The following is a 69,295-nucleotide window of genomic DNA, read 5'->3' as shown; positions in this document are numbered from 1 at the left end:
TGGGTGGAATGTAAGTATTTTTCTCCAAAGCTTCAGGGTGGGGCTGTTTTGTTAAGGGTTCTTGCTGTTTAGGGAGGGAGTTGCTGCTTCTTTGTTTTGACTGGTGTTTTTAATGGTTGTCAGGGCACCTTCTGGGATAGTCATCCTTTAAAATGTTAAATTTCAATAAATGATATGGATCTAGTTTCACTCTTTGTAGCTCGCTGCTGTCTAGACCTACCACCATTCCACAAGGCTGACTTTGATTAGAGTTTTCCAAACTGCCACTCAAGAAAAGTTCACCTCCTTGTTCTTGCTGCTCCTCATTCCTAGCTATTATTCACAGTCTTGTATTGAAAGCTAGAACAAGAGGGGTCAGACAACAAAGGGAGAATTACCTACCAGTAACTGTGTGTGTTGCCATCCTCCCTTATTTAATCCTTGTTTGTCTATCTATCGAATCTTGCTATCTAAAATCTTTGTCTGTTACATCTTTCCTTGAGAGAAAGAGGGTGGAGAGTGGATAATTACATACGGCACCTGGGATCGGTAGTGTCATTTTAGCTCCCACTTTTTAGTGGTGCTGCTGGCTTTAATGCTTGGTGTGTGGAGTATTGGTTTGTTTTCCATTAATACTGATGATAACCAGTGCCCCATGTTTTCTGTGGCACATCAGCCCTAAATTCTGCAGCAAGGGCTCCTAATTTCTGACATGGTGCTGAATCTTGTGGTAGCATAAAAGGCACATTAAAAATTGAGGTTATATTGAATATTAAAATAGCATTAAACTGACACTGCAATCCTGAGTTTAATATAAACCTCGAAGTTTGAATGGCTTTCCATACATTTCAATCTGCAGTGCAATTTACAGCTCACTGTGGAATGCAAGACAGGTGTATGTATAGAGGCAGTATACATATACTCCGAAATTAGGAGCCCTTACTCCAGATACTACCCAGATCAACAGTGCTAAACTTGGGATGGGAAATGGGGCCTTAGCCCCTCCTCTCTGATTGCATCAAGGCAGTGGGATTCCATGTTCCTTAATTTCCTATCGACTGGGAAAATGAGAAGATTCTAACCCATCCATTCATCCCAGCTCCAGAGTGAAGGGCTCTGAAAAATCCCCTACAGCTTTTCTGCAAAGGCTCTAACTCTTCCTTGACACAGGAATACTCATGTTGTGTCAGACCAGCGGTCCATCTAGTCTAGTATTCTGTTTCACAGTGAGGAGAACCAGATGATTCAGAAGGTGCGAGAACCCCATCATGAACAATTACAAAATAACTTGCCCACTGAGGAAGTTTCTTCCTAATCCTTGTCAGTTAGAGGCTGTTTTATGTCCTGGAGCATGAGGGTTTATAATTCTGTAAATTTTATCTTGTCTAATATAACTATTATTTGTATTACAGGAGAACATAGAATCCTGGAGATTGCTTGCTAGGCATTGTCCCTGCCCTGAAGAACTCATCATTAATACAGGTAAAAGGTGGGAGAAAGTAAATATTATCCCCATTTTTATATCTGTGAACTTGAGGCAAGGAGATATTAAGTGACTTGTCCAAGGTTATATAAGTAGGCTGTGGCAGTTCTAAGAACTGAATCGAGACCTCCTGGGCTCCTGTTCTCATTAGCCATACCAATGTCTAATCCTTTTTTGTACTCTGTTAAGCTCTTGGTTTTAATATATTGTGGCAATGGTTTCAGCTATTAATTGTAAAAAATACTTTCTATTCTTTATTTTAAATCTGCTGTATTTCAATTTCACTGCACTATTGTAATATTAAAAAGGATTAATAGAACACAATTTACTTTCTGCACATTCTTTATTTTGTATATATCTGTGACATGTCCCTGTTGTTTGTCTCCTTTCTAAACAATTCTACTCTTGGTTTCCGGGTGTTTCCTCTTCTAGCCTCCCACAGACATAAGTTACACATATTTTTTGTAAAATGGTTTGTCCAAAGACAGTGTAAATCTCCAATTTAGAATGTTGTGTTAAAAACAGAAAAATATGGTTGTCTCCATTTGTGTGTGTAACCAGAATGAAGTATTTTAAAATAAAATTTGTTCTAGCTACCTTCCCTCAAGACCAAAGCAGCTGATCTGACTTGCATTTAAAACCCTGGGTGTGTCAACTGACTGAATCTAGTACTGGCTCCCATCTCAGTTATACCTCCATACAGTAGTCTGGGGAGAGCACACCCCATTTTCCATGTTTATTCTTCTTGCATGTGAGGCTACCGGCTGGATGGTGGCCGAGAAGGAATGGAGTCAAGTAGAAGGGTAGGCAAATCACCCATTCCTCAAAGCTGTGTGGAGCTTTTAACAAACTGAGGCAAGAGGCCAGTTTTCATTCTTTGCTGCTGTCTGGGAGTATAGATCAGTCAACTTTTAATGAGTACACCCAAATTATTTATTATTTGTATTACCACAGCAGCACCTAGGAGCCCAAGTCAAGGACCAGGACCCCATTGTGCTAGATGCTGTTCAAACAGCGATATCTTTCCTTTATATTGCTATTCAAATAACAAGCAATATGTTTCAAGTGGGGCCCCGTTGTGAGGAGAAGGGACAGAATGTTGGCATTGATGTTCTGGAAGGTTCTGTGCCATTTGGGATGGAAAGAGATGCCTCAAGGAAGCAGAATGAAGGCAGCAGTCTCCACTCTCCTCCCCCAAACCCATGGAGGAGACAGATCAGAAACAGGCAGTGAAAGAAGGTTCATAGGAAGCAAGGTAAAGTGTGTGGAGCAGCTGCAAAAGGGAAATTAAAGTGCGCTGTAGCAGGGGAAAAGAAGAGGGACAGCAAAAGAAACAACCAATGGAGCTAGGGAGGAAAGAGAACAGAGAAAGAAAAACAAAACTGCCCTACCTCCTCCCTCATCCCCAGATAAGTGATCTGCTCTTTGTTACTGCTGGTTCATTGAGTATATGAAGAGATTGAACTGCTGCATAACCACTCCTATTTAAATATGAAGAGTCAGCCTTAACTGCAGCGTTAAGCAATTGCAGATACTATTATAAAAACTCAGTGTTTTTTCACAGTTGAATCGTCTTGAAGTCAATCATTCATTTTGTGAGGGATAAACAGGTTTAGTGGTTATTACTACAAATTCTGAGGTATTTATGGATTCTGCTGTGGTTATTTGGGGCTGCAGCCATGACTCCTAGAATCAGGGACTCCAAATAATCTATTCTTTAATTATCATCCATCCTTAATTAAATGCATGTGGAATTCTTAAATGCAGGCAGGCAGCTTGTCCAGTGGGCAGTAAATAATATTTGTCATCTGGACTAGGTTTTTGGGCCATCGGGCAATAGTATATGGGTATGCCTAACCTACCCAGACATAATCAAACAGGGAGGAGGGTGAGTGTAGACTTCTTATCTCCCCATCATGCTGTCCACCTGGTATTTAAAGGAAAGAGAGGATGCCTGAAGCAGAAGACTGAAACATTTTTGTAATTTGCACTCCACTCCTTGACTTGAGCCTATGCCCAGGCAAAATGATAGGAGCAATGTCTCTGCTCAGCGTGGGCATGAGAAAGCCAATCAGAGCAGGGCATCGACTTCTGCAGCAAGCCCTCTATCAGCAGCAATTTCTGGAAGGCACAGGGCTCTGGTGACAGAAGAATGGTGTTGTGACCTGTAAACTAGTCTTCCCATGATAAGAACTCATTCGTTTGGAGGAAGAGGAACTGCTGGAAATAGTCCCAAGGAGTCACACAAATACAGTTCTCCTGGAAGTTATTGGGATGAAGTCTCCCACTAGAAAGTTTTCTGTTTTGGTTTTTTACTGAGCCACTTCCCCCACTTTAGAGACAAGCTTCTAAAGTCTTCCGCACACATACTGAACAATAAACCATTGCACACTGTATAACCCACAACCTGAAAATGCTACAATACATGGTAACTCTTACTGAAAGGGCGGGGTCTTTAGGACTACTGGATTCTTGTTAGAAAACAAATTTAGAAGTAACTGCCAGACAATTGTTGTGCCCAGGATTTTTAAATGCATACCAGACCAGCAGCTAGTTCTTGAGGTAACTTCCCCCTATCCCATTCTCATACACAAAGTGAGATAGGCTGGAGGAAGAGGAACTGTTAGCAATTAGAAAGCAGAAAGAAATGGAGGTCAGATAAGAGGAAGAAATAGGAATGTGAAGAAAGCATAGCACACTGCAAAATTCAACAAGTGAAAGATATCCACCTTATAGACAGCCATGTTGCTGCTGTCCACATCATGTAATAAAACACTTTCTCATTGCCCGTGTGGTAGCCACTGTACTAGCTGAATATGTCCTAATCCCTGATGAAGGAGTTTTACATGATCTTTTGTAAGACTAGCTGATAAAAAAAAAGTTACCTTTCCGTAACTGGTGTTCTTTGAGATGTGTTGCTCATGTCCATTCCACATTAGGTGTGCGTGTTCGCCACATGCACCGGTGCCAGAAGTTTTCCCCTCAGCAGTATCCATGGGGACCAGCTCTGGTGCCCTCTGGAGTAGCGCCCACATGGCGTGATATAAGGGGCACCACCAGCTCCCCCCACCCTCAGTTCCTTCTTGCCGGAAACTCCGACAGTGGAGAAGAAGGGAGGGTCATGGAATGGACATGAGCAACACATCTTGAAGAACACCAGTTACAGAAAGGTGAAACAGAAAGTGCCATTGGTTTTGCTCCCGACAGGGCCTGAGCAAGGGCTCCCTCTCAGATGCCTTCCTCCTGTCGTGCGCCGTGGATTAAAATCGTAGCGGCCAAGGAGGGCCTGGTGGTTGGCCACTCTCAAGTGTAAGCTAGACGAGTCTCCTCGAGTCTTTATTTTTGGTGGTAGCTTCGGGTTGCCTCTGGCATTCCCTGTGATTAACTGCATCAACCACCGGGGAATTTGGGGCAGGATTGGAGTAAAGGTATTCGTTCCCCTTAGTTGGGACAAAGTACTTACGCTCTGCCGGTTTAGAAATGGGGGGCAGAGAGGAGGGGGTTTGCCACAAGGCGCTGGATATCTTCAATACCCCTTCGTGAAGGGAAAGGGCCACCCTAGCAGGGGCTGTGGAGGAGATGACGTCAAACAGGGAGTCCACTTGCTCCTCCAACTCTTCTGCCTGCAGGCCAAGGTTGGACTTGACCCTCTTCAACAGCTCCTGATGTGCTTTAGCATCATCCTGAGGAACCGGGTGAGGAGGCTGCGTGATGGCCTCGTTCGGTGACGAGGAGAAGGAGGCCGGTACCACGAGTTCCATGGTGGTCCAGCAGGCTTTTCCCCTTGGTCCACATGGACTTGCAGGAGCTTATCCCCCGGGGACTCAGGCACCGGAGGGGGTTGGGTGGTCAATGCCACAGGCCTGTCCGAGGCTCCCGATGCCGAGCAGGCAGGCGGGGCAGGCTGGGTGAACCCCCACGGGGAGCGCATGCCTCTGTGGGTCTGCGCCAGGTAACCGGCAAAGTCTGCCTCAAATCCCACTGCCATTGCCCAAGGTCTGGTGACCGTAGCAAGCTCCAATGCGTCTGCATCCCTAACTTCAAGGCATGATGGCTTCGAGCGAGTGAATGGTGGCAGGATGTCCCCCACAATGGGGAGCAGTATGGTTGGGGCGAGGGTGGATGGAAAGGTACCAAGGCGGGCTTACCCCAAGGTCTGGGCACCGCCGGGGCTGGTGTTGGCGGCACTGGGAGCATCAGGATTTCCTGCACAGCCTGGAGCACTTCAGGCATAGACGGCACCTGAAGTTGATGAAAGCTTGCCTCTGTATCCAGGCTTCAAGGCAAAGAATGGGGTGGGCTGAATCGCTCGACGTGAGCTGAGGCCCGACTTCCCGACAGGGGAGATGAGCCACCTGATGCAGGTCTTAGCTCACCCCCAGCCCTGTTCTTCCCCTTGTGGGGAGTAGGAGACCGTCCCCTACCCCGGCCTTCTTTGACTTCTTGGCCAGGGCTGTGGATGGGGATTGGTGCCAGCTCGTTGACGGCAGCGGCGGGGCACTACGCACTGATGCCACAGGTGCTGGGTGCTGAGTTGGACCTTTGCTCCGGGGCCAGAGTGAGCGCCGACTCCATCAAGAGCACTTTGAGTCTGATCTCACGCTCTTTCTTGGTCCTAGGTTTAAAGGATTTGCAGATTCGGCACTTATCACTTGTGTCCTTCACCGAGGCACCAGAGACAGCTACTATGTGGATCGCTCACGGGCATGGACCGTTTATAGCGACTGCAGGGCTTAAAGCGATGAAACAAACTAACTACTGCTAAGGGCTAACTAACTCAATTACTATGTATACCAGGGGTAGGCAACCTATGGCACGTGCGCCGAAGGCGGCACGCGAGCTGATTTTCAGTGACACTCACACTGCCCGGGTCCTGGCCACTGGTCCGGGGGGCTCTGCATTTTAATTTAATTTTAAATGAAGCTTCTTAAACATTTTAAAAACCTTATTTACTTTACATACAACAATAGTTTAGTTATATATTATAGACTTATAGAAAGAGACCTTCTAAAAACATTAAAATGTATGACTGGCACGCGAAACCTTAAATTAGAGTGAATAAATGAAGACTCGGCACACCACTTCTGAAAGGTTGCCGCCCCCGATGTATACTAACTTTACAAGAACTCTAGTTCGTACGAACGAAGCCTAAGCAACGCTAGTAAGAGCAGCAAATGTTCCCTGCACCATCACTGGCGGCAAGAAGAAACTGAGGGTGGGGGGAGCTGGCGGCGCCCCTTATACCATGCCATGCTGGTGCCACTCCAGCAGGCGCCAGGGCCGCTCCCCAACAGATACTGCTGAGGGAAAAACTTCTGGCACCAGTGCATGTGGCGAGCACATACACCTAATGTGGAATGGACATGAGTAAGCACTCAAAAAACTACAATTCTCTCATAGGCAGATAGTGTTTTTCATACTTATAGATCCAAAGGCCAGAAGAGACCACTGAAATCACCTAGTCTGATCACCTGCATATACAAGCCATAGAAAAAACGGTTACTCACCTTTTTGTAACAGTTGTTCTTCGAGATGTGTTGTTCATGTCCATTCCAAGCAATTGTGTGCGCACCGTGTGCACGCCAGCCGGAAGATTTTCCCCTAGCAGCGTCCGTAGGATCGGGGTTGGCGCCCCCTGGAGTGGCACCTCCACGGCGCCCTATATAGGGGCCCGCCGACCCTCCACTCCCTCAGTTCCTTCTTGCCGGCACTCCTACAGAGGGGCAGGAGGGTGGGTATTGGAATGGACATGAACAACACATCTCGAAGAACAACAGTTACAAAAAGGTGAGTTACCGTTTTTTCTTCTTAGAGTGATTGTTCATGTCCATTCCAAGCAGGTGACTCACAAGCCTGAACCTAGGCGGTGGGGTCGGAGGTCACTGCAGACTGGAGTACTGCGCAGCCAAAGGCTGCATCATCTCTGGCCTGGTTAGTGATGGCGTAGTGCGACGTGAAAGTGTGGATTGAGGCCCACGTGGCAGCTCTGCATATTTCCTGTGTTGGGACCTGAGCCAGGAACGCCACGGAAGAGACCTGTGCCCTTGTGGAGTGGGCCGTAATTGGCGGGGCAGGCACCTTGGCATGAATGTAGCATTCGCGGATGCAAGCCGTAATCCATGCGGAGATACGCTGTGAAGAGACGGGGAGCCCCTTCATCCTGTCTGCCACAGCTACGAAGAGTTGGGTTGACTTCCTGAACGACTTAGTTCGTTCAATATAGAATGCCAGTGCCCTGCGAACGTCTAGGGAATGAAGCCTATGCTCCGCATTGGATGAGTGTGGCTTAGGATAGAACACGGGGAGAAAAATGTCCTGCCCCATGTGGAATTGGGAGACCACCTTAGGAAGGAACGCCGGGTGCGGCCTGAGTTGGACTTCGTCTTTGTGGAAGACAGAGTATGGAGGCTCGGACATCAGTGCTCTGAGTTCCGACACCCTCCTGGCCGAGGTGATAGCCACTAGGGATGCGACCTTATATGAGAGAGAGAGAGCAGAGAGCACGTAGCCAGGGGCTCGAAGGGGGGCCCTGTGAGGGCGGAGAGGACCAAATTGAGGTCCCAGGCTGGGGCTGGTTGTCGAGTATGCGAGAACAGTCTATCCAGGCCCTTGAGGAAGCAACAAACCAATGGGTTCGCAAAGACTGAACCACCTTTAGCTCCCGGGTGGAACGCGGAGATGGCCGCCAAGTGGACCCAAACCGAGGAGAGGGAAAGTCCTCGGTGTTTCAAATGAAGCAGGTAATCCAGGATGAGAGGGATCAGGGTGAGCAATGGAGCTTCTCCCTACTGTTCGGCCCAGATGGAGAAGCGTTTCCACTTGGCCATGTATGTGGCCCTGGTGGAGGGTTTTCTGCTACCGAGGACTTGCCTGACCTGCTGTGAGCATTGCATTTCCACCAGGTTTAGCCATGAAGCATCCAGGTTGGGAGATGGAGCAACTCCAGGTTTGGGTAGCGGAGGTGGCCCCGATCCTGTGTGATCAGGTCTGGGAGCAGGGGCAACATGAGGGCAACGACATGTGCAGCAGCGACGTGTACCAATGCTGGCGTGGCCATGCTGGCATTATCAGTATGACGCTAGTGTACTCCCTGTGGATCTTGAGGAGCACCTTGTGGACCATGGGAATCGGGGGGAAGGCGTAAAGCAGGCCGTCTTCCCACGAGAGGAGGAAGGCATCCGTTAGAGACCCCAGACTGCGCCCCATGAGGGAGCAGAACTGTCGACACTTCCTGTTGTCCCTCGAGGCAAACAGGTCTATCTGGGGATAGCCCCAGAGACGGAAGATTGAGCGTGCTACGGCTCGGCGAAGGGACCACTCATGACCATGGAACGAGTGGCTGAGGGCGTCTGCTGGTCCGTTCTGCACCCCCGGGAGGTAGGATGCTGTCAGGTGAGTTGCGTTCTGTACGCAGAGGTCCCATAACACGAGGGCTTCCCAGCACAGGGGAGAGGAGCGTGCACCCCCGTTTGTTTATATAGAACATCACCGAGGTATTGTCCGTGAGGACTGCAACACACCTGCCCACCAGGCGAGATTTGAAGGTCTGGCAGGCGAGACGCACCGCCCGTAGCTTCCTGACATTGATGTGCAAGGAGAGATCCTCTGGGGACCAAAGGCCTTGGGTCCTGAGATTCCCCAGATGCGCTCCCCACCCCAGATCCGACACGTCTGTTACCAAGGATAGGGATGGCTGGGGGCTGGCGAAGGGTACTCCCACGCAGACCTCCCGCTGGTTGAGCCACCACTGGAGGGAATCTAGCACCATTCGGGGAAGCGTCACCACAGAGTCCAGCGCGTCCCTGGCTGGTCGGTACACAGTCGCTAACCAGGACTGAAGAGGGCGCAGCCTGAGCCTGGCGTGGCTCACCACATATGTGCACGCAGCCATATGTCCCATCAACTTGAGGCAGTTCCTCGCTGTGGTGGTCGGGAAACGTTGGAGACAGAGAATGATGTCGGACATAGACTGGAACCTGGATTCCAGTAGATACGCTCTGGCTTCCGTTGAGTCCAGAACTGCCCCTATAAATTCTATCCTCTGGACGGGAGACAGGGTGGACTTGGCCTCGTTCAGCAGGAGGCCGAGCTCGAGGAAGGTCCGTCTGATAAAGACCACCTGAGCCTCCACCTGTGTCTTGGAGCGGCCCTTGATGAGCCAATCATCCAGATAGGGGAACACCTGAATTCCGTGCTTGTGCAGGAAGGCTGCCACGACTGCCATGCGCTTTGTAAAGACCCTCGGGGCCGTTGACAGGCCGAAAGGCAGAACTGCAAACTGGAGATGGGCGTTGCCCACGACAAATCTGAGGTAACGTCTGTGTTGGGGGATTATCGCGATATGAAAATACACATCCTTCAAGTTGAGGGCGACGTACCAGTCCCCTGGATCCATGGAGGGAATGATGGAGGAGAGGGAGACCATATGGAACTTGAGCTTCTTTACAAACTTGTTCAGACACCGCAAGTCCAGAATGGGTCAGAGGCCCCCTTTCGCTTTCAGTATTAGGAAATACCGGGAGTAGAAACCCCTGCCCCTGAGTTCCTGAGGAACTTCCTCCACTGCTCCTACAACGAGGAGGGACTGCACTTCCTGCATTAGAAGTTGCTCGTGAGAGGGGTCCCTGAAGAGGGACGGGGAGGGGGGCTGGTGGGGCGGGAGGGAGGAGAACTGGATAGAATATCCCCTCTCTACCGTGCGTAGCATCCAGCTGTCTGATGTGATTCAGGACCAGACACGATAGAAGGGGGACAGACGTGACGAGAATGTAGGGTTGGTAGGATCCAGAGTCCTGACTGGTAGGTCGTCTTCGACCGCACCATCAAATTTGGGGTCTAGGTCCCGACAGGGGCCGCGGCTGGCCGGAGGGCTGTTGTTGCCTCCTTCTGCCGTTTCTGCTCCGCCTACGCGTGGCCTCTGTGCAGTTCTGGGGCTGGTATGGTTGCGGGGCCGGCTGCAGTCTGAGTTGCCTGCGCTGGGTGGCTGGGGTGTGCAGGCCCAGCGAGCGTAGGGTAGCCCTTGAGTCCTTTAAGCTATGGAGCCTCTTGTCCGTCTTTTTGGAGAAGAGCATGGGCCCTTCGAAGGGGAGGTCCTGGATGGTCTGTTGGACCTCATGTGGAAGGCCCAAGACCTGAAACCAGGCTCCCCGCCGCATAACCAGCCCGGTTGCCAGTGTGCGGGAGGCTGCATCTGCTGCATCCAGGGATGCTTGGAGGGATGCCCGGGAAATTAGCTTCCCCTCTTGTACTAGAGAGAAAAACTCTGTTCGCGATTCCTGGGGAAGGAGTTCGGCGAACTTGGACAAAGCCGAGCATGTGTTATGGCCATACTGGCTCTCTATAGCCTGTTGGTTGGCTATACATAGTTGCAGACCCCCTGCTGAGTACACCTTTCTGCCAAAGAGGTCCAACTTTTTCGCCTCCCTGTTCTTCGGGGTAGACCCTTGGAACCCCTGACGCTCCCTTTGGTTGGCCGCATCCACAACCAGAGAGTCTGGGGGAGGGTGAGCAAACAGGTGCTCATGGCCCTTGGAGGTACAAAGTAGCGCCTCTCCATCTTTTTGGCTGTAGGGGCCAACGAAGCTGGCGTCTGCCACAAGGTGCGGGACGTATCAGCTATCGTTTTGATCAACGGTAGGGCAACCCTAGATGGGCCCGAGGGGGCCAGGATGTCCACTACCGGATCTGTCTCCACCTCGATCTCCTCTGCTTGGATCGTCAGGCTCTGAGCGGCACGCTTAAGTAGCTGCTGAAGCACCTGGTTGTCCTCTAGGGCCGGTGCCGCTGAAGTTCCCGCAACTGCCTCATCCGGAGAAGAGGAGAAGGAGATCACCTGCAAAGGGACTTCCTCTGCGGCCTCAGTCTCTGCAGGGGCCTGCGGCACATGGTACTGCAGTTGCGTGGCCGATGCGGATGCAAGATGCGGCACCGTGGCCGGTACCGGGGTCGACACCGAACAACAAGGCGTGCTGGGCGGTGCCTGTGGCATCGGAACCATGGACCCCGCCAGTGCCGGTGTTTGACTAGGGGGTGCCAGGTTTTATTGAGGCACACTCCTGTCGGACGGTGGTGCTGGTGGTGGAGGCATTTGCCTCCGACATCGAGGAGACCGACGCAGACCTGGAGCGCGGGCCATGCACCTGTCCCAGGGTCTAATGGTAGGCCCAGGGAGTCCAGAATGGCCACTGGGAGGGCGGTTGCCACTGCTGCTGCCACTGTGCCGGGTAAAGTTGTTGGCTCGCATGTGAAGCCGACCTCCTGCTCCTCGATCTACTGGAGCGGTAGGATTCCGCCTCTGAGTCCGAAGTCTCCGAATAGGAGGACTGGGGAGGAGCAGTACCCACTGTCGCCAGGGAGTGGTGCCGTGAGGCCGGGGAACGCTCTCTCTGCGCCGGTGCCGCTGGAGTGGTGCGGGGCAGGGACTGGGGTGACATCATGGCCGACTTGCCCCTTGATTGGATCGGGGGTTGGACCGTGTTCGGCGGCTCTTTCCACCGGTGCGGGGAGGCTGGCACCGGGAGGCTTAATAAGTCAGAGGCCACCTCGAATGCCTCCGGCGTCGATGGGAGACGCACATCCTCGCTGAGGTCCAGGGATCTCGACCGGATCGGACTCAACCGCACCCCCACCGGGGCGGGAGTCAACGGAACCGTGGGAGGATGCGGTTGTGGCACAGCTTGTCCCCATCGCACTCATGGACGCCGCCGGCCGTTTAAGGTCCTGGTGGGGTGATCGGCCCCTCACCGTCCTCTTCTTTTTCGCGGGCACCGGAGATGGTGATCGGTGCCTTACGGAGGCCGATTTTCTATGTCCCGATTCTCTCCGGTGCCGGGACTTAGAGGTCTTATACTGGGCCTCCTGTTGTGTTAGCGGTGCCGGGGTGCTGCGCACCGAGGATGAGGCGCCGGATCGGCAGGCTCAGGGTCTGAGTGTGGCTGTAAGGCCGCCTCCATCAGGAGCACTTTGAGTCTCTGCTCTCTGTCCTTAAGAGTCCTGGGACGGAATCCCCTGCAAATACTGCACCGGTCTCTTTGGTGGCTCTCTCTGAGGCACCTTAAGCAGGAAGAGTGCGGGTCACTCTTTGGCATAAACTTCCCGCAGTTCTTGCAGAGTTTAAACCCTGGGGACCCGGGCATGCCCCAGCGGGGCGATGAGTACATTGGGGGAAGCCCCCAACAACTATTAACTATCTATAACTAACACTAACGCTAAACTATGAGAGAGGAAAACTATATACACTTAAACGGGACACTGGTATGCTTGCTGCAAGAGCGAGCAAAGTTCCAGCTAGCCGTCACCGGCGGTAAGAAGGAACTGAGGGGGTGGAGGGTTGGCGGGCCCCTATATAGGGCACCGTGGAGGCGCCACTCCAGGGGGCGCCAACAACGACCCTATGGACGCTGCTAGGGGAAAATCTTCCGGCTCGCGTGCACGCGGCGCGCACACACCTGCTTGGAATGGACATGAACAATCACTCGAAGAACTTCCCTAAACTAATTCCTAGAGCATCTTCTTAGGATCGTGTTATACTTTTCTCTGCTAGATTAAAGAGCCCACTATTAAAAGTTTGCTCCCCACGGAGGTACTTAGAATGTAGTCAAGTTATCCCTTAACTTTCTCTTTGTTAGACTCAAAGTGCTCAGTGTATTTAGTTTATCACTGTAAGGTATGTTTTTTAATCCTTAGTCGTTCTTGTGGCTCTTCGCTGAACCCTCTCCAATTTACCAACATCATTCTTGAATTGTGGACACCAGAACTGGACAGTGTTCCAGTAGTGGTCACACCAGTGCCAAACAGAGAAGTGAAATAACCTCTTTTCTTCTACTTGAGATTCCTCTGTTCAGGCAGACAAGGATTGCATTAGACCTTTTGGCCACAGCATCACACTGGGAGCTCATGTTCATCTGATGATCCTCCTCACCACCACCCCAAAATCTTTTTCAGTCACTGCTTCCTAGGATAGAGTCCCCCAGCCTGTAAGTATGACCTATGTTTTTTGTTGGCAGATATGTTTACATTTAACCATATTAAAATGCATATTTTTTGCTTATGGCCAGCTTAACCAAGTGATTCAGATCTCTCTGTATCAGTGGCCTGTCCTCTTTATTATTTACCACTCCCCCAATTTTGGGGTGATCTGCAAACCTTTATCAGTGATGACTGTTTTCTTCTAGGCCATTAATAAACATGTTAAATAGGATAGGGACAAAAACAGATTCCCCACAGGATCTCAATACACACATCTGTTTGATTATTCCCCATTTACAATTACATTTTGAGATCTATCAGGTAGCCAGATTTTAATCCATTTACTTACCAGAGTAGCTCTTGTTCTCTGTATGTATTGCCTCCACAGAACCATGCTGTAGGATTGCATGCCTGGTCTCACAAACCTTTTGTAACTCGATGGGCAGTTAGGCACTCACAAATTCCTAAAGCTTAATAGTGCCTTGACCACAGATATATCCTACACACCCTCCAACCAGCCTTCAGTCCTTCTTTTCCTCCAGGAGCTTTAGAGGAGGGCCAGTGTGAATCTGTGGAGGTGATGCAGTTGAAGAACGGTTGGTGTGGTAGACTACCCTTTTTTGCTTTCATAACATTGCCTCAACAGCACTATGCCATAGAGAACTAGCTAGCAGTGACAGTCGTCAGGAGGTGGGCTGAGACCACCACTTGTTGAACATTAGCTAAAGCCCTGCCCTTGTTCTTTGTGAGAATAGTGATTTGTGAAGGTGTGAACCAAACTCCATGGAGTAGCGGGTTTTTGACATAAGATAGGGCCCACCTCAGAAGTTATCTGGGGATTGAGGCTATCCAAGGTGAGCATACAGATATCTCCAGGAAGCAACAAAATCACAACACATGGTGCTGTAAGAATAATACAAGGCAATAAGAATTCCATGGGCTCAGCCTGCTCTTCTTAGCTACTCAAGCCAACAAGAGACGTACATCAAATAGTCTATTTGAGTGAGAATACAACTCTCTGTAGTCTCTATATCCTAGAGCCTCGATCAAGAAAAATGCAGTCTGATTATTGCTTGAGACAAATAAGTTGATCTGAGCCCCCCCCCCCCCCCCATTTCTCATAGATCTTGATCAGTACTGTATATTTCAACTCAAATTCCCTTGTGGAGAGAGGTTGGTAACTTAACTAGTCAACTTGAAGGCTGACCTTGTACTGGATATGTGTATCCAAGACAGGTTTCCCACACACTGAGGGTTTGCAGAAAGTAAAATTTGATGGAATAGCTGGCTGAGCTGTTGCTCTGAAGCAGGATGAAGCTAAATTTAATTTGAGGGTTAAGGGTCTCCAACAGCACTGCCTTGACTCCAATTTTTAATCTTGCTGTTTCTTCCTGGTCCATTTACCATGATGTGTGAAGACTCATGAAAGTGCCTCATCCCAACACTGATGCATCTACAGTTATCTTTGTGGGGAGCATCTCGTCAGTACTTTCCCTTGGGATAAAACTAGCTTGCTCCACCATCTCAAGGATTATAGTTACTTGTGCAGAGCGTTACTGTGTGCCACGGATTCTTCTTGGCAATCCACTGTATTAGGATGGATTACAGGTCTGATGCAGGATGGCTAACTGAATTGTGTCTGCATGCATTAGGCCCAGAAGTTTCAGCAGCTGACAAATTGGGGCGGTTGGGATTTTGTACAGAGGATCTGCACCCTAGTTCTTAATCTCCTGGATCACGAGATGGGTTGATCATGCCACCACTCCTTTTCTGTGCCCAACATTCACAACTATTCTGGCTCTCTGTTGTGGCAGGGTCTGAAATGCTGAAGGTTGGAAAACATCCCCTTAAAGTAAGAAAAGGAGGATGTATGTATGAAATGGCTGCTCTTGTAGCTGCCTAAGAAGCACTGTAATACTCCTTTATACTATACTTAAAGACAGAAAGCTTAAGTGCCTACCCTTCCACAGGGATTACTTTGGTATGGGAAAATTTGTAACTTTGTAGCCTTTTATATAACTTTGTAGGCTTTAGTAATATGACTTTCAATTTTCCTTATTTTTTAGCTGTCACCATTTTTAATGTTTTCCCCAAAGAGGAATGTCTGTTCATTTAGATGTGCAGAGTATCTATTGGGAATGACTATCAACCATCCATGATACAGCCACAATAGCCTCCAACCAAGTGGCTAGGATGCAATCATTCTGCAGAGGGTAGCTTCTAGTGTTCTAAGGGATCCTTTGGTAAAAAGACTCCCTCGCCCAAGCTGATCATGATGTCTTTTGTCAGCAAGGCCACAGCTGTATCAACCTTAAGCACCTGCAACTTACACAACTTCTAAAATGTGTTTTTGTTCAGCCTTCATGTTTTTCTAAGTGTTCATTTAGATCTCCTGATATTCATAAAGTTGTGGAGGAAAAATCTGCAACCATCCTAGCTTGAATAGGTTTTGAGGCCTTCTTCCTCTATCGCTAATGTGGCATCAAAATAGGTAGATGGAAAGAATTTGGTTCTGATTTGGTCATGTCTGATATAGGTAACTTGCCCTGTGCAAGGGCAGGGTGTATGTGTGTATAAGAACTACCACTTCTGGCTTTTTCAGTACCCAAGGCCTTTTAGTGTGTTTCAGCAACTATTGCTGTCTAAAGAAGCTTGTGTAGCAGTGGGAGAGTGGTATCTTGTGCTGTTCAGACATGGTTCCCTTAATTGCTCTTAGGTGGGGCAACTGTATGTTGTACGTCCTCAACTGGGGGCAGACCAATCCAATAGAGTCACTGGGCAGTGTTCCTTTGGGGGCAGGAAGAACCACTAGGGAGTCCTGGGATCTGAAAGATATCAGTCTGCTTCCCTAAGCCAGTTAGCTCCCATTTAAGTACTTTAGGAGAGACCTAATGAGGTTCTTACCCACGAAAGCTTATGCTCCCAATACTTCTGTTAGTCTTAAAGGTGCCACAGGACCCTCTGTTGCTTTTTACAGATTCAGACTAACACGGCTACCCCTCTGATACTAAGGCCTGGTCCACACTAACCCCCCACTTCGAACTAAGGTACGCAAATTCAGCTACGTTAATAATGTAGCTGAATTCTAAGTACCTTAGTTCGAACTTACCGCAGGTCCAGACATGGCAGGCAGGCTCCCCCGTCGATGCCGCGTACTCCTCTCGCCGAGCTGGAGTACCGGCGTCGACGGCGAGCACTTCCGGGATCGATTGATCGCGTCTAGACAAGACGCGATAAATCGATCCCAGAAGATCGATTGCTTACGGCCGGACCAGGAAGTAAGTGTAGACCTGCCCTAAGTATCCTAGGTCCTTTTCAAGTAATCTGTTTGGTACATGAGAAGGGTTTTGCACTGAGTGTTCCTTGGGTGCCCCTGAATGAGAGCTAGAGTCCTTTATGTATCTTTTTCTGGGCAGACGCCACCATGAACACACTCTGTGCTGTGTGGAAATGGGGGGGAAGGGGAAGGGAAAAGGCTCCTCTCTAGCCTTTGAGCCCTTTTGCCAGCTTAAGACAGATATAGCCCCTCCCCCCTTTCTGATGCAGCCTGGGGAGGACTTTGCAGATATTGTGTAGAGGACAGCATGCCTGACAGAAGGCACTCCAGGAGGGTCTGTGCTTAGGTCATTTGCCTAACAAATAAAAAATGCTACCCCTTATAGGGAGCAAGGGAGAAGAATGAGTTTCACTTGTTTTTGTTCCCATCAGTTGTCCAGAAAATGTTAGTTCCAGAGAAGTTGACTCCTACCATGTCAGTGGAGAACTTCAAGATAACACAAGATAGTGCTGTGACCAAGCGGAGTAGATGTTTAAGCAACAGTTTGAGTTTCCTCTGCAGCAAGGCAACAAACCAGTATTGCAGACTAGTGGTGCCATGAAGCAAAAATATTTGAGGTGCTGATCCCCTTTGTTATTCATATAACATTTTACTAAGAACCAGAAGAGGGGAGATGGACATACCCAGCCATTCTCTTTGGTGAAACCCTGAAACAGAAGGTCCAAGCCAAAGTATTTTTGAAAGTGTTAAACATCTGAATGCATCAAGACTGCTTCATAACTCACGTTGCTTCTGTTAAAATTAACAAGTTTAAGCAACTTACATCACTTACATGCTTCACATATAGTGAGACAGGAGATTGAAAAGTCAAGTTTTCAAGCACAAAGTGTGGGTATACGGTATAAATGGCATTTTTAAAATGGTAGCTTCAGTAAAGCTATTTCCTCTCATAGCAAACACTTTTTAGGCCCAACTACCACCAATTTTCTGAGAATTTCTGTATAACTTATTACAAATAAACTGTCACTTGCTTTTCCCCGGAAGTACTGAAAGAATCTACATTGGTTTAACACATATTTATGCTATCCTGGGTAATTACAGGTTGTTTTGGACTCTGCCATTTGCAAAACATTTTTCACAACCAGTACAAAATACACTAATGAAACCTTTTCAGACTACGTTAGGTGTCTACATAAAAATGGCACCTTCTATGTCTATTGTGGTCCAGCCCCAAAGCCACTGATCAAGGCCTCCTCATGCTAGGACTGGTAATGCATAAACACTATGCTCAGAAAAAAATTACAACTAAAGCTCATTGAAAACATCCAATCCCTGATTAATGTTAGGTCTGCTTACTTTAGTAACAATACTTTTTACAGCTTTCCTCCTGTTAGCCCTGTAGAATTAACATAGCTATTGGATATGGATTTGATTCCTTGTGCATAAGAATTATTCCATTGTTACACCAATGCAAGTGCAATGAGTGTTTCACAGGTGTCACTAAACACTAATCTCTACTTCATTTTCCTAGGTGTCATTAAACACTAATCTCTACTTCATTTTCCTGTGGGAACCCTCCCTCCTGCCGCCCCCCCCCCCCCCCATTGCATCAATAAAATGGTCATTTGCCTAGCAAAGAATTACTTAATGTAATTTACTTAATTTCTTCACAGCAGTGTTAGGCTTAATTCCATTTTTTAAAAATTCCTTTGAGAGTCTCAGTTAAGGCACTATACACATACAAATAACTATTATGGTGGGAAGATTTGATGGCTTGGGAATTAAAAGGAGAGCTAATTTCAGCTCAAAATTTAGAAGAGTCAAAACCATAAAAAATTTAGTTAAAAATGCAATAAAAATATTTTAAACATTCCTCCTCCATACTGTTGTGTCCAAAACTTTGCTAGTGCACAAGCTCATGTAAATGAGGGAAACTATTTTAATTTTCTAAATTTTGTCAATGATTTTCGGATGGTTTCTTTGGAGACACTTACTTCAAATTGGTAAACCTTTCTGCATGTGACCAGAGCTCCATCTGTGCATATGTTTTACAAATCTAAAACTGAATGAAATGCAAAAAGAAATGAAGTAAATTAACTTCCACAGTTAAGTAGTAATAGTTAAGTTTAATTAGTTGATTGTGAAAAAATTAGCAAAAAATACTAAGTCAATATAAATAAAGTATAATCTAAATCTAGTCATGAGAGCTGGATGATTCAGGAGATTCTTGGAATATGGATCTTCTCCATCTCTAACTCGCTGGTTAGAATTTAGCCCATAGTAGTAGTAGTACCTTTTTATAATGCAGAATAAAAGACATGAAAATCCATTTCAGTGTAATTAACTTTATTTTGAGGAAGAAGAGGTTTATATGTAACTGTAATTTTTCTATCCATACCAGCAACTTCAAAAGGACTGGAAACTAGAACTTCCTTAACCATCATTGCAATACCAACATGAGTTTGTATGAACAGCAAATTATATAACTAATTGCTATGTTCAATAAATATTTTTTCTCCTGCACTGATTAAGGGGAAACACTACTTTGAGTTCAATTAAAAAAAATCAGTTAGATTTGTATGGTTTTAACTTCAAATGTTATCCATTGTGTAGCAGTCTAGAAACTTTTCATCTATAAAACACAATCTTCAGTGTATAAGAATCTGTTTTTCCAAAGAAGTTAAACCAAATATGAAAATTTGCTATAGCTCTAATATTTCTACACTCAAAGCAATTTAACCAAAAAAACCCGTCAGGTTCATGACTATCTAGTGAAATTTGCCATTACAGAAAAGGTTCAGAGATGTTGCTTATTTTTCAAAATTAACAACCAAGCATTAACAGAAAGATTAACAAGTTTTTTTTTGGAAACACAGGTTTATATTAAAGTAGCTGAGTGTGTATATTACACACAACATGCAAGCTTTAAAAAACATCAATGCTCTCTTCTCCTCATTAGATTAGCCAGGAGTACAATTGTTTTAAAAACAAAAACGGAATGACTTACAAAATGTAATAACACTTTGGGATTTCTATTTAGTTTTGCTTAAGATGTTTAACTACACAAAACTACAACAATTACGATTTTAAGAGTATTACAATAAAAGGGGGTGGAAAACAGCAATACTTCAACTGAAAATATGTATCTTCTACATGAACCAAAGGTCTTATAAGAGAGATTTGAGGGGAAAGGAGGGGGAGACCAAAGGGAAACTAAGGGCAGAACTTTATTTAAAAATCAGGTCCACAACTGTAATTCTTCCGTTCTTCAGTAGCGTCCTGGAAAAAGATAACAATATTACTATAAAAATCATGAATATTTGAACATTCAAACTTGCAATAGCAGAACTTACACCAAGGCGAATTTTCTGTTGCCACATTCAAGATTTCTCATTCATCACGAGTCTATTTTCCATTAAAACTAACAATCAAGTCTAGATGCACTAGCATGGTTTAATATGAACTATTTACATATACTTACTTGGGCTATAGGAGCGGGATCTTGACCGTGATCGATATCGGCTATAATAAGGTGAAGGTGATCGTCTCCTTTAAAGAGAATATAAAGTTTTTGCTTTGTTATGAAAGTGTCTTTATACAATCATTTCTATGTGATGCAGTTGTTCCCTTGATGGTGGAAGATTGGACTTTATGGTTGATTTAAATCTGATTTGGCAGAGACTCACAATGAAATATTTAAGGAGCTCCTAGCTTCTCTATTTCAAGTATTGTATTTAAAAACTTATGAGTTTATTTAGAATATATTTATTATCCTATATGGTGCTCCAAAGTGTGCACAGCACTTCTGCAGACATGTAGAAACAAGTCCTTTCCCCCAAAGAATTTAGTTTAACTAGACAACTTTGACAAAGGAGAAAGATTTTTAAATGGATCTGACCTCATGATCCCTTTAGTGGCTTTTATTTTCAATATGACACATTTTCCATTTTGTTTTAATATTTCCCTATTTTAATTTTATTTGCACCCCTGCCTATTTACATCCATTCTTATTAGCTTGGGTTCAGAGATCTTTTTTCTCCTCCTCCCGATTCTGAAACCTCACCTTTCTATTACATTAGCCTTTCCTCCAGTTCCCTACTGACATTATTTCCCTTTCTCGCCCCTTATTCCTCTAGAAAGGAGTATGTGGACTGCTGAATATGTTATTTAGTTGACGTAACTGTATTAGTAAGACTACAAGGCTTGCTTTTGCTGAGGTCTCTCCTAGCGGTCACTTGAAATGTAAGGACACCAGATATGAGAGTTGCAAGTCTCCCCACAGCAACTACCTTTATTAAAAAAATTAAAATGAAAGAATCAAATAATTAATCGAACTGGTTACCTGTACCGGTAGTCATATTCTTCATATCTGTCATATCCTCTATCATATCCCCTATCATAATAGGAATCACGACGACGACCTGCTCCTCCTCCTCCACCACCACCACCTCCACCTCCTCCTCCACTGCTATTTAAAAAAAAAAAAAAAAAAAAGAGGAATAAAATGGAAGCATAAAAGTCTGCATTCTTTCTTGTGAATTTTAAGTTCTCTAAAATTATCTTCAGCGTCCTCAAGTGACAACTACTCACTGTACACTTTGTGTCTCAGACTCAGTAGACTCCACATTTAAAGAAAACCACTAAGTGCATTAATTAACCAGAGTGGGGTGGGGTTTAGACATTAAAGAGCCCTGGAACATTTCCCCCCCCCCCCCCATCTTGTTTATTTTTAATATATTCTTCACTCAGTAAGCTCTTGGGCTTTAAACGACGTTCACCTTAAGTAAAAATACCATACTAAAACAGGGTTTAATAGTGTACCTCAAGATCAACCGCAACAAACCCACCCCCACTGCATGCAAATACATTAGAGATAAGGAACAGCTTTAAAAAGGCAGACGACTGAAACCCTCACAAAAAAATATGCTGCTGGTAGTGTCTACAGTTCAATCAGAGTTATAACATTTAGTTTAACTTGATCTGCGGTCCGCTAACACAGAATGAAGAGTAAATTCCTTACTGGGTTGGCCTGCCCATGTAGATGCCCGGGGTGGGGGTGTGCGCTCTCTTGGTGATGGAGTAATCCACGCGGATCCTCCTGCCGTCCAGTTCCATGCCATTTGCATGTTCCATCGCCTGCAGGGGAGAGAGGGGCCCGGCCATTAGCTCGCGAGCTGCTACACCAGTTAATGAATAGGCGATAAAATGAGCGCTTCGCTTTTCAGTACGCGGCACAAGCCCTGAACAAACGGGCTCTATTCAGGCTGGTTACTAGCGCCCCGCTGTGGCGAGCGGCGCGTCTCGCCTCGCCTCGCCCGCCGACATGCCCGTCGCAGGCGGAGTGTTGCAGCGCTGCCTGCACTGGGGCGCTGGAGTTACGTGACGCGCGATCCCTGTGCTAGCCATGAACGGACTGACGCTTTCCCCACACCACTTCAACATTTAGCCAACAAAAAAGTTAACAGGCAGCAAAGCAGCTTTCCCTGTAAACGGCATCCTTCCGAGCTCCGCGGAGGGGCCGGGCTCATTCAGAAGCCGCGCACACAGTGGCTTCCTACGGGGTGCATATGGCCGCATTACTGCTAGTCGGCTGCCATTTCATGCTCTCTCTGCCTCCTGCCATATCCCTTACAAGGACCTACTCCAGCAGAGCTTAATAAAATGGCGGGTTCAGCCTACATGGATACTTAATTACAATCTTCCTCCCTACTCGCACTCTGTGCAGCTCGCTAAACCGATACACATCAGGGACTGTGCTGGAAGGCTGCGCCCCCAGACACGCACACAGTGGCCCCCTGACACTCTCGGTTTTGAATCAATACAATGGCCCCCTAGCCCTATTCCAAATCATGCAAACTGGAATTCAAAGGGGCATAACACACTTTAAAGAGTTACGTGAATATAATCTAAGACTTCAGTCAAAGAGATCAGAGTTAACCACTATTATTTAAATATATTTATTAGGTTACAATTAAGTGTTATTTGCCATAAGCAGCAATTTCTGGCCCCTTCCATCTAAGGGCATTCTCAGCTGCTAACAGGTCTTTGAGCCATCAGTTCATACTAACAATTAGTTTACCTGATTTAGACTGTATTTTCCTTGTGAGCTAAATAGTTTTATTAAAATTAGCATACCAAATTGTGTTCCCATTTTATGGATTTTAAGTTAAATATCACACACACCACACTTAAGGCTGTCTTGTAAAGGATACACAAAGCATTCTCTTTTACAGACAGAAAGTAACTAAAATTGTAACCATTAAAACAAAATTAGATTCAGATATGGTTCCTTTTCAAATCCCTTTTTTGGCCAACAATAATTTTATAACTTAATGTTAAATCAATGCAATAGGAAACTACAACACAACATCACATGGTCACTGTTTATATCCCTACCAAACTGGAAATAACAATTCTCCACTAACCTATTTAATCCCACTTAGTTTGCTCTTTTATAATGCTGTTTAAATCTAGACAATATCGCCACCTAGTGATATCTATTCAAGCTCAAAAATAGCTAGATTTAGTACAGGGAATAGCAGAGCAAAACTATGAGAGGATAATGAGCAAGATCTCAATCTTTCAACATTACACTTAAACATATAAATACAAGGGTTGAAGTGGTTGCATACCCATAATCTTTTAAACTACTCCTATAATGCCATAAAATAAAAATGCTGTTCAGCAAACATGCAGATATAAAAAAGCAACTGGCTACAGAACACCCTAGAACTCAACAGGATTCTCAACTGATGTCATTTTGACCATAGGCATCTCAGAAACTTGATAAAGTGAAATAAGGTATAAAAGATGGGGATATTTTATATTCAGGTGGAAGATATTTTAAAATCTCAGGAAATATGAGCCAGCAGTTTTGGCCAAGTCTAAACAAAGCAAATATGGCTGAAGCGACAGCCAGTTCAACAAATACAGACTTTTGATTGAGGTTTTTGTTTAACTGAAGAACTAACTCTACAGGAAAAGGAACTTCTATTTCAAATGACCCCTTCCCTTTCAGGGAGAAGTCAGCCTTGAAGATGATCCATTTGAGAACTGCTATATACCAACAACATACCGAACTGGCAAATAAGGTTTGAGAGTGTTAACTGGAACAACGTCTTAGAACTACCATTAAGAGATGTACCTATGGATCTCAAGACAGTGTAATTCTAGTGTCTTATTGTGACCCAAAATATTCATAAACTGTTTCCCCAAAGAACATTAAGTACATTACACTTTAATATAAAGATTCAACAGTTTAATTTGTAATTCCACAGCTCTTCAGAAAACCTGACTGGCCTGCTTAATGTCCCAAATAAATGTTTATCAAAAACAAAACACAAAGATACCCTCTCCCCCCCAAAACACAAAAATAAAAAAGCTGAACTGTCAGCATCATGGTCAGGATTTTTAAAGTAACTTTAAAGCGATTTCCTTTTTTACCTATGTGTATTACAGTTCTTATAGACATCTATTTACCCAATAGGCAAGAACAATGGGGCCTAGATTTTTTTTAAAATGTAATTAAAGTCAAATAATTTTCATAACCTGATCCCACCTTCAGCCACTAGCAACTCTTCTTAATGATGCTCTGTACTATTTTTAACAGCACAAAGCAACTAACAGAGAAATCCATGCAATGATAGTTCATGGACTGCTTTTGGCATCTAAGGACTAAGAATCATTGCAAAATGACTAAACAAAGGACACTTTGAAAATCTGCTTCCATTTCCTGCTTCTAAATTGTCCACAGGTGAAAGTGTCTTAAATTTGCACAGACATTATTGCCAGGGACACACATTAGGAATGCTAATAACTTTTGATATTGTTTGCATTTCTGTATCTCAAACACATCAGTTTGTACAGATATTTTGTATTTGTATGCAAAGCGTATTTTTATTGATTACTTACTGTAAAGCATATAATAAATGTTTAAAATGTTTACTTGCCTAGGGAAAGTTTCCCACCGTTAATCAAATTCTTTAAAACATTTGTAGCAAATATATTTTCAAATAGGATTGCACATCTATACGGCACAGTCTCAGAATTTCACTTTTTCGTCAAAAGGGTGAAAAACAGCATTGATTTGAATGTCTGGAAAATCTATAATAGATGCCCAAATTTAAGAGGAAAATTATTAAAGTTTAATTTTGGTTTTAAACATCACTGTTTACTACCCTTTCAGAGCCATAATATTTTTCCCCTATTGATTTTGTCCTTTTCTATTTGAACACTGATTTTCTCCCCGATATCTGAACCTTTCTAGAGGACCTGAAATCACCATGGCTTTTATAAGTTGATGCAACAAACAGACAGCTCTTCTACAGAAACAAGTTTTAGTAGTTTACTTGTGTAGATTCCATGGGAAAAACTTTAAGTCACTGTCTTCACAGAGGGAGAAAGAGTGGAAGTATATGAACATTGGTAACTGCATGTGAATCCTTCAATTCTAAATTACTATCTTAAACCTCGATCAGCTTAGTACTGTTTATATCCTTACAGCTGTTCAGTGGCCTATTAACTCTAAGTTGGTAGTCTGTGTAGTTCCTAGTGGATTGGTATACCACCTTTACCCTAGGTGACAATGGCCAAGGATTCAACAGGCAGAGACTCAACTACTCTTTCATCCCCCCTAGAACAGAGGTTTCCAAACAGTGGTATGCATACCTCTGAGGATACGTGGGAGAAATTGTGCAATGGTGGATTTTATTTATTATTTTATTTCTTGCATTTTCATAATAAACGAGTCAAAGCTTTAACACTGTGGGAATTTGTTATATAAAATACAGTAGTTGATTTACTCCAAGATGTACCAAAGAGAACAGTGAAATATGGACAGATGGCTAAAGACAGGTAGTGTTTAGAACACAAATTACCAGTGATGAAAAGACTAGAGGTATGCAGACAGCTGGTAGATCCGGAAGGGGTACGTAATAACAAAAGTTTGGCTACTAAATCATTGGCTTCTGTTGCCTATTTCTTACCTGAAGTCCTTCCTGTGTCAATCACTTCCACAAAAAACAATTGTGACACAATGAACAATACTAAAACATGTGATAGGACGAAACAGTCACAATGAATGAATTAAACTAAAGCTTTTGTGAAACCAATATATTAATATCTCATTCAGATCAGAATAAAAAATGCAAGCAAATTAAGCATATAAAAATAGCTTTTTTATTTACTGTAATCTGTCAAGTCTTACATTCAGGACTCTATTTCCTTATAAGAGTCTGAGTCTGTTTCCTGCTCTGGTGTAAATATTTCTAATGTTAAATGTTAGAAATTACAAGCAAGCCTGTTTACATATTTAAACATCCTGCTAAGAATTTGGGATCCTGTTTTTTAAAAAGCTTGAAAGAATTTAAGGGTAGATAAATACAGGATATAAAACAAAACTATTTCTAATTGGAATGCTATTCTAATGTTTCTGAGTGTGTCAGCAAGGTCAGGACATTTTACAATCAGCAAACGTTTTTAAATCGTAATCCCATAGGTCGAAAGCTCTCTTAATCTCTGCTAGTGCATTTTGTTCTCAAGAGTGCCTTCTGCATGATTTGTTTTTTTTTTTTAAATGTGAACAATTTTTTTTAAGCATTCACTGGATAATTTGTATGAGAATTTTTGAAGTCTAATAATAAACTACGTAAATTTATTTCTGAACACACCGATAGGCCAGCACTGTAGAGAGTAATTAGCATTGATAATAACAGTTAAAAGTGGTCTTAAGTAATGTAAATATTTGGTCAGAATATTTTTGTTGTCTTTTTGGATTTAAGTTCATGTTTCAGTGCTTGGGAAAGGTGATGAATTGACCACCCTTAACACAAAGTACATCTAACAACAATGTCAAGTTCATGCTTTATTAATGTGTTATGCTGACCCAGGGAAATTAATTTATAAAGGTCTAAAAAGCAGTGCAGTCTCTATGCCTACACAATCCCTGGTGCCTTTACCTAGACTGCCAACCGTGCAAATTACCACCACTTCTAAAAGTAGTTTTATAAGATTAACTAGACATTCCACAGAACTGGCATCAATAAAATTGAAAATTCCATATAATTACCAATACCCTGAATTATACAGTCTCCCACAGTTAGAAGTTTCCTGACACATTACTAAACAAATACACAATGTTCCAGATATTCTATTTGGGGTTTTATTGAGAAGGCATTCCACTTCCCCACATGTGCAGCATTGTTACTGAAAGGTGTTTTAGCTATGAGTGTAGTAGTAGTTTTTCCCCACTGCTATATATATTATTAGTCAACACAAACAACATTCCTGAGGATGCATTTTTTTTAAATCAAAAAGTGAACCCCAAAACGCAAATAGGAAGTAGGTGGATAGGTGAGAATGGGCTAGAATTCCATCAAGGTGTTTCAGTGACAATGCTGTAAACAAGTGGAGGTAGAATGATTTTTCGTTAGAATTTTATGATGGAATGCCAATCCTGTGAATTATCTCCAAAGAGAGAGGATTACAAATGTGATAATCCCTTGTAATAAAATGCCATTCCTTAAACATCTCATTCTTTGAGACTGAGTAACTCAAGGAAGAACACAAGTGACCACATGCTGCAACAGGCAAGACACACCCAACTTTAAGTTTCTTAAGAAAATATAACGTGAGTGATAAAACATCTCCTTTCCTCTAATAAAAATAATAAAATTTAAAAAAAAAAATCAGACAGAACCTCAAAGATTGTGCCCTCAGAAACAATCCTTGTTTTACAATTGCCCTACTCAAACATCCTGAAAAGGACAAAAAAATACTCTAGCAGGTAGAATAGTTTGGGTACCTCTGCTTTGAAAATAGCAACTAAAGACCAAACTGGACCCTTAAAGATTCTAAGCAACATTGTTTTGAAAAAGCACGCAGGAAGGACCACATGTAAACTTTGCATATATTTTGAAGAAAAACAGGTCTTAGGTTGGCAAGTGAAACAACCCTGCCTTATATAATAGCATGATAGTGCAGGACTGCTAAAAGCTTATAGCAGCAAGAAATGCACTCAATACAGCCTTTGTAGTAATAGCAACACCTATTCAGTTGGTGTTAGATACAAGAAGCTGGGTGAATTAAGGCTGTTCAACAGCTGATCTTTTGGAAACACTGGAATATAACTGTGAAGTCATTTATTGCATCTGTTGAAAACAAAGATGGGTTTGTCAGTTGACCCCCATGGTGTCTTGTAAGCTCAGCAAGTAGATCTTTACAGTACTCTACATGAGAGCTCTTTCACTCGCTTTGTGAAGTAACTGTGGTTCTTTGAGATGTCTCCCCCTTCAGGTGCACATTCACCCCTCAAAGCCCTTGATCAGAGTCAGTTAGTAGTGTCCATTCAGCCCATGCATGTGCCCCATGCCTTCTCACCCAGTACCAAGGTTATTGAGGGGCACGCAGGTGAATTGCCCTTTCTTCTCCACCCAAAACAGGAATAGTCTGAAGCAGAGGAGAAGAAGGGTGGGTAGTGGAGCACCCCTAGAGACACACTTCTCAAAGAACTCAGGAATGCTGGAACAGGAGAGGCAAGGGGGCCATGGCCCCACTACTTTTAAAAATGCGAGGGTATACCAGCCATGAGGGCAAGTGACCAAGAGGGGAGAGAAGGGGCCACAGTTCGGGCGCTAGTGGTCCCCGCACTTTTAGGGTGCTTCTGCCACTCCTGAAATAACCAGTTACTGCACAAAGTAACCAACCTCCTCTTCTTTGAGAAGTGTCCCTATGAGTGCTCCACTTTAGGTAACTTCTGAGCAGTACCTTCAGTGGAGGAGGGAGCTTCAGAATAGAGTCCGGAACTGAAGACAGTACTGCAGAACCAAGCATGGACAGCATGGAGCTAGGTGTAATATTTTAAAAACGTATGTATTGAAGCCCATGTAGTAGCCCTACAGTATTTCAGATACTAGTACACTCAATCAGTAATGCCACAGATGTTGCCTGCGATCTGGTTGAATGTGCTATTACCCTGGGGGTGGGGGGTGGATGAACACCCACAGCATCATAACAAGTGATCAATACATCTAGATATCCATCTTAATAGCCTGTGAGTAGAGATTGAGAACTGTGTGGATCTATCTGCAAAGGAAATGAAGAGCCTAGGTGTCTTCCTAAATTGCTTGATCCCATCTAAGTAGAAGGCCAATGCCCTTCTGACATCCAGGGTATATAAACAAAAATCCTGTAGAGAACTATGTAGCTTTGGAAAAAACACCAATAGATGAATGGCTTGAATAAGGTGGAACTCTGATAGAACCTTAGATAAGAATTAAGGGTAAGTTCTCTTTACATCCACACCTTAAAAGACCACTATAAATGGGGGACAGGGAAAGGGAATCTTCCATCCAGGATCCAATCTCCCTGACCTTATGGCTGACGTGATGGCTACTAAAAAGGCTGTCTTCATAGACCAAAGCAACAGAGCAGGTTGCCACTGGTTCGAATGGAGGTCTCATAAGGTACCAGATTGAGGTCTCAGGTTGGGGCAGGGTTTCTAATCTGGAGACAGACATTCCTCAAACCTTTAATAAGCCTAGACCACACTGCATGAGCAAATATGGAAAATCGTTCTAGTGGAGGATGAAAGGCTGATATTGCCTTAGTATATCTGAACTCCTGTGGTACCGAAAAGGGGATCAGTACCGACACGGTAGCGGAGGCCATGGTTGCCAAAGTTGAAGGTACCGCCAATGGTAGGCATACCGAAATAAAAGCCAATGGTGGTGCTGTTGCTTGCTGGTGCCGAATGCATGGGTACTGACAGCTAGGCTGAACATTGATGGTGCCAGTCCTGAGTGTCTGTGCTTGCCCTCCTTGCTGGTAGAAGGTACCAAGTCCCGACTGGACCTCTCTTTCTCCTTGGTGCTCCAGGACTTTACAACCCCTCTGGTAATGGATGAGGAGTCCTTCAACTCAGTGGTATCGAGTCAAGAGGTAGAGCCTTCAGAGACCATAGATCTCACCAGGGTCCTGGACTTGTTTTGGAGCTGGGTCCTTAAGGCAAGAGCCAATGTTCTTTTTAGAAGCATTTCCTGAAGCCTCCAAAGTTCTTCCTTCCTTAGGAGAAGCCTGTGCTGAGGTAAAAGGGGTGCTGTCTGGAGACAGTTGTACTGTGTGTGTGTCTGTCTCCTGACCTGACTCAGCAACTGTCTGAAGGGAGTGTGCCATCACTAGCAGACTGAGTTTAACCTCCTTTTTCATTGCCCTGGATTTGAGGGCCAGGCAGAAATTGCACTTCTGGCAGACGTGAGACTTCCCAAGCAACCGACACACTTAGAGTGGCCATCTCGCACAAGTACAGCCTCTCAGCAGGAGACGCAATGTTTGAAGCCTGGTGAGCCAGATATGCCCTGCCAGGAAAAATAAAAGTCTCCCAGAGGGTAAAGACAGTAAAACTATTATCTCACTACTTATCTAACTAAATCTATACTAACAACTATACCACTATAGAAATATTAGAAAAGCCAAGGCACACTCAAGGAGGACTCACTAAGGCTACGTCTCAGGCGGAGGCGATTGAGAAGGAACTCAGGGTGGTTGCCCACACACCCCAATATAGCCTTGGTATCTGGCACAAGGAGGCATAGGGATGGATGAGCAGACTGAATGGACACTGCTAAGTAAAAATCTCCAATCATGGGATCAACAGGTGCATGCGAGCCTGAAGCGGAGCACCCATAGGGACATCAATTGAAGAAAAAAGAGGAGCAGCTTTCCAACACCTCTATCTGGGTCCTGTTCAGTTGGAATGAGTGTAGTGTTATGCCATCTACTTTAGCTATGCCATGCAACAACAGAATCAAAAGCCAAAGTAAGGCTGAGGTTTTGCTTTTATCCATAGCTGGAGAGTGGCCATTAATTACTGCTACAAGGACTGCCTCTTTCTCAAGACCTATCTAAAAATCTGACAGAAAAATTCAAGATGTCCACAGATATTAATTATATGTAATTTCGTACTGCCTATGAGATGTACTCCTGTACCAGGCGCTTCATAAACAGAGAACAAAAAAGAAGGTTCCTGCCCAAGGAGCTTACAATCTAATTATACAACAAGAGACAGAGGGTTACAACAAAGAGCACAGGGAAGCAATTAGACAATATTGGCCAGCCTCATTGGCTACTGGTGTGCTGAGACCATAACCCAACTGTTGTCAATTTTTTTGGGTGCATCGTGGCATAGGAGAGTTTTAAGGAGGGATCTGAAGGAGAACACTGAAGTGGTTTTGCGGATGTTTACAGGAAGCTCCTCCCAAGCGTGAGGGGCCGCATGGGAGAAAGCATGACGGTCCTTGTTTGAAAATCTAACAAATGGGTAACCGAGGCTAGTATCATGAGACAATCAGAGGTGGGAGTTGACATCTTGATACTTAATGAGAAATGATAGGGTGGGGCTATTAAGTGATGTGGAGTTTGGTTGTTACCACCTATGATATTTTTACTTAAGTAGAGGGAGACTGGATAGCATATGGAGAGATGGCAGTTATGTGTACTCTGAGACATGCTGAATGGACCCAAATTCTACCGTGACAGAAATTTAGCACTCTGGTGAAAGACTGGAAATTCTGTAGCAGTTTCACACTGAAGGAGAATTTTACAGAATTAAATAAAAGCATGTTAAATTCAATTAAACGTTGCACCATAATTATCAGTTTTTTAATCGGCTGCAGAATTGTGTGCTGAAAATACAGAACTGCATTGTGGAAGCTGGAGACTATCAGCTGGTTAAGGGATAGCTGGGGCTTTTGGAAACTGGGAAAACAGTTTATGATTGTGAAATAAGCATAATAGCCAGATGTTTCTGCTAATGTGGTCAGCATTGTTATAGTTAACAAGGCTGACAAACTGTCATAATTAGGGTCCAGAATTAACGCTCTATTGAGCATGAGGGTAATTCACACCTCTTAGACCTATTGTTTCAGACTGTCTACGCACTTAGGAAGACAACACGGAGACAGTTTACACTCATTTCATGTTCTCTTCATAACCATGAGGGCTAGAAACTTTAAAATGAAATCTTAAGTTTTGCTTAAGTTGGGGTCTCTGTAGCCAGTTACTCAGTAGCAGAAAACACAGGTTCTAAATAACTTTAAAGCTGATCAGCTTTGCCAGGGTCACATTAAAATCTCAAAGGAATCTTAGTCAAGTTTCAGACATGTCAGAATGCACATGAACCTGCTAATGGTCCAAAGAAACACTTGTTTACTTTGGACTAGTTCATGAAAGACTAAAGCATAGCTCCATATTGAACAGGAAAGAAAGTTCAGCTGTTTACATGGATCACTTTAAAGGACACACTTTGGCATGCATGACTTCTACATATGGCAAGTAATTCCCAAAAATATGTAAAATAGTGCTCTTCTTCCAGTTACTTCAGCTGAACAAGAGGGAGCATGGTCTAGTACTGTGGATATGAACTGTTCCCACCGAGGATCTAATCATCAATCACACTTCTTACTGCAATCCAAAATCCCACAAAAATTTGTGGCCACAAAGAAGTGCAAATATGGGCTCCTCAACAAGAAACTGGACCTCAGTTTGGAGACTGGGGGCAATGTGTTGAGTAAGGTGCGGATAATAACTCTATGATTTCCCCCATTCCCCAACCTCCTTCCATCCAACTGTTTCAAGTTATTGTGGAATAACAGAGTGAAGTAACTGCAAGAAAAAGAAAGCTTCTCTTTTCCTCACTCCTAAAAGCTGAAGCCTTTGGTAGCTTTCTTCTCACATTCTTCTCCTATCTCACATTCTTGTCACGAGTGCTTAACAAAAAACATTAATAAACTGATGTTCTACACCCATGAGGTGTTCTCCATTTTACTGCAATTCCTGAATCTATTATCTCCATTTTACGATCAGGAAACTTAACCTGCAAATTACTCATCTGTAGTTACACTAGAAATCTGTGGCAGAACCAGGAACGGAATCCAGATCTCTCAAGTCCCAGTCCAGTGTTAACCACTAACCCACCCTTCCTCTTAATCAAAATGCCTTCTACCTAAGCATAGGAAGTTTTTTGTTTCTTAGCCCCTGGAGTGCAACCAATCGGGTAGCTACCCCCTCATGACCCATTTGGGGGGGAGAGTAGGGGAGGTGTCACATCCCAGCATTTGAGAAACTAGTTTAATGGAAGAAGCATTGACTGTAAACTTGAAACTGTTGATTTGGTGTCTATTTTTCTTCATTTTGACAGAGCACTGTTTAGATGGAGATACAGTATCTTTAATTGAGGTGGCCTCACAGCCACAGAAGTTTCAATATAATTTCATATCAGGGAAGAAGTAACAATACACCTCTTTTTAAAAAAGATACTACTTTAATATAGTGTTCTGTACCCCTTGAGCAAAAATCAATTTAGATTCTTGGTTTCCATTCTTTCCTCCTCAACTGACCATATCATGGATGGAGAATGATCAATCCCAGCAGCAAGGTGTGTCGTAAGTGTTTTGCATTGATTAGTAACCCACTGACCAATAAAGGCACACACTGACGAGTCAAACTAAGCTGTCCAAATCTTGTTCCTTAAAACAATGGTGACAGACAAAAGCTCAAGACTATGTGAGGGAAAACAATGGTATTTCTCACGATTCTGACAGATAAGAGACTGCTCAGGGAAGAGAGAAGTAATTTTTTAAAGGCAGATGTTTAAAAAGTTTCGTAACATTAAAAAAAATCCATGCCCCTTTAAAGATTTTATTTCCATTTTGTAATAGATGTAGTGAGGCAAATAGGGCTTGCATTAGTGCGTAGTTATGGTTGTGTTAATGGATGTATACTGATTGCACTTTACAGCTGTCAAGCCTAATAATGTTTGCTTAAACAATATATTTGTATATAAAATTGCAGTGTTTTATAAACATCAAATCATTACTTCTCATGAATTTGACCAATGTACTATTTAGACGGCGATTTTCAGCATTTATGAGATTCACAAAATACATTTAAATTCTTTAGTTTATAAAAATATTTGTGAAGCTTTTTACAAATATGTAATAAGAATGCACTACAGTCAAGAGCAATAAACATGAATTTACCTCTTTAGAATCGTCTATTCTCTCAAAATAAACAAAAGCGAATCCTCTTGATCGTCCAGTCCGCTGATCATAAACCACATTGACGCCACTCAAAGGTCCGTAACGGGAAAAGACTTCACGCAAGTCTCGCTCAGTGGTATACAAACTGAGGCCAAACACTCCGAGGCATGTGTTAGGATCTGGATTAGCCTGTTAAAACGAAAGTTCAAAATATATTCCATTAAAATGTTATTACTATCATACCAGCCAACTACTATTTGTTTTCCTGGTTATTCAAAGCTTAGCACTTCAACCTTAATGAACTAAAAGATATTTTCAAAAATCAAACTTAATTTTTTAATAAAATCTATTACAGCAAATTAAATATTAGCAAACGATGCTGAATTCACAGTACTGGAATCTGAAGCCCTTTGTTCACCTACAGAACAAGTACAACATAGACAGCTGCTCCAGAAGTTTTCCCGATACTGCCCCTCACTAATATGCTACTGGCCTGATTTGGAAGGACAGACAATAGTGGTCAGAGTAGCACTACTCTCCATTGAGATTCCATCCTTGACCTCTCTGCAGAGACTGGAATGTCATTTAATACTCTATTCATGAACAGTTAGCATAGGGGTGCCTGAATTCCTAATTTATCTTTTGCTAGCTATGGACATCTCAACTATTACTATACCTGTAATCTTCCCCAAAGATTGTGAATATTTCTGTCATTCCCCCCCCCCCAATAGTTTTTTGTCTGTAAATAAAAGGCTCAATTTAGGTTTGTAAGGTGCATATCTGTCCTATCCCTCTAAACAGACCAAGATCACAAGCTCATCTTATCTAGATAGTATAGATGTGTACTATTTTAAAGGGACCTTGGCACTCCAAAACCAGTAGGACCAGAGTTCTGCAGCAAGATGCCAGGATTCTTACATGGTAGACTGGAAATTCGTTGGCACCTTCATTTCAGTTGAATTTTACTAAACCTACTTTTTAAAAATATAACATTGACCCTACAATCAGTACAGTACTTTTTATTACATTTATTTTATGTTGTCTCCACATTTTCATTTTTTGATATGCTGGATATTTTAGTTTTAATACAATGCATTGTAGAAACTGTTTTGAAACTTTTGGCACATTCGGAACTGTCGGAAGCACTTTAGGACTGTAGGATTAATTGCAGTAGCTGAATGTTTCAGCTACAATTAGCAGTGAAAGTTAATAAGGTTGAAATTTATTTAATCATTTTTAGATAGAACAGTGAAGTTAATGGGGCAGTTCACACCTTTCAGAACTATGGTTTCAGATTTTCTAGCCACAAAAAGTGCACTGGTTTACATGCTCTTGATCCCTGGAACTGTGAAGAAAATTACAATTTATTTTTTATTTTTCATTTTGGAGATTAATTCCACAGCCATGGAATAATTCACTGACATTTTCAGTGACCACTAACTTTATGTAAGTCATTGACTTACATAAAAAAAGTGTAATTTCATTCCTTAATTCCCTAAGGGATCTCATATCTCTACAATTGGCATGAACTTCTTATTCATGTCAGTTATTCTAAAAGAAACACTCCTTGTGACAATGTGTGGGCCCTGTGCATTTTGAAATGAGGTTTCCATCCTGTTTAAGGCATAAAGACATTTTAAATTTAAAAATCAAACATCTGTATGATAATTTTGTTCTTGTCATTGTTAGAATTTAAAATTACTAACTGAAATTTTAGTGAGAAAATTCTTTTGTACTTTCAATTGGTTTACTTTATTTAATAATGTCAAATGCACAATCAGTTTTAATTATTTCTTTGTGTAAATCTTATACAATAAAAGTGAAAGTTTAAAAGAAAAATGTGATTGTACATGCTATAAAAATTGACAGGGGATTCCTGGACAGACATGGGTTCCAAAACTACTACTTTAATTGACCAGATCACAAACTGATGGTGTTTCTTTAAGCTTTTCTCATGACTAAACCATTTTCTACCTGGTTTTCACCATTGTTTATAATTTACAAAGCTTAAAGTTTTCTGTGTCTGCGGGTAAGCTCATTTACAATATTATACAGAAATGTTTATAATTAATGTGAGAACTGATACAGATACGGACTTAAAAGCCAGAACGGACCATCGTAATCATCTAATCTGACCTCCTGAACAAAGCAGACCACAGAATCTCACTCACGCACTCCTGTAATAGGCTCATAACCTCTGAGTTACTGAAGTCCTCAGACCTTCATTTAAAGACTTCAAGTTACAGAGAATCAAACATTTACTCTAGTTCAGATCAGCAAGTGACCCATGCCTCACACTGCAGATGAAGGCTAAAAAACCTGTCCCTCTCACCTGGGGGAAAATTCCTTCCCAACCCCAAATATGGCAACTGGTTAGGCCCAGAGGATGTCAGCAAGACCCAACAGCCGGGCACCTGGGAAATTCTCTGTAGTAACACAGAACCCTCCCCAGCTAGCGTCCCATCTCAGACTGCTGGGGATAATTGGTACTAGCAATAGTGGATGGGCCACTGCAGGCTATCATTATACCATCCCCTCCGTCAACTTATTAAGCCGAGTCTTGAAAAAAGTTAGGTTTTTTGCCCACTACTACTCCCCTTGGAAGGCTGTTCCAGAACTTCACTCCTCTGATGATTAGAAACCTTTGTCTAATTTCAAACCTAAGCCTATTTATGGCCAGTTTATATCCATTTGTTCCTGTGACAACAATGGCCCTTAAAGACCTCCTCTCCTTCCCTGGTATTTATCCCTCTGATGTATTTACAGAGAGCAATCATAGCTCCCCTCAGCCTTCGTTTTGTTAGGTTAAACAAGCCAAGCTCCATAGGTCTCATCTAGCAAGGCAGGTTCTCCACTTCTCTCCTCATACTAGTCGCCCTTCTCTGCACCTGGTTCCAGTTTGAATTCATCTTAAACATGGGAGTCCAAAACTGTACACTGTAACCAGATGAGGTCTCACCAGTACTTTGCACAATGGTAATTCCATAGCTCTACTGGAAATGTTTCATCTGATGCAGCCTAGGATTGCATTAGCCTTTTTCATGGCCACATCACACTGATCACAGGATGATTGAGCTGCCAATCAATATACCCAGGTTTGTCTTCTCCTCAGTCGCTTCCAATGGTAAATCCTCAGCTTACAGCAAAAATTCTTGTAATTAGTCCCTGAAGTGCATGATCTTGCACTTTGCAATATTAAATTTCATTCCATTTCTATTACTTCAGTTTTCAAGGACATCCAAATCTTTTTGTATGTCCTCCTCAGTATTGACAATGTCCCCACTGAGTCATTCAGTTTTTATTAGTGCTCACTTTTTGTATCAAGGTCATTAACAAAAATGGTAAATAAGCTTGGTCCCAAAACCAATCCCTGAGGAACTCCACTATAACCTCCCTCCAGCCTGCCAGTTCACCTTTCAACATGTCCTGTTGTAGTTTCCCCTTTATTTAACCAGTTCCTTACCCATCTTTTGATTCTCATATTAATCCCCATTTTCTTCAATTTAACTAATAATTTCCCACATAGAACTGTATCAAATGCTTTACTGAAATCCAGGTAGATTAGATCACTACATGCCGTCATATAATGGCAGACAGCTTAAAAGTGTCAAGTTTTTAAAGTGCTTTAATAAGATGGGTGAATTGAAGTGCCTTACATTAAATGAGGATATTGATATAATAGGCATCACAGAAACTTGGTGGAATAAGGATAATCAATGGGACACAGTAATACCAGGGTACAAAATATATTGGAAGGACAGAACAGGTCGTGCCAGCGGGGGAATGGCACTATGTGTGAAAGAAAGCGTAGAATCAAATGAAATAAAAATCTTAACTGAACCAAACAGTACCATAGAATCTCTATGGATAGTAATTCCATGCTCGAATAATAAGAGTATAGCAGCAGGGATATATTACTGACCACCTGATCAGGATGGTGATAGTGACTGTGAAATGCTCAGGGAGATTAAGAGGCTATTAAAATAAAAAACTCAATAACGGGGGATTTCAACTATCCCCATATTGACTGGGTACATGTCACCTCAGAACGGGATGCAGAGATAAAGTTTCTTGACACCTTAAATCAGGGGTGGGCAAACTTTTTGGCCCGAGGGCCACATCTGGGTATGGAAATTGTACCATGGGCCATGAATGCTCACGAAATTGGGGACTGGGATGCGGGAAGGGGTGAGGGCTCTGGGGTGGGGCCAGAAATGAGGAGTTCAGGGTGCAGGAAGGGATTCTGGGCTGAGACAGAGGGTTGGGGTGCAGGCTCTGGCTGGGGGTGCAGGAGGGTGCTCCGGGCTGGGACCAAGGGGTTTGGATGGCGGGTAGGGGATCAGGGCTGGGACAGGGGTGCGGGGGGAGGGACAGGGGGTTGGGGCGCGGGAGGGGTCGGGGTGCAGGCTCTGGGCGGCACTTACCTCAAGCAGCTCCTGGAAGCAGCAGCATGAACCCCTCTGCCTCCTAAGCAGAGGCGCGACCAGACGGCTCCGCGCGCTGCCCCGTCCGCAGCTGCCAATGGCTGCGGTTGCTGGCCAATGGGACTTGTGGGGGCAGCACTTGGGGCGGGGGCAGCGTGCAGAGCACCCTGGCTGCCCCTTCATGTAGGAGCTGGAGATGGGACATACTGCTGCTTCTGGGAGCCGCACAGAGCCATAGCAAGCGTGGAGTGGGGCAAGCCACGGACCCCACTTCCTGGCAGGAGCTTGAGGGCCTGATTAAAACATCTGAAGGGCAGTAGTTTGCCAATCCCTGCCTTAAATGACTGCTTCTCGGAGCAGCTAGTCCTGGAACCCACAAGAGGAGAGACAATTCTTGATTTAGTCTTAAGTGGAGCACAGGGTCAGGTCCAAGAGGTGAATATAGCTGGACCGCTTGGTAATAGTGACCATTAACATAATTAAATTTAACATCCCTGGGGCAGAGAAAACACCATAGCAGCCCAACACTGTAGCATTTAATTTCAAAAAGGGGGACTACACAAAAATGAGGTTAGTTAAACAGAAATTATAAGGTACAGCACCAAAAGTAAAATCCCTGCAAGCTGCATGCAAACTTTTTAAAGACACCATAATAGAGGCTCAACTTAAATGTATACCCTAAACTAAAAAACCTTGTAAGAGAACCAAAAAAGAGCCACCGTAGCTAAACAATAAAGTAAAAGAAGCAGTGAGAGGCAAAAAGTGGAAGTTAAATCCTAGTGAGGAAAATAGAAAGGAGCATAAACTCTAGCAAATGAAATGTCAAAATATAATTAGGAAGGCCAAAAAAGAATTTGAAGAACAGCTAGCCAAAGACTCAAAAAGTAATAGCAAAGTAATTTTTTAAGTACATCAGAAGCAGGAAGCCTGCTAAACAACCAGTGGGGCCACTGAACTATCGAGATGATAAAGGAGCACTCAAGGAGGATAAGGCCATTGTGGAGAAACTAAATGAATTCTTTGCATCGGTCTTCACGGCTGAGGATGTGAGGGAGATTCCCAAACCTGAACCATTCTTTTTAGGTGACAAATCTGAGGAACTGTCCCAGATTGAGCTGTCATTAGAGGAGGTTTTGGAACAAATTGATAAACTAAACAGTATTAAGTTACCAGGACCAGATGGTATTCACCCAAAAATTCTGAAAGAAGTCAAATGTGAAATTGCAGGACTACTAACCGTTGTCTGTAACTGGTTAAAAGATAGGGAACAAAGGGTAGGAATAAATGGTCAGTTTTCAGAATGAAGAGCAGTAAATAGTGGTGTCCCCCAGGGGTCAATACGGGCCCAGTCCTATTTAACATATTAAATAATCTGGAAAAAGGGGTAAACAGTGAGGTGGCAAAATTTGCAGATTATACAAAACTACTCAAGATAGTTAAGTTCCAGACAGACTGTGAAGAGCTACAAAAGGATCTCTCAAAACTGGGTGACTGGGCAACAAAATGGCAGATGAAATTCAATGTTGATAAATGAGAAGTAATGCACATTGGAAAACATAATCCCAACTATACATATAAAATAATGGGGTCTAAATTAGCTGTTACCACTCAAGAAAGAGATCTTGGGAGTCAATGTGGATAGTTCTCTGAAAACATCCACTCAATGTGCAGCGGCAGTCAAAAAAGCAAACAGAATTTTGGGAATCATTAAGAAAGGGATAGATAAAAAGATAGAAAATATCATATTGCCTCTATATAAATCCTTTGTATGCCCACATCTTGAATATTGCGTGCAGGGTGTGGTCGCCCAATCTAAAAAAAAAGAAAATATATTGGAATTGGAAAAGATTCAGAAAAGGGCAACAAAAATGATTAGAGGTATGGAACCGCTGCCGTATGAGGCGAGATTAATAAGACTGGGACTTTTCAGCTTGGAAAAGAGACCACTAAGGGGGAATATGACAGAAGTCTATAAAATCATGACTGGTGTGGAGAAAGTAAAAAGGAAGTGTTATTTACTCCTCATAACACACGAACTAGGCCTCACCAAATGAAAATAATAGGCAGCAGGTTTAAAACAAACAAAAGGAAGTATTTCTTCACACAATGCACAGTCAACCTGTGGAACTCTTTGCCAGAGGATGTTGTGAAGGCCAAGACTAACAGGGTTCAAAAAAGAACTAGATAAGTTCATGGAGGACAGGTCCATCAATGGCTATTAGCTGGGATGGGTTCCCTAGCCTCTGTTTGCCAGAAGCTGGGAATGGGCGACAAGTGATGGATCACTTGATGATTACCTGTTCTGTTCATTCCCTCTGGGGCACCTGGCATTGGCCACTGTCGGAAGACAGGATACTGGGATAGATGGACCTTTGGTCTGACCCAGTATGGCCGTTCTTATGTTCTTTCTGTTTAGAAAAACTGGTTATCTTCTCAAAGAAAGAGATCAGGTTGGTCTGGCCTCACCTACCATTTGTAAAACTACACCTCTACCCCAATATAACGCTGTCCTCGGGAGCCAAAAAATCTTACCGCGTTATAGGTGAAACCGCGTTATATCGAACTTGCTTTGATCCATCAAAGCACGCAGCCCCGCCCCCCTGGAGCGCTGCTTTACCGTGTTATATCCGAATTCGTGTTATATTGGATCTCGCGTTATATCGAGGTAGAGGGGTATGTTGTTTTTTTATCCCAATTACCATTTACCTCTATGTCTTTAATTGCTCTCTTTCAAAATTTGTTTGAAGACCTTGCATATATTTGAGGTCAAACTAACAGGCCTGTAGTTGCCCAAGTTACTCTGCCCCTCCCCCTTTCTTAAATATAGGCACTCTGTCTGTAATTGTCCAGTCACATGGTGTGACAGCCGAGCTTATGGATTCATTAAAAATCCTTGCTATTGGATAACAATTTCATGAGCCAGTTCCTGTAATATTCTTGGATGGAGATTAGCCAGGCCCCTCGATTTGATCTCATTAAACTGTTTTGAGTTTGGCCTCCCTCTACGATGTGGCAGTTTCTACTTCCATATCCTCATTCCCATCAGCAACCATATCCCTGCCCCCAAGCACCTCATTATCCTTATTAAAAACTGAGGCAAAGTATTTGTTTAGGTGTTAGGCCATACTTAATATTATTTTAATCTCCACCCTGTCCTCAGTGTTTAGCAGTCCCACTTCCTTCCTTGTTTTCTTTTTGTTTATAGGGCTAAAGAACCTTTTACTATTGATTTTAATTACCTTTGTAAGGCCCAGTTCTGCTTGACTTTTGGCACTTCTCACTTTATCACTATGCTTTCTGACCTACATTGTTGGATCAAATTGTTCATTCTCTCAAATATACAAATAAATGCAAAACAAGTCTATTCAAAGTATTTAAAACGGGAGATTATATGATGAAATATTTAGACCTATTTGTAAAGTTAAACGGAAGAAAAAACGTGTAAAAATGCACAATGCCATGCACTATTACAGGAGTAACTGGTGGTAATCTCTATATTTAGGTTTCTTTATGTTTTCCATCATATCAGATTCTTGTAACTCTTTTTCCAGAAGTTCTAACACCTACACTGTTCGCAGCAGGCTTTTGCAATTTGGCAACTAGAAAGCCCTTGGGTAGAGAAGTGCCTTTAATCCCATGAAATTCCTTTCAGATTTAGCAGAGTTATAAACAGTTAAAATAATTTCCCTTCTTTCATTAGCATTCCTCAGGAAAATTCTGTCTGCATGCCAAAATATTAACAGAACACAGACATTCTAATGAACCAGGCTGCCACAGCACACAATGTATTAGGAACACCTGGGCCCTTCCAGAGCAACTCCAGTAGTGCTGTTTAGGGAAGGAGCTAGACCAGACCCCCTAATTCTCCAACCACATCACATGGGTAGAGCCCTGCAAATCTGCGGATATCCACAGATCATGTTTGCGGATTGGACATGGATACAAACATATGACTCTGAAGCCATGATCTAGGTCAATCTCTATCTGCCTGCCCTTGCGGGCATCATATGGGGCAGAAGCTCCCTCAGCTCAGGGGGCAGTTGGGAAGGGAGTGGAGACAATCAAGCCAGGATCCCCCACCTACCCCACTGATTCTGCACATGGCACCTGCAGCCCATTCCTGCTCTGGGATAACTGTCTCCTGCTGCTGCCGGTTAATATGGTCAGTTCTCAAGTGGTAGAAATTTTGCTGCACTGCTGAGGGTTGAGGTCTCAAACTTTCTTGATTATCCATGACGGTGATTGTTACAGCCGTACAACCTGCTTTATATTTTTCCCTTTAACAGATTTAGGGAAGTGCAATACAAAAAACTGCTTCAAAAGAAAATTGTTTAGGATTACGAAATCAAGAATGCAGAAGTTAAGAATGTCCAGATTTACAGTTGCCTGTGCAATCTTAATTCTGCCACTTTGTGCACATGCATTTTGACAATCTTTAATCAAATCCTTCCCCCCCTCCCAAGACACCTACCTCATTTAGTCCACAGATTGTATGCACAAGGGGGGGAAATTTAGGTTGCATGGGCAACTGTGAATCTGACATTCCCCAACTTTCAAGTTCTTTGCTTTGTAACCTAAATAACTAAGTGTAGATTTTTTAAAATGTAATTTCCTTGGGTGTTTGTTAACATACTTTTAAACCTTAAATAACCTTTTTAATGCATTTTTGTATGCATTCTACGCATATATACACTACTCGTAAGTGTGAGTGCCTAAAAAATTACCACTACAGTAAAACATACTCATGTTGTACACATGTTCTAGGCTGGATTTTATACCTAAAATATTGTATTGTGCAAACTAATAAATGAAATGGGCATATCGCCATATGCGAAATGCTTTCCTCACTTGCACCTTTTAAAATATTTTAAGGTAGCGAGGGGTCAATAGGCACTTTTGATATGGAGAAATGTACTGACTTATGTCTGAAGTTAGCTACCATGGTTACATAAACTAATGTATTTCCCAAGTCGAGCAATTTAGACTGCTTATTGCTAACTCCAACGCTAATGTAAAGAACACATAATCAGGCAAACTGAAGGCAAATGAAATCAGGATCATCAATTTGGATCATCCTGATCATTTCTACCAAATTGGTGGTGATCAGAATCAGAGCCACTGAATTCAGTTTCTTCAGGACACAACAGATCAGAGAAAAAAGGTGTAACTTAGATGAACTTCCTAAAGGATCAGGAGTACGTGAGTTGTCCAACCCCCTTTTTCTTTATAGTAAGTGGATAGCTGGGTAGCGTTGGTATTCTTAGTAGTCACAAATAGATTTGGAGGAAAAGCTCGTTTCAGCTTTCATTCCCCCAGCAGTAAAGACTTAAATCATCCATTTTAATTGGATTGAGCCTGCTGGGTTGGTAAGTCATCTCGTGCAATATCAAACAGCATATTGCCCAGCCCATCAGGATCATAGGTTCTTGTTCTTGGTGTCATCAATCTTGTGGGACTCTCTCTGTCTTGAAGGAGGGTCAAAATCCTATTGGCAAGCTTGGCACAGAATAGATCAGGCATACTCCGGCCCCATGTTTCATTTGGATCTTGCTTCTGCTGCCATAGCTACAGAAGTGCTGAAGTAAGAGTACCTGAGTCACTAAAGTAACTGTCAACTGGAGCGGAGAGACAGAGGACTACTGATAGCAGGGGCTCTGCTGTGGGCTAAAAGCCTATACAGGAGATAGAGCTACTTGCAACAATATAAGGAGCAGCACCTCAGATTTCAACTGGCAGGTTCCTTCCAGAAACTAAAGTCAGTCAGACAGGTACTGAGGACTCTTGATCATGGATCAAAGTGATACACCAAAATGTATGATAAAAAAATAAACCTTATCCAATTCACATTTACGCCAATGCTTGATATTCCCTAGACATTTTTGAGTATTTTGCCTTTTTGTTATTTCCTTTGATCCAGAATGGCTTCACTACTTTATTCAATGTTTCAGTCTAGTTTTGCCATGCTCAATCTGGGTAATTTGAACAAGGATGCCAACTCCTCCTTTGGAAGATTATTGCATCAATTACACCATTTAAGCATTTCCCCCCCTGAAGTTCAGCCTAAGTTTTACCTGGCTCCATTTCATTCCATAATTTCCAGTTATTCCTCCCCATATCATTAAGCAATTTCCTCTTTATCCTTGACACCCTTAATTATTTGTGTTTGTTACAGCATGCCTTTAGTAGTTTTTTTTAAGCTTAATACATATTTCTTCTAGCTTTTCTTCATGGGCAAGTCCCTCTATACCTACTGCTATCTGTACTGCCCTTCTGTAAATCTCCTATTTGCACATAGTATCCCAAAGACAGCTCAACCATTGCTATTACCTTTCTAATGTGTGACACAGAGAGCTAGGTATAACAATAACTATTCCATGTATCACATTGCGAACATATGTAATAGGTTACAATCCCCGATACAGGAGGGATTCATTTAATATTGCCTCCCATCACCATAGTATGTGAGAAACCTTTCACGTAAAACCAACGGGAATGGTGAAATCCCTACTGGTTTTTATGGCATCTCTGGCACTTGTCCATGTATAGAAAAAATTCTACTTGGGCATTTTGTTTTCAATTTTTTAGATTTTATAAATTACCTTTTTGGAAACTCTAGGGATTTTATCTGGGTTGAAGGGGGGAGGGGGAATCAGTGTTGTGAGTGTCTTTCTTATGGTGGAAAGACCTTTTTGAAGAGGAATGATTTGCAACGTCTTTCCTAAATTGGCAGCAGAATTTACTCTTGCCTCTCCCTTCAACCCTCATTTAAGAAGATAACTAACATATTTCCTAAATTTCATTATTAATTCCAGCCAATTTTTCTAAGTTATATAAACACATATTCTCAATATTTTATGTGTATACAACTCCATTTGGCATTGTCATCTGCAAATTTAATTAATTCTTCCATAGATCATTGATAAAATATGCTAAAATCAATTCCTACACTGACATTTCAAGAAGTCCTGCTAACCAGTTAATTCAGACAAGATGTTAAAGTCAAACAAGATGCAGAATTACTCCTTAGTTACATCCTGTCATCTTTTAATCCTTTTAATTTTGTATTTGCCCAATACAGTGAAATTTCATTAGATAAAAATTAATCTGAGGCATATTCAAGTATGTCAGAGAAGTCTAGATATCTTTCCTAGGAAATAATGTCTAAGGGTTTAAGCAGAGAACCAGGAGTCCATGATCCTATCCTACCAATGTAATGTCTAATCTTAGGTAAATAATTTTAATCCGTCTATTATTCCCCCTTGCGCGTCTTTAAAATAGGGGTTTGGTTTGTTTGTAAAGTGCTTTGAGATACTTAGATATTGCCTTTCATAAGTATACATGATCAACTAATGTTTACACTGTAGCTAAATTAAAGTGTAGTTTATTTTAAAAAACTTATGTTTATTCTTCAAAAATCCATGCCACTTTTATTCATTAGATGCCAACAGATTTGTTCCCCCTTACATGCTATCATGTTGCAGATGAGACTTTGGGGCAAGGCTAGATTCTTTACTCCTCTGGCTGGAACCATTATATAGGCAGATTCCTGCATTATGTTCCCACGTCCCATCCAGCCAAAGCACTTAGCAGAACTGATTAACTCCATATGCACCAAGACGTGAGCCCACAAAGCACCTCCTTCACCAAGAAGGCACAAGAAATGCATCTTAAGCATAGCCCTTCTTTAGTTATTAGATATGAATAGTCATAAGTGCCCTGAACACAGTACACTGCAAGCTATGCATGGATTACCAATCCAGGAATCTCTTACTCCTTCAGTCAGTCTTAGAGGCAGACATCTCCTGGAGTTTCTCTTGCCTTATTCATCCACATACATAAAGAAAACACAGTAAACTCATAAGCACTTTAAAAAAAACTAGCCTCCCTTATGATAGAAATGTCCACAGGGAGCTATACCTTACATCATTTATTTATTTAAAATACTCAGCCTTGATTAATACCACATACTCTGCTGCCAGTGTGCCTTCTTCGGTTAGACATTGGAGAATGACTGCGGCTCCTTCGGCGACGATATTCGGGTGTGTACGATCTGCTTCGAGATCGTCTCCTATGGGAATGAGAATGAGAATGGGACCTGGAGCGAGTGTAACGTCTGTGAGAATGTCTTCTTGATCTGGACCTTCAATGAAGAAAAAAGTTTTCAGGTGTATATACATATATGAAATACATGCAATAAATTAAATTTAAAAAATTACTTGTCCCTAAAGGAGATTTCACAAATTCACTATCACCACACACACAAATAACATTTAAAATATTGTTTTAATTCTACTTCTTAATGTACCTATAGATTGACAATTGCAGATTTGTAGTAGTTTAAAATTGCACTGAGACTGATCAGTAATGTGATACAAACTCACACAGCAAGTACACTTTTGACATGTGAACTAGAATATATTTTAAATTAGAAAAGAGATTTCTAAGCTTACACACACAGCATGTTAATATAAAATGACATCTATAACATGCAGTGATATGGAAGCTCAATATACTATGTTTTAAGAAACAGTCTTGCATCAGCAAGGAGATGGACAGATCTAGCAGGGCTTTTCTGTCCAACTTCTATGATTGAGGTAAGCCTAGGCTCAACAGTAATCCAAAAATAAGGCCAGAAGGACCATGATAGTTTCAGGTAGGTAGGTTGTTCTTCACATCATTCACACATATCCAGCTGTTCTCAGTAAGATGGTACAAAACTGTTCCAAGTTGTGTGGTTTCACACACAAGTATCAGTCACAGGTAGGGTACAACCCTCATGGCCTAACAGTCCAAGAAAAACATACTGCAACAGCCAAAGAATGCCTGACAGTTTGCACGGTTCAATTTATGGTCTTTTGGCATTCATATCATTCATGCTCCTTATGAAACCTATGCTCTAACACCTCACAACTACCTGCAAGTCAGAGGACCTGAAAAGTTTTGGTAAACCACAGAAATTATTGTCTGACAGTAATTATGAAGAAACCAGTTTGGTATGATTTGAAGTCATTGATCTCAATTACGTAAGTTTAGAGATCATCCTCAGAAATGGCCTTTACAAAAACGTCACTGTCATTTAAAGTTTGGTCGTATTCAGGCTTCTACAGATTTGACCGTTTAGTGACTGCAATCGATAGCAACCTTTTCATATTCAATCATTCTCGTAACATAGCCACAAAGCTCCTAAGAGCTTCCAGCTCAAGTTTCCTACCTTTGTCATCACTCTGAATGGCCTCCATGGCTGCTTTTCCTAGATTCTAGCTGTGGACACTTCCCTGATGGTTAAATATCATTTTGCATTCCAATTGTGAGTACCACCAGTCAGCCCCAGGATATGTCTATACTACATGTGTAAGTGCAATTGCAGTGCAGGCAGTTATACCCACACTAGCTTTAATAGTGAGGATGTGGCGGGAGGAGAAGCTACCACAGTACAAGCCCACCTGGGACTACGGCTACTGCAAGCTATGCATGGGTAAAACAGTCAAGAAATGTATACACTACTCTTCCAGTCATTCCAACCCTTCTAGACTGAAGTTAGCATAAGTATGGCTACCCAAATTACGATGTCACATTTATTTGTGGTTCAGACATATTCCTATACTCTTTACACTCCAGATTTCCTTCCAAATAGCTTTCTCCAAAGCCCGTAAGTCCCAGTTTGCCTTCATGCAGAGCAATAAAAACTGCCTGCCAGCCTAGCAACAAGTGCTAGGTAAAGCATGAATTACAGCTCCACCAAAAAAGGATGAGAAACTTTAATAAATGGTATAACATCCTATGTAATTTAATTTTATCCATTCTGTTTGAAACAGTCAGCAACTACACTCATGAACCATTATCCCTTGCTCATTTAGCCCTAAGATACTTTTGGTATGTTTTTTCTCTGGTTCATCAGGGTATTTTTTTGATGCTTGTAGCTCCTGTAAGCTACATGCATCCCTGCATTCAGTAGAAAAAAAATAAGGGCAAAATAAGCAAATATTTTAAAAAAACCCAACTAATGTTTACGTAATATCTTGTAGGGCAAATACATTACTTAACAAACCTTACTGACTTTGCAGGAAAGAGTGTCAAAGGATAGAAGGGTCACATTCAGTAAACTAGTGTTTCGAACATACCCAAGTTGTCAAAGTCTTCATCTAAACAGTCTTCATCCCTTCCAACAAGTAAACCAATCCGTTTTGTGAAGCTCATACTTTTGTAGATCTATTTTGCTAATATGAGGAGAACCTTCTAGTCAGCAATTAGAACCAATTTTCTTTGGAACCCAGCATTTTCAGGGAAGTGGCATGAGCATTAACTCTGAACAACTATTCTACTTTATCTATGTAATACGGGAACAAACACTGAAAGTTCAAGTTAACATTACTATTATTTGTACTACAATAGCACTTTGAGGCTTCAACTGAGATTAGAGCCCCCCCACATACACACTTTTAGATGGCATTCATATACAAGACCCTCCCCCTCCCCAAAATGTAAATAGATAAGACAGACCAAAAGAAGCAGTCCCATTTTATATATTAGGAACAGAGGCATACAGACATTATTGACCTGCCCAAGGTCATACCAGAAACCTGCAGCAGCGCTAGGAATAAAACTCAAATCTCCTGAAACTTAACCATTACACTATTTTTCTGTTCAAACTGTAGTAATGAATCATAACCCTTCTTAAACTGCCAAATCATGTACAGACCAGAACATCTCCCCCCCACTCCAAAAAAAGAGCTAAGTAAAAATCCAAGTAAGTGCAAAAGTACAAAATAATCATAATGAAATTAACAAAATACCTCTTATTTGTATAGAGGTAGTGCTTAGAGCCACGAATCAGGAATGATGCCCCCTTGTTCTAAGTGCTTTACAAAAGTATAGCAAGACTACGCCTTTGCTCTGAAGAGCTTACAATAAATAAAGATAAAAAATTGATGAATAGGAAAACACCATATATATATACCCCAAGCTGGGCCCTCAGACGAACTAGTACAGCTCAGAGCGCTCCACAACTTTTCAGTCAGTTTTATGTAGTTGTCCAAAACCTGGAGTTTCACCAGGACACTCTCTTTGTATCTATTGTAATGAGTAATCTTTGTAATGTTCTCTAGCGTGCTTTAAGAGACAGTTACTCACCCTTACAAAAACTGAGGTTCTTCGAGATGTTTGTCCCTGTGGATGCTCCACTTCAGGTGAATCTGTGCCCCTGCACTTGTAATAGGAGATTTTTAGTAGCAGTGCCTGGTTGGGTCGCACACGCGCTGTCCCCGTCTCGTGCCGCCTCTGGTGGTTACATAGCGCTGTGTGACCAACCGCCCCCTCCTCGGTTCCTTCTCTACTCCAGTCTCTAGTGTGAAAACTCTGAAGTAGGGGGAGAAGGAAATGTAGTGGAGCACCCACAGGGACAAGCATCTTGAAGGACCTCAGTTACTGCACAGGGCGAGTAACCTCCTCCTCCTCTTCTTCTTCAAAGACTATCCCTGTGGATGCTCCACTTTAGGTGACTGTAGAGCAGTGCCCCTTGGTGGAAGGGAGGAGCTTTGGAGTTGCAGTCATAGAGCGTCTGATGAGTGCAGCTCTGTGACATAGTGCTGGGTGAACGTATGGACTGATGCCCAGGTTGCTAGCTTTGCAGATGTCCATAACAGGCACATTGTTGAGGAAGGCTACTGATGTGAAGAATGCTCTGTTGGAGTGTGTATGGGTCCCAGTGGGGGTTGTAGCTATTGATGGCAATAAAAGTCAATGCAGTTGGAGATCCATTTCCACAGCCTTTGTTTGGATATGGCGTCTCCTGCAGATCATTCCGTGATGGAAAGAAACTTTAGTAACTTCCTGAAAGACTCTGTCCTTTCAATGTAAAAAGCTAGCGCCCTTCGGACACCCAGGATATAAAGTGTTTGTTCCCATAAGGTTTTGGGAAGAATGATGGGAGATGGATGGGTTCATTCAAATGTAATAATGAAACTATTTTAGGTAGGAATTTGGGATGTGGTCATAGGGTAACTTTTTCAAAAATTTTGTGTATGGGGAATGTGCCATGAGGGCCCTCAGTTCTTCTACTTGTCAGGCAGATCTGATAGCAACAAGTATGGCCACCTTCATTCAAAGGTGGAGAAGTGAACATGTCACTAATGGTTCAAAAGGGGCCCCCATAAGGCATCGCAGCACCAGATTGAGGTCTCATGATGGAATGGTGGCTCGTATTACAGGTTAAAGATTAGAAACACCTTTGAGGAAGCATTTTAGTGGTAGGGTGGGCGAAGATCAAGAACGTGTCCACTTTGTGAAGGAACGCCGTGTTTGCTGTGAGATGTACTCTGATCGAGCTCACTGAGAGACCAAATTTCCTTGAGATCTAGTATGTAATCCAATGCCACTGGTAAAGGAGAGGTAGTTGCCATTGTTTGCCTATTTTGGCATCACGTATAGAATCTTTTCCATTTGTGAAGGTAGGTATATCGTGTAGTCAGGGCTGGCCTTTAGGAAAATGGCACCCTGTGGCAACTTGTATTTTGCCCCCTCCCCCTGACCCCCCTGGGCATGACACTTCCCCCATTGCCCCAGGTATGAGATGGTTTACCTCCTGTCATAGTAGGTGTTCATGAGAAGGATCCCTAACGAGGGACATGGGAGTGGGTAGCGGGGATGGAAGCAAATTGGATAGAATAGCCAGTCTCCATGATTTCCCGTACCCGTTTGTCTGATATGTTGTTTCTCCACGCTGGGTGGAATTGAGTCAGACGGTCTCTGAATGGATGGATGGTGTTGGATGGTTCCAGCAATAAAAGATGTGGGAGATATCTCTGGTCCTCGACCAAATCCTTGAAACCGTTGTTTAGAAGGAGGTTGTTGGGATGTAAGGGGCTGAGAAGACAGTGGTCTCTGTCTAGCGGGTCTTTGTCTCTGCGGATCATATTGCCTCTGAGGTTGGGTGTAGGGTGCAGATCTTGTTCTTTATGCCAAATAATACTTCTAGTTTTTTCTTTTGAGAAGATACATAAATGCTCAACGATCTGAGAGTCACCCTGGAGTCTTTTAATGTGTGAAGAGACTCATCAATCTTGGCTGCAAACAGCTTTGGTTCCTCGAACTGGAGATCCTCGAAGGTAGATTGTACCTCTTTGGGAAAAACAGAGAAGTGGAGGCAGGAAACTTGTCACATGACTATGGCTGTGGTAATGGAATGTGTTGTCATGTCCAGAGAGGCTTGTCAGACTGGTCAAGCGAGAAGGTGGCCCTCTGACATGGTTGCTTTGAATTGCTGGTTTTTTGTCCTCAGGGAGATGATCAATAAATTCAGACATTTTTCAATAATTTGTGTAATTGTATTTGGCCATCAGTGCCTCGTAATTGGCAATCCTGAATTGTAGGGTCACTGACAAATAGGTCTTATGCCCAAAGAGGTCTAACCACTTCCAATCCCTATCATACGGGGTGGTTCTAGAGTAGGGTGACCAGATAGCAAGTGTGAAAAATCGGGAAAGGAGGGGGGTGGGTGGGTGCGTGGGGAAATAGGAGCCTATATAAGAAAAAGCCCCAAATATCAGGACTGTCCCTATAAAATTAGGACATCTGGTCACCCTATTTTAGAGTGATGTTGCCTGCCCTGCTCATTCACAGCCTCTACCACCGGAGAGTTTGGTGTGGGATGGGAAAACAAAAATTCCATTCCCTGGGAGGGAATGTAGTATTTTTTGTCCACTCTCTTACAAGCGGGTAGAATTGTTGCCAGGGTCTGCAGGATGGTCTTGGCCGTGTCCATGAGAGCCTCGTTTATTGGTAGGACAATCTCATAAGAGTCTGAAGGATATCCAACAACTTATGTTGGGACTCCGCAACTTGTTCCAATGGAATCTCTAATAAATCTGTGATTCTCTTAAATAGTTCTCAGAACTGTTTAAAGTCATCCCTCCTTGTGGGTGGTGGAAGCATGATAGCTTCATCCAGAGAGGAGGATGAAAAACTGGTACCTGGGGTGACTCTCGATCTGAAGTCTCTTCCAGTTCCTCAACTGCCTCTTCCAGAGGTTCAGAGGGTACAGGTGCAAAGGGTGATGAGGAATGCCTCGCTCTCTCTCTGTGTGAACTGGGAGGCTGACAGTGTTGGCAGTACACTGCCCAGGAGTCCCAATAAGACCACTGTGGTGGGAATGGCATCGGTGGCAGCATCCATGGGTTTCTATGCCATCCTTGAGTTTCAAGTATGAGTTGGTATTCCTGTTGTAGTGGACCTGGTCTGGTGGGGGTAGGTAAGGAGTGGTGGGAGGAGATTTCCCCTTCATCATCATTAGCCTCATCGCTGGATAAAGGAGGAGCTGATCTGGCTAGTGTGGTAAGTTGGTACAGCACTGAGCATGCTGGAGTAAGGTCAGTACTCAGGAGTGGAGATTCTGGTGCTGACGAGACTAAAAGGTCCTTATGCCAGAGGAATTGCTGCAGTACAGAGAGCATTGATACCAAGGAGAGTATTGTCGGCGGTACCAGCGCCTTTACCGCAGTTGCCGGTGCCGAGGGCCTTGCGCTATGCACTGTGTAGGCAGGAGGTAGTGCCATAGATTGTAGTGGTGCCAAGCTGCTTAGTGCCACATTTGATCAGCTTTGGCGGTACCGAGGCAGGGATTTCCCCGTTTTTGCTTTTTCTGAGCCAGCCCTCTTAGGGTCGTTTGCTCGCACAGTATCGAATGATCCCACTACCTTAGAGGTGGATGGTCTCGGTGCAGTCAATACTGATGTGCCTGAGAGGCCGGAGAAAGTCTCTTTTTGGCAGCTTCCCGAGACAGGGAAGTTGGAGCCCATTTTTATGTCGCTTTTTTGGGGAAGTGCTCTTTCCTCTGAGAGGGTGGTGGGGAGAGCCGGTCATGCCTCTTAGAATAAGGTTGTCCCGTAAGGGAGGGTAACTATATTACACCAAGGGGTATACTAATAACTGAAACTTAAACTCCTAAGATAAGGAAGAATTTTTTTTTTTAAATAAAAGAAAAACAGGGAAAAGATAGGGCAGTTAACTATGAACTAACTGGGTTATAAACTGGTACTCTGTGAGACAGGGACAGCGCATGTGTGACCCAACCAGGCACTGATACTAAAAATCTCCGATTCCAAGCACAGGCATGCAGATTCACCTAAAGTGGAGCACCCACATGGACACTCCTCAAAGAAGAACATGGTGCTGTTTGAAACAGCACTATATTAAAGTGCACTAGGGATTTTAGTGCAGACTAGCAGGGCCCAATTAATGCCCAACATGTTAAGCAACAGTCTACATTACTGCTTCATTTAGACAAGACTTCAGATACAAGTAACCAGTTCTGGTGTTTTTCCACTGTTTACTGGGTGTAACAGATTTCTGTATTGGAGAGTTTTAATGTGTTTCTTGGTCGAAACTGAAAATCAGAAGCTCGAGGTATCTTACATCATACCCATGGATATATGATGCAGAATTAATTTTTATCAAAATCAGTACATACCTGGATTTTGACCTTGACCGGGAGTGCGATTCAGAATGTTTGGAAGCCCTCGATGGACTACGAGATCCTGACCTGCTCTCCGATTTTACACGAGCAGGACTCCCAGCTGGAGATTTTGACTGGGAGCGAGACTCCTAACAAAAAAGATAGTATTACAAATGGTACTGGTCACATAAATGCCTAACTCCTAACATTTAAAGTACCGTAATTATATTATTTTGATTGCTCCTGAAAGACAAATGGTTAGGCAATACCCTCCAGAACAAATTTCAGTCTGTTAACCCACTGTTAATATTGTATGCTTTCCTCAAATAATTCCCTACTTGAACCAGATCACCAATTCTCTATTAACTAAGTAATCATGCAAATTCATCTACAACTTGATCATACAGACACTGGAACATAAACCATACATTTACTTAACCTAGGACCCATTCATTCTTCCAGATTCTTTTAATTCTACTTCACTCTTGCTTTCTACTTTTCTTCATTCTTCATTGAGTTTTTCATTTTTCATACTTCGTGTATTCTTCCCCAATTCAAACAATTCATTATAGCCTTAAAAAAAACATTCAAGTGCTTCTATCTGACCAATCTTCTGTTCAATTTTTTCCCCCATTCAATTTTAATTTTCTGATCTTTAATACTTTTCATTAGCCTTCTTTTATCTTGATTTATCTTCCACAATCTTGGAAAAAACTCTTCAATTTCTTCACGAACATTAACCTTAATGGAAAAAGAACATTTAGTATATTTAAGCACTAGGGATTATAAAACTCTGCTGGAGTTCAGAATGTTATCTACCAAAATTGAAAAGCCAGCAGGTAAAGTGCAAGTAACTATTTTATAAAAACATTTTTTTTTTAATCTTTAAAATTGTATTATTTCTAGGTTCTGACAATGAGTTTACTGATTTTCTCTAAATGTTTCAAAGCTGCCATCCTCCCCTTTCAAATTATAGAATTATCCTTATATTTTAGAATTTCTACAAGATACAAACATGTACTAAAAACTTAATTTGCACAAATATATTAAGATGCTCTGATATAAAATATAGATTTTTCCTAATATTAAATGTGCACTTTGATATTAAATACCTAAAATGCTAGTCTTGTAATAAGCTTTTATTAAGCCATTTTTAGTTCAACAGAAGGTTAAAGCAGAGCTTTCCCAGTCCAAAAAAAAAAAAAAAAAAAAATTTCTGTGCACAGAGACATACAGGGCCCAAACTAAATCTAAAGTTAATGATTCTCTAAATTTTCTTTCCTTCCTTATTGCTATCCTATTTCCCAGGAGTATTAAAGCCATATTTAAAATAAAATGTGTATTATAGTAAAAGCAACCCAAGAAGGGCCATTTTTACTTGTATGAACACACACACGAGAAATAACCAGGAAAACAAGCAAACAGAGCAGGATAGGACCTCCCCCCCAAAAAATATTTTTTTCCAGGGAGCTTGGCCATATGTGGCTTAAATTTGCTTTAAGTAATTGTAAATGTTTAGATATGGAGAAGTATTAAATATACACAAATAAATTTTAGCAAGCTTTCCCCCACCTTTCAAGTTCTTTTATTTTCCTTTTGTTACATTCTGTTCTGGTTTTCACTATATCTTTTACTAGCTGTTGTAAACAGTCTATCTCATTCTGTTTTACTAATTGTATTTCTTCGTTTTCTAATCTTACGGTCTGTTTCCAAATCCATCTCTCATTCTGCAGTTAACATGGTCAGTTTCTTTAGTGCCTTTCCTTCTTTAAGAGGAGAGTTTCCCTTCTCTTACTTTTTCACAAGTACTAAATGACAAGATTAATAGAAGTTAAAATCCTCTACTGAGCCTCATAACATGTAACCTGAGCAAACTTCCCCAATGTACCTCAACAAGAATTCAAGAGAAAGAAGGGAGAGCTACATTCAGACTGCTAACTATTCAGAATGCCCTCTGATGTCTATGGGAGGTTTCCATAGAGATCACAAGAAGGTGGTGGCTTTATGTAACTTTATTCTATTCCATGCCTTATTCTCACATCCAGAGCTCACTCAGAAAACATGCTCCCTTTCAGGCCCACAACTATTCCTGCCTTTTCTTTTTTTCTTCTTCTTTCTTTCCTATCCTCCTTATTCTATTTCTCTGCCCCTTCATTGTCTTTGAGAGCCTCCTCTATTCTTTCCTCTACACTTTATTCCCTGCAGCAATTCCCAATACCTACAGCAATCATTCCCACTGCCTTCCTCAATAAAAGTGATCAGCGATTAAAGTTAATTGCAGAAGTGTCATTGACATATCAATCAAATTAAAAAGGGAAGAGTGTGGCCCACAGACTATATGTTTGACACCTCTAGTATAAGAGGTTATAGTTCAGTATCCCTGTCCATTCAAACTTAAAACTCTGCTGACACTGCCAACATGGATTCCAATTAATGCCATATTGACATGAATGTTATCTGCCAGATATTTGAAAGGAAACAACACCTCATTTCATACAGGTCAAACTATAATCCATTTGTTTTATTTTAAAATTATTTCATAGACCCATAGAATATCAGGGTTGGAAGAGACCTCAGGTCATCTAGTCCAACCCCCTGCTCTAGAACAGTTTAAACTCACAGGACAGTTCAACTGTTCCAATTTTCAAGTTGCAGTGAGAGCACAGGTCCTTACAAGTTTCAAACCTCTTCAAATTCGTAACAATTGGCGATATGGACTGCAGCTGAGGAGACAACTATTATCCATCAGCAGTTGCATACTATATGTCAATGCCAGGCATTCACAGTTTTCTGATATAACAGAGAACATTACTCCCACAGAACTTCAAAGAAAGTATTAAAGGAATCTGTATAATGGCTTTATGAGATAGTTTAAGGAAAGCAAAGCAGCTAAGAAAATATTTCCCCCTACTTGTGGTCTTTTGCTGAACTAGAACAGGTTTCCAACCCCTGGTGAGTTACATAATATGGGATGAAGTCTTCTGCTGGGAAGGATTTTTTCCAGAGACCTCACCATTCCTACCTTCTTTCCCCAAACTCTCCTCGCCCCCCACCCCAAAACCAATATGGCGTCTTTAAAGTTTTATCATCTACAATGCAAACAGAGCAGACCTGATGGTTTCGTATACAAGCATTTTATGGGATAGATATAATCCACAAGCCTCATATATTATGTGTTGTCCTACAATATAACCCCTGTCCCGGGAAGTAAGATTTTTTCCTTAGCACATAATCTTTAATGAATGGGGGGGGGGGGGGGGGAAATCTCCTAGGATTATTTCAATTTTCTATGCAGCCACCAGGTCATAAAAATGTTAAAAAGCACACGAAAAATAAGGGCTTGTCTACACTAGAGCAATCAGTTATTGCACTTCAACTGGTCATACAGCACTGATGGAAATACCAACACTTGAGTCCACACTTGCCTCCCTAATTGGTTTAAGTTTTGCCCTTGCGTCTACATTCATCATGGCAAATCCTAAATGAATGTGGCCTTGCAGATCAAAAACCACCGGTGTTGATTTGAATTCACATAAAGGCTGCCCTAAAATAAAGATGTGGACAGTTATCTTTGACTGCCGCCTAAGCCAGCACATATCCTTACTTGCCAACTAAGAGTCCCCTCTCCGCTGTCTTCATCCTTTCAGTATATCCTGCTCCATAGAAATGCCACTGAGCCATGCCCTCCCTCCTGTTCTGAAGGTCCTCAAACTGTGACAAACCACCAGTTAAGGCTGTATTTCTTAAACACCATTAACCTCTCATCCCACTGCCACCACTGGACAGAACACCTACACTAATGCCTTCCCCTCTATCTGCTACTCAGTGAGTCACTAATGGTTCACCAGTCAATCCTCTTGCTCTAACAAACTACAGGTAGTTTGTCAGAATGAATGCTTCAGACAGCAATCCACAGATGATTCTCCAGCTCAAGAGACAGCAAGAAGAGCACAACTAGTAGCTGCGCTCCTTACAATACCTTAGGTACCAGATTCTCCCTAACACTCCAAAGCTAACAGAGCACCTTGACCAACTCCACTCTCCCTTTGGCAGGCCCACATTATGGCTGACATTCTCACTCTGATGAACCACAAGCAGGCAGTGGCACAGTCAGAGCAGGGGACATTACTGGAGGTGAGTGGACAAGCTACAGAGTACAGTTTCAGCTACTGATCTACAGGTGCTTCACCAGATGAGGACATGCAGAGCCAGAAGTATTTCTAAAGGATACAGAGGGGCTCTTCTGGGAAGAGAGGAAACCAGAGGCGGGGAGGGGGCCCACCAAGGGCAGAGAGAGAAAACTCTCAATCAACAAACTGAAGACCATTCACGAGCTGAGGGTATTGTAATCTCCGATAGGTATCAGTTAACAGGGCACCAACTGTACCAATGTGTTGGGTCTACATTGATACACAACTAACTGGTTGAACCATGGGGTTTATCCTTACAAATTTCAGATAAGCTACACTGACTGTTGCCTTCCCAATAATCCATGTTATTTTCTCCAGTACAGATAAGGCTTTAAAATAAGCTTTCAGAGTACTTAAACTATCCCACTGAATCTTTTGTAGGATATTTAAAAAATGCTCTTTCAAAGTTCCTGGGGTGGCGAAGAGAATGAGGTACGGGCAAAAAATAAGTCTTGGGGGAAGGGGTATTTATGCCCTCTCACTGACCACTTGAACATCTCCAAAGTGTGTCAGAACGAGCTTGTCAAATGAATATCAATGGACCCCACTTCTGAGATGAGATATTAAAAAAGATAAAATAGGGCATAGCAGTGTGTGCATGAAGAGTAGAATAGGGAAGGAAAAACAATTCTATGGAATTTCACTATGGCTATTTCTCATAATAACCCCCCCTTTCCTCCTCCCCCGTGCCAAATGCAGTATGCTTGACTTGGTTAAAAAGAAAACATACATATTACATGTAGAACAAATAAAATCGGTCTCAGACTTCTATGTAGCTAACATTTCACTTGTAAGAGCTGCACATACATCAAGGTTTTAATCTGGTGAAAAGTCATGTGACTTCTTTCACCACCCCAAACACACTTAGAAAGTCCACTGAGCCAGTCTTGCCTATGCTTCTGTTCTCAAAGTCCTTCCCTAGCACAAGAAATAGCATAAGCAGCAAAGTAAGATTGTCAGTTCTGATCATATACAATGCTATTCTATTCTTACTTAGCCAGGGAAGAGGAGTACCACAGGCTGGGGCAGTATTGTATGAGCCTTTATTGTTGATGGGGAGTAGCAGCATGCTCAGCCCTAGACAAGAGACAGGGATAAGCACAAGGATGTGGCTTCCATCACTTGCTGGATAGCACCCCAAGTCAACTGAAGGAGAAACATTAATGGTCTGGAGCCAGTGGAAGGACAATCCCATATACTTCCTTGGGAATTTCACCAGACCCTTCCCCAAGACAGACAGACAGACAAAAAGGAAACACTAGCAAAATAAAGAGGGAGTGAAAAGAAACACAACCCTTTAAAAGAAAAGGAAAAATAAAAAGGGAGATGGATGATCAGAAAAGGAGATTTTAAGGAATATATTGATAGCAGCCTGAGTCTGTAGGATAAAACATCAACACGGTAACAGCTAACAGATGAGTCCCTTCAGTCACAGTTATTTACTCAGGGATCAATTGGAATTTCTTGCCACAGAATATGGCCAACTTTGCTTTAAATGGAGAAACAGATCTCTTAATGGCTATTTTTTTCTTATACCCTGTCAAGAGCTTGACAAATCAAAACATAAGACTGCAAATCCTATAATGTGATATGGGTATATTAAGGTGGCTATGTATGAGTAATTCAACATATATGGGAGGAAGATGAATTGCTGCTAAAAAAGGGTAATTTGACAACTATACCATCCAACAGAAAATATACTGATAAACATATTCAACTCACAATGTTAATGAGTTACATGATTATCAATAGAAAACCCTTACCCTTCAGTGTTCAAAAAATTTACTGGAGCTAAAAGGTCTTTGGAAGTAGTCATATTTACTGTTATATCCAAAAAGAGAAGTTCTGTGCTCTACTTGGGGTTTATTTAGGTGAGTATTTTTGCAGAAGGATTGTTTTCAAGTACTCCTATATAAGGTAGGGAAGACAGGAACAAATCTCCTTTTTTGAAACATAACAGTCCTGCTGCCTACCACGGCATGAATAGTAGTCTAGCAGTAACTACCAGCATTACTCAATAACAAGATGAAATGCCAAAGGGAACAAACAGGACAAGAATATTCAGACACTTAATCAACAACAACAAAAAGTTATCCTCCTTTTTCATACTCTTATAGACTCAGACCATGGGATTATCAGAGCATTTCCCAAAGAACTGTTGGACTACCCATGTGTGAAAACTGCCACTGCCATCTCCAAAAGCTGCAACAGAATACATCCACACTGTTGTCCTCTAAAATTCTTGTTGGGAGTGTCTGGTCTCTACTGAGGCAGTAGACTGCCCTTGGAGAATATGTTCTGACCCCAACCAAAGGTTACAGATACAGCCTTCCCTAAAATTATCTTTGAGCCAATGAGAGGACCGCAAAGAGAACAGGATGACCAGATTTCCTTAACCTGTATATTTTTAAGATACACCTGCAAAGTATTCTTTTCAAGCCAATACTCCTTTCACAATTTCTCTGATCCAGCAAAGCACTTATGTGCTTAAGTAACCACACTGACTTCAATGAGGCTGCTCATGTGCTTAAAGCTACATACATGCTTAAGCACTTTTTTGGTCTATGGCCAATGTTAGGATTTATACAGAATAGGAAGAAATCTCAATTAAAATCAAAGGTACTGACAAACTTAGCAGTCAAATCTTTTTTCTCATCTTCCTACTTTGACCTGGTGAAAAACTGAATAGGCATATCTTGTAGGAATTTCTATCACTCTAGGAATATCTAGCCACTGAAGACACCATTTTTTAGGGAAAGAATCCCAGTTATCTATGTCTAAAAGAATGGTTTTATATATTACGTATGAGATGACAGGGGTTGAGTAAATTGTAGTACTGCATTTTTAACATACTCCCCCTGCTGTGTATAGGATGTTTTCAGGATGAAATAAAGAATATAGGCTTATTCACCTCTTTGAAACCAAACCAACCAACCTTTCCGGTTAGAAAGGGACATTAATCAAGGGATTAGGAATTAAACAGAAATCCTGAAATGGAAAGGAAGAGTGTCATTTAGAACAGTGATTCTCAGCCAGGGATACTCAGAGGTCTTCCAGGGGCTACTCAATTAATCTAGATCAGTGTTTCCCAACTTCAGGGTTTCAGCCCCCCGGGGGGGGGGAGGGTGTGTGTGTCACAAGTGCAGGGCCAACATTAGGGGATGGCAAGCAGGGCAACTGCCCAGGGCCCCGTGCCACAGGGGGCCCTGCAAAGCCAAGTTACATGCTTCAGCCCCAGGCGGCAGGGTTCAGTCTTCAGATGAGACTATTTTTCACTTGTGAGCCTTAAGTATCACACTGAAAGTACAGTAAGTATAATATTTATATTCTAAACAATTTATTTTATCATTATATTGTAAAAATGAGAAAGTCAGCAATTTTTCAGTATTAGTGTAGTGTGACACTTTTGTATTTTTACGTCTGATTTTGTAAGTAAGTAGTTTTTAAGTGAGGTGAAACTTGGGGTCTGCAAGACAAATCAGATTCCTGAAACAGATACAGTAGTCTGGAAAGGTTAAAAACCACTGGTTTAGAGTGTAGTTTGTACACTGCTTTGAAAAACCTCACTATGAAGCTACATCACTGACTGGATGCAGAATACGTTGCTAATGACAACCAGCTGAACATGAAGGGAACAAAGACTCAAACCTTAAATTCTCTGTAATTTACTAAGAATTTGCACAAATTTTGCATAAGAGGTGAATAAGCCCATGTTCTTTATTTCACTCCGAAAACATCCTATACGCAGAGTATGTTAAAAATGCAATACAACAATTTACTCAATCCATGTCATCTCATACATAATATATAAAACCATTCTTTTAGACATAGATAACTGGGATTCTAGTGAAGTATTGTCCCTGAAACAAGAAACAATACTCCCCTGACCTGAGGGAGGACAAAATCTTACTTACAGTTTTGGGAACCAAAAGGTAACAAAGGCCAAACTGGAGCTACCAAAATGAAAATAGTTCTTTCGTGAGTACATGAGCCTAGGCCAGTGGTTCTCAAACTGTGGGTCAGGACCCCGTTTTAATGGGGTTGCCAGGACTGGCATTAAACTTGCTGGGGCCTGTGGCCGAAGCCAAAGCCTCACTGCCCGGGACCCAAACCCAAGGGCTTCAGCCCTGGGCGGCGGGACTCAGGCTACAGACCACCCGCCTGGGGCTGAAGTCCTAGGCCTCGGCTTTGGACCCCTCGCCCAGGGGGCTCAGGCTTTGGTCTCCCCTCCTGGGATCGTGTAGTAATTTTTGTTGTCAGAAGTGGGGTCACAGTGCAATGAAGTTTGAGAACCCCTGGCCTAGGGTCTGACCAGAAAATGGAACTATAAACCAGACTTAAATCCAGGGATATGACAAAAAGTCCACTCTTGATGATCCCCTGGAAGCTGGAAAAGCAAGACTTCATCTTAGTATTGCAATTATCAACCACCATATTCACTTGGGAAGGTCTTAGTGTTTGCCACATCAATTAGCACCTTAACTGAAAAGGTGAGGATATTTAATCATTAATAAAGCCTTCCTTTATATAAAAAGAACAGGAGTACTTGTGGCACCTGAAACCTTCCTTTATATATTTATCCAAAATATCAAGTGTTAAATAGATTTAGTCACTATGAATAAAAATCCTTTTCCCAAACAAGCAGGATTTTTTCTTCTTTAAAACACTTTCCTAGTCCTCCATCTACATCAGGGGTTCTCAAACTGGGGGTCAGGACCCCTCAGGGGGTCATGAGGTTATTACACGGGGGTCGTGAGGTGTCAGCCTCCCCGCTTTGCCTCCAGCATTTATAACGGTGTTAAATATATAAACAAGTGTTTTTAATTTATAAGGGGGAATTGCACTCAGAGGCTTGCTATGTGAAAGGGGTCACCAGTACAATAGTTTGAGAACCACTAATATACATCATATATAAAAAATGCACATGCCCTTTTTTCCTCTTAGCAGATCACCTTTAAGAGAGAAATCAACTGGGAATCTACTCAACTTCAACAAAATAATTTTAAATAGCTTCAATTGCTATAATAGCCAAGTTATGGAAATTTCCCTAATAATTGTATTAAGGTTTGCCATGACTCAGTTTCCATACAAGCATTCCTTTATTAGTTCAAAGGCCACTTGGTGCAAGTTACATCCAAAAGAGCAATATAAGAATATGTCCTTATAGTTTATATCCTAACAATAATACAGTTATAAGCATTGGCCAACATGCTTACAATAAGTTCAGGGTCGGGAGACACCTTCCCCTATCATGCCATGTCTCCAGAAGACTAAAGAAAACTCTGACAACGAACCTGCATAAAAAGTAAGTGATATCACTGCTGGTTATTGGACCTTAGCTAAAATCAGCTGAAGCAGTTTAGGGCTGCACCATACTTTCTTATCTCACTTTGCCATATTTTTCCCTAGCTGCAAGGCTTGACTAAGCATTTCTAACTTATTATTTACTGCACCTGGTGCTCAATTAACCATGTTTCCTTTATTTCCATTGCTTAGCTCAAACCCTCAATAAGGTAACAGTGATATTTCCAGGGCCATTATAAGTTTTAACACAAACAATCCCTCTCATTTTTATTGGCTGCATGCTTCAGACTTAACACTTAGGTTAAAATCAAAACAATGTAAAATCATAGTTTACTTAGGTCTCATGTAAGCCTATATTCCTACACCAAGACTTCCCAATTTTGTGGCTTTGCAAATCACATTTATCTTTAGTGTGTGTGTTCTAGCCTACAATGTGGATGGGTAAGACACCCCTATAAGTCTTATTCATTATACAGAGAAAGAAGTGAAACTGACTATATATACATACAAATGCAAAGTAAAACTGACAAAGCTAGAGAATTATTTTTCTAATATTTTCAAGTACAGTAAACTTAAGTGCTTGTAGCAATAGTACATAAAATAAGTTCAGAGAGAAGTGTGATTTTTTAAAATTGAAAGTCATTTTAAATTGTATGGTTTATCACACATTGTTGTGCAATTCTTAAGGCAGTCTGCAACACTTTTTTAAAGCTACTTTATCATAGCTAGGCTTTTATGGCGTCCACAACAGTGGTAATTCAGTTCAATTCATATTATTTTAGAACACAATAAAACACTCAGAAATGCATGTATCAAGGACACATGATAATTAAGGTATGGCTGGTTGGGCTGAAGTAGTGAAGAACACATACTTAACTAAGCAGCACCATACATTACTTCAATTTTATTTTAATTGACTTTTGTTGGATTTGGGAGAAGTGTTCAACAGATGGATCTTCAAAATCCTTCCCACGCGAAAACGCAAGGCACAGATTTATTGCCTCTTTAAAATAATGTTTTACACAAAGCAAAAGAAAAAGATGAAAAATAATTGTAGAATACTCCTAGAGTAACGGGAATTAGTGTTTGTGATTGTTTTCTGTTCGGATATATATATGAACAAAAGTAAACATATCACTAATTTTCTCTACTATTGTGTTCAGCTGCATGGAAGACCATAAAATGGACAATACATTGCCATTTGCTATGCTGGTTAAGAAATTTCATCATCACTGGAAATAAAGATAAGTGTACTCCCAAAAGAACTGAAGTAAGGCTAATGGCACACACTGACAAGTAAACTTTCCCCTCTAAACAGAGAGGGGACCAACTGCAACAGCAGTCACAGAAACCTAGCTTCAGAAATGCTTAGAGTAGACCCTCCTATTTCAACATCAGGCAGTGGAAAACATACAGTAACTCTGAAGCTCATCAGTTTCATCACCTTCCTAACAACAACTGTTCTCTTAAACTAGACAAAATATCTTTGACAAAAAAACAAGATACCGAAATACATGGTAAAAATTCATGGTAAACTAGTGCTCAAAGAACAGAATAAACTGTAAAGAATTACTGACAAGCAAGCACGTTTGTTACCCAAGCTTTTCAAACTATCTAAATATAAAAGTTCATTTTCCATTTACTCATTACTTTAATTAAATCAGAAATACACAGCTAACAAAGCCACTTTTGCCAGAATAATCCACACTAGAACTGTTTTTGTTTATCTCACCTGAGGAAGCGGCAGCCAATACTATAGCAGTGTATGGTGCTTCTAGCCTAGGGACTATTTTTATTTAGTGTTACAAAAGTAGCACTATTTCAGTAGAGATACTTGTTGGAATACAACACTGCACTGTCAGAATTTCATTGGTCATTTCCCTAGGCAGCATCAGGTTGCTGCAAAAGCTGCTGCCACTGGTTCATCAGAGAAGGTCACAAAAAAAGCTCAAGTTCTCTTCAAGAGCAACTCTTGAGAGCACACCAAAGATTTCCTACAATAAAACTGAGGTAAACAGGGATAGGATGAGGGCAGTGACCACATGGACCTGAATATCTGTCCCATGTTTCAAATAGTACCAAGCAGTTTCTAATTCCTGCCTTTGTCAATCACTAAAAAGTGTACAGAGACCATTCACACGTGTACAGAAAGGCTGCAGCAACCATTAGAAGGTGAGTGAGGCGCTCAGCCTAACAAGGCCAGGGGCCACCACACCCCAGTAGGTGGCACAGGGGCAGTGGTGGGGTACAATCGGACCATCAGTGAACTACACGGGGCAGCAGCGGAGACCCCAGGTGGCATCGGGAATCTGGCTCAGAGGAAATCCAGATCACGGGCCATCGGAAGGGAAGAGGAGGCTGGTCCCTGCGCTCCTCAGGCAGTGACACGGCCCGTCTCTCACACAGGCGCAGCCATTAACTGCCCGACAAAGAAAGCGCAACCAAACCAGCGCTAACACGTCGTGATCCCCCCCCGCCCCAAGGGCTGGCACAGCGCCGCCTCCGGCGCCCAGGGTCCGGGTAGAGGAGCTCCAAAAGTGGGATCCCGTAGACCTGGGGGCTCGGGGCGGGCGAGCTGGACTCGGAGCCCGAGAAGAGAGAAGGGCTCCGGCAAAACTCAGAGCGCGCTCCCCGGGGCTGCGGGTGACAAGGGACCCCCGGCGGGCTCAACGGGAGGTGGGCAGGTAGCCCGGCGCATCGCCCGCATCAAGAAATGAGAGTGCTGGGGCCAGCAGAGCTGGGCGCCCCGTGGCTAAATGGTGGGGAGCAAGGGAGGGGGCAGGGCGAGGAAGGGCAGCGGGGCGCGGACAGCGGCCCAGCGCAGAGCCCGGCGGGGGTAGCGGCGGGAGGCATCGATGGCTCAGCGCCGCCGAGGGGCGCCATCTTAGGGAGAAGCTAGCGCGCCTCCCGGCCCGCCGGAAAAGAGCGCCTCTCCCCTCCCCCACTCCCTGGAGGACCGGGCCGGCCTCCCCCAGCACGGCCCGGGCGGGCTCGCCACTCACCCTCCCCTCGAAGTTATTCTCCTCCACGTCGCTCATGGCGGCGGGGTGCTAGTTGCTGCGCTCAGCGAACGGGGACGCGAGTCACGGGCAGCGGCCACCTTCCTGCCTCCGGACCCGTCCTGCAGGCAGCGGCGGCAGCGCAAAATGGCGCCTCTGCCTCGTCTGCGCCCGACACCGCGCAGGGGGGCGGGGCCGCCCCGCCAATCACAAAGGAGGCGCCCGGCGCCGCCGCCAGCACTAGGGGGGCGCTGCGGGCGGGGTGGGGGAGGTGACTGAGGTGAGGGCCCGGCCTTTTCAGCCGCCTCGCCCCACCCGCACTGGGGGCGAGGCATTGTCCCCATTTACCCCCTTCCTCCCCCTGCGGCGCGATCCCCTAGTGCGGGCACCCACGGTGTGCACCGGCCCCCTCCAACACACGGGACTTGTACGATTCCCCCCCTCCCCACTCAACACACACCGCTGCGTATAAGCTCCCCCCTCCACAACACGCGCCGCTGCGAACGTGCCCCCCCCACCGCAGTTTGTACGAGCTACCCTCAAACACACAACATATATCACCACGTATAATCCCCCCTGCACACAACACACAGCAGTTTGTATGAGCTTCTCCCCACCCCCCGTTGTGTTGGGACTCCTGCATCTCACAGTGTGTGTATGAGCAGAAAGTGAGATGAGAGCTTGAGCAGGCCAGTGTGTGCGGTTGGGGGGGGGGGCTCTGTGCATGTGTATGTCTGCGCGGGTTTTTTTTGAGGGTGGGATGTTGTGCATGCTAGCGTGTGTGTGCGGTTGTGGGGGCTTTGCATATGGCAGCATGTGGGCGCATTGAGGAGAGCATTGTGTGCAGGCAGATGTGTGTGTGTGAAGAGGACACGCGGTGCACACCGGTGTTAGGGTGACCAGACAGCAAGTGTGAAAAATCGGAACAGGGGTGGGGGGGGGGTAATAGGCGCCTATATAAGACAAAGCCCCAAATATATGGACTGTCCCTATAAAATCCGGACATCTGGTCACCCTAGCTGGTGTAGAGTGTTGTGTATGCCAGTGTGTGTGTGCCTTATGTATGCCAGTGTACGTTGGGGGAGAGTGTTGTACATACCAGTATACGCCCCTTTGCCATATACATCAGTGTGTACAAGCCCCCTACACACACACTAGTGTGTACAAATCCTGTCACCCTACACACACACACCAATGTGTATGAGCCCTCTACCACCTACACCCACACCACACACATCGGTGTGTGTACAAGCCCCTTCGCCCCTACACACACACATCAGTGTATACAAGCCTCCTACCATCTACACATACAACACATGCTGGTGAGCCCCCCTACACATACGCACATGCTGCGGTGTGTACAACCCCCCAGTACACACACATCAATGTGTAGAGGCCCACTACTGCCACAGAGATACATGCTGATGTGCACAGTCCTTCTGTCCCTCACAGAAATGTCCACAGTGTTTCCCTCAACATATACATCAGTATTAGGGTGACCACCTTTGTTGGACAGAAATAAGGGAAAACCACATGAAAAATAAGGGTCAACACTTTATTTTAAGAGACATTTTAAGGAAACACTTTTTTCCTTAGCATATCATGTATTTTTCTCTCAAGTGTATATTTCTACTGCCCTCAAGTAGACAATGCAATTATCTTAAGCTTCAATTTAATATTTAAAATTGTACTTATCAGTTTTAATACATTTCAATTCATCTTAAAATAAAGGATGGATGGTAACCCTAAGGAACAAATCAATGAAACAAGGGATGGTCCTTTAAAATAAAAGATGGGTGATCATCCTAATCAGTGTGCATGAAGCCCCGCACAACAGTGTGTGTGCCCATCCTCTCCACACACACACACATGCTGGCATGCATGAGGTCGCACCTTTCTCTCCTCACCACACACTAATGTTTATGAAAAAACAACTAGGAGTCTTGTGGCACCTTAAAGACTAACAAATTTATTAGAGCATAAGCTTTCGTGGGCTTTTTTTTTTTTTTTTTTCATAGCCCACAAAAGCTTATGCTCTAATAAATTTGGTAGTCTTTAAGATGCCACAAGACTCCTCATTGTTTTTGCTGAAACAGAATAACACGGCTACCCCTCTGAAACTAATGTTTATGAGGCTCCCTTAGACTAACACTGATATGTACAACACTCTCCCCCAACGTACACTGGCATACATAAGGCATACACACACTGGCATACACAACACTCTACACCAGCAAGCACAGCGTGTCCTCTTCACACACACACACACACATCTCCCTGCACAGAGTACTCTCTTCAATGCGCCCACATGCTACCATATGCAAAGCCCCCACAACCGCGCACACACGCTAGCATGCACAACCCCCCACAAAACCGAACGGACATACACATGCACAGAGCCCCCCACAATTGCACACACATACTGGCCTGCTCAAGCTCTCACTCTCTTCTCATACACACATAGGGCTGACAACTCTCTAGGATTGGCCTGGAGTCTCCCAGAATCAGCATCGATCTCCCGGTGACTATTGAAAGCAATCTGGGAGATTTTAATGGGCTATTTTAAGAAAATGACATCATGTCATGTTGGGGGGAAAAATCTCCCAGAATAGCTTCAGTCAGAGTTGGCAACCCTATACACACACTGTGAGATGCAGGAGGCCCAACATGGCATGCAGGTGGTCCCCTTATGCCTTCTCACTGCAACCCCCAACATACCAACACCTTCCCTGCACAGGTGCGTACATATCCATCTTACCTCATACACATGCTCCAGTACCCACATCACCTATACTTTCTCCTCATCTCCTTATCAATTTATTTAAATCTCACCTCAGTGACGGGTTCAGTCACAGGGGCCCCCTTGGGACTGTCACCTGATGTGCTGAAATTACCTCTGAGCCTGATTTCCCTGCCAGCTTGGGACTTCCAGAATCCTGTCTTGTTGAGCCAAACACGCTAGCCTGCTACAACACAGACCCAGGGTCTGGTCCTTGCCCCCAAAGTTGCAGACTAACTGAAAACAGCTCAGCAGGTTACCTGTCTCCAGCACCCAGTTCCCAATGTGATCCAAACCCCCAAATAAATCCAATTTACTCTGTATAAAGCTTATACAGGGTAAATTCATAAATTGTCCACCCTCTATAACACTGAGAGATATGCACAGCTGTTTGCTTTCCCGGGTATTAATC

General features: G+C 43.0%; 1 protein-coding gene across 6 annotated transcripts; it reads right to left on the bottom strand.

Annotated features, from left to right (window-relative positions):
- Window positions 1-19,041: 19,041 nt before the first annotated feature.
- Window positions 19,042-66,261, bottom strand: TRA2A (transformer 2 alpha homolog). 6 transcript variants are annotated; one of them, XM_065397752.1, is made up of 9 exons: window positions 66,108-66,261; window positions 53,627-53,760; window positions 46,132-46,303; window positions 39,913-39,975; window positions 33,740-33,928; window positions 21,727-21,842; window positions 21,049-21,174; window positions 20,188-20,255; window positions 19,042-19,985 (listed from the first exon to the last, which is right to left on the bottom strand). In XM_065397752.1, exons 1-9 carry the CDS (start codon window positions 66,141-66,143, stop codon window positions 19,975-19,977), a joined length of 915 nt encoding a protein of 304 aa, XP_065253824.1. In that variant the 5' UTR covers window positions 66,144-66,261; the 3' UTR covers window positions 19,042-19,974. The 6 variants fall into 6 exon arrangements, with proteins under 6 accessions (XP_065253824.1, XP_065253825.1, XP_065253829.1 ...); XM_065397753.1 differs by having other exon boundaries at window positions 21,049-21,171; XM_065397757.1 differs by having other exon boundaries at window positions 46,132-46,231.
- Window positions 66,262-69,295: the final 3,034 nt, after the last annotated feature.

The sequence above is a fragment of the Emys orbicularis genome, chromosome 2 (genome assembly GCF_028017835.1).
Source record: "Emys orbicularis isolate rEmyOrb1 chromosome 2, rEmyOrb1.hap1, whole genome shotgun sequence".
In the NCBI taxonomy this organism is placed as follows: domain Eukaryota; kingdom Metazoa; phylum Chordata; order Testudines; family Emydidae; genus Emys; species Emys orbicularis.
Note: the sequence above shows the minus strand (reverse complement) of the source record. Positions and strands in the feature narration are given on the sequence as shown.

Excerpts from the sequence above, each read along its gene's own strand:
- TRA2A (XM_065397752.1), bottom strand. The coding sequence starts at position 66,143 with ATGAGCGACGTGGAGGAGAATAACTTCGAGGGGAGG. Across the intron at positions 46,304-53,626 it reads CGGTCAAGGTCAAAATCCAG|GTCCAGATCAAGAAGACATT; the intron begins GTATGTACTGAT and ends TCTTCATTGAAG. Across the intron at positions 21,175-21,726 it reads TACATGGGCAGGCCAACCCA|CAGTGGAGGAGGAGGTGGAG; the intron begins GTAAGGAATTTA and ends TTTTTTAAATAG.